General features: G+C 41.3%; 1 protein-coding gene across 2 annotated transcripts; it reads left to right on the top strand.

Annotated features, from left to right (window-relative positions):
- Nucleotides 1-618: 618 nt before the first annotated feature.
- On the top strand, nt 619-14832 carry atxn3 (ataxin 3). 2 transcript variants are annotated; one of them, XM_089120011.1, is made up of 11 exons: nt 619-696; nt 2918-3082; nt 3163-3207; nt 5635-5720; nt 5798-5864; nt 8908-8995; nt 9072-9192; nt 11503-11669; nt 11795-11921; nt 12940-12980; nt 14230-14832. In XM_089120011.1, exons 1-11 carry the CDS (start codon nt 619-621, stop codon nt 14268-14270), a joined length of 1026 nt encoding a protein of 341 aa, XP_088976137.1. In that variant the 3' UTR covers nt 14271-14832. The 2 variants fall into 2 exon arrangements, with proteins under 2 accessions (XP_088976137.1, XP_088976138.1); XM_089120012.1 differs by having other exon boundaries at nt 14233-14832.
- The last annotated feature ends 56444 nt before the right edge of the window (nt 14833-71276 follow it).

Consider the following 71276-nt stretch of genomic DNA (forward strand, 5'->3'; position numbering starts at 1 on the left):
GATTTTGACACCTTTAAGGAGGTTTTAAAAGTATGAAAAAGTCATAATAGAAAGGTGGTAACAATTTTTTAAGTGGTTGTATTGTTAGTTTGACAAAGAAAGAAGAATGTATTTATTGAATTCATTGTATAAATAAATATACTAGGTTATATTTTAGTTCGATAATACTTTTTGTTTAATGTTTTGTAGTTTTAGGGGATTTTATGGTACTAAATTATATTTATGGAATAGTTATGATCAATTTATTAGCTGTTAATCTCTTTTTGAGTGTAGACTTGTCCAATTTAAACTCTGGTAAATCTGAAAAGCTTTGGGTCACAGACTGGGTCTCTTTTTAAAGAAGATTATTATTACGAAGATTATTGGCGCGATTATTGAAGGGAAAGAGTTGTGAAACTAAAAACAATTGTTTTAGAAGTGTTACTTTATTATTATATTATGAAAAATGCATTTTTAAAAAATTAAGTGAAAAAATATATTTTCCAAACGCGTTTTAAGTTTTAAATCTGACACAAAAATCGATCTGTCTGTCTGTATTGGTCTGTCTAGTATGTAATTTAAAAAAGAAAGAAAGAAAAGACCAGATGTTAACAGATGTTGAATGACTTTTATTTTGACATGTTTTGGCGTGTCGTTGTTTCCGACTGTCCCGTCATTCACACTTTCACAAACATGGAGTCTATTTTCCACGAAAAAGTAAGAATCGCATTTTAGCGAATTATATTTATGAATTATATCTATATTTCACACACGCGCTTCGCCCGATAAATAAAAGCTTTGTCCGTGTTTCAGCTTATCCGCACACGAGCGAGCTCCCACGGGGTTATATGAAGCGTTTATGGACTTTTATCGACTGTCAACGATCCGAAATGGGCTGAAATTGTTCGAGTTGTTTTGTTTACTGTCATTGTGTCGCTTTTATTATTCTCACATCTCTCTCATGTGAAGATAATGTCGCGGATTATGATTCTATAAAGACCACAGTAACTGCATTTACTAACATTTACAATGGTAACTTACATTATTATACACCGTAAATATCATGCGACTAATGCTGTTCTCCGGGGTAATTCTGGGAATATCGTGTCTTTTTGTTTGTCTAATTTTACTACAGTAAAAACATAATTAGTTATTATGGAATGAGCTCTTAGTGGTTTTCATTTCTAAAGTCACTGTTTTATTGTAAGATCAAGAACTGCAATAACTCTAGCTAGCACTGTAAATGAGTCACAGTAATCACGGGTTATATTATAAACTGGGTCCGGGGAGAAGTTTAGAGAAAAACAGTGTATAAATAAATAAACTATTTTAACAAACTAAATAAATGTCATTAAAATAAAACTTAAAATAAATTATTAGTAATCAGGGGTTATATTATAAACTGGGTCCGGGGAGATGTTTAGAGAAAACCAGTGTATAAATAAATAAACTATTTTAACAAACTAAATAAATGTCATTAAAATAAAACATGAATTATTAGTTTTTAAATAAGACATTAATATATCTTATTAGATTTTTAAAAAAAAAAGTTGTTAAAAATGCTATAAAAAAATTAACAAATAAATGAAAGATTATTTAAATAAATAAAATTGAAATTAATAAATTTGTATATGTGATTAAAATACATAAATGTAAAAAATTACACTTGATAAACTAAAACAACGCTTGATTAAAATGAATAAAAAATGAAAAGTACTGTAAAAATAAGATTCTAACTAAGTAAATAAGTTGATACAAGTGTTTAAAAAAGAAAAATAAATTAGTAAAATTTACTAAAATAAGATAAAACAAATTGATTTAGATAAAAATAATTACATTTAGCAAAACTAAATAAATAAATATAACTTGTTTAAAATAAAATAAAAGCGGAAAAGTACTGTATAAAAACCAGATACAACTAAGTAACTAAATACATAAAAATTATTGAAATAATAATTGTGATTAAAACAGTTAATAAAAACAAACAAATAAAACAGCTACAGTGAGGAGAAAAACACAGTGATGTAATGTAATAAATAACTCAAAATGTATTTAATTAAAATAAATGAAATGAATAAATGAAAATACGTATATAAATAAAATTTGCTATAAACTTGATAAAGCTAAACAAATAAATAAAACTTGATTAAAATTAATAACAAAAGTGTAAAAGTCCAAAATAAATGCACAGTTAAAATAAGATTAAACAAAAAAAAAAATTTGATTAAAATAAAACGTTATTTTAAATGCATGAAATTTGATTTAAAAAAAAAGATTAAAATCAGTTGATAAAAATAAATAAATACAAATAACAGTACTGTACTGTCAGTAGAAGAAAAACACAACGATGTAATAGAAAGTAGCCTACATGTTTTACAAATGTATAATAATTAAGCAATAAGGTTATACAGCACAGCCTCTCGTACCTTATTGCTTTTATAAAACGGTTACCACACAAGACAAATATTAAAATAAAATAAAAATATTAGTGTAACTTTAATGAAGTGAAATCACTAAAAGCCTTCCTTCCGCTAGAAAAAAATAGTCCCTGACCGTGAACATCAACAACGCTCCAGTCAGTGTAATATACATTAAAGCTCAAATAAACACAATATAAGAACTGCAGTGTTGTGCAGTGATACACAGAACCTGTTTGACTGTTTTATAGTTTCTTTTAGCAGTATTAATTGGGTCATCATATATGAAAATATTTATCTGCTGTTAAAGTGTGAGGATAAGGTCACTCGCACAAAAGGGATCATATTTTACACTTTACAGATTGAATATTTAAATGAACTCAGTATTTTGGACACTGTTTCTGCCTCTTCATGACGACTCGCCTGCTGTATTCCTCATTTGTAAGTCATTGGGGACAAAGGCGTCTGCTAAATATGCATGTAAACTCCCTGACAGTAATGTGTGTGTGTGTGTGTTTCAGCAAGAGGGCTCTCTGTGTGCGCAGCACTGCTTGAATAACCTCCTGCAGGGCGAGTACTTCAGTCCGGTGGAGCTGTCGGCCATCGCACACCAGCTGGACGAGGAGGAGCGCATGCGCATGGCGGAGGGAGGAGTGCAGACGGAGGAGTACAGGACCTTCCTACAGGTGCACACACACACACACTCATTGCTCACAGCTCAGCTCACTCTTATAATCCTAACACCTGTGTGTTCTGCCCTCTTCAGCAACCGTCAGGAAACATGGACGACAGCGGCTTCTTCTCCATCCAGGTGAGTGTCGTCTGAGCGACACACACTCGTGTCTGCACTCGTGTACACAACGGCTCTTCAGTGGCGCGCGATGATGGAACATGAAGGATACATATATGCACAATACGTTCTTTATAGTATAAAAAGGTGCTTTAGACTATTAAAATGTTCTTTACTCTAAGAATAAAGTGATTTGTTTAGTCCCCCTGTAGTCAATAATTCTATCCCTTAAAACTCACCAAAATTATATATTTAAACTTTTTTTCTGTCTTAAAATATATTGAATGTAACTCGACACCCTTGCCTCATTTAGTATGCGTGGTTCTATGAATATGTAAATGAGCCCCGCCTTAAGGAGGAAATACTCAGCAATGCTGTCCACTTATCAACTTACACATGGAGTGTGTTAAAGCGGATTAAACACACCACATACACACATAAACAACATTAAACACTGGATTTACACCTCAGGGGGACTTTAAGAACCGAAAACTGCTCTTCTTTGGCATCATTACTGTGAAAACCTCAATGTTGACAGTGAGCGCATCTCCTCACACTCCTCCTTCAGTCGTGTGCTTTTGCATGATTGTCTAAAGTTTGTCTTCATAATCATTTCAGAGCTGCACGATTCGGGATAAACAGAATCATGATTTTACATGTTTAAATATGGATCATGAATCTGATAGCATGTCATTTACTACAGGACAAAATGTTATTTTCTCTAGTCTATTTATAAAAGTGTTTTATTAATATAAATATTTCAAATTCTTTTAAATTAATGATTCAATGAATCACTCATAAAGACGTCCCACTGGCTTCATTACTGCATGAATCAGTGTTTTTGAACGAATCTCTTAAATTAAACGATTCAATGACTCACTCGTAAAGACTTCACTTGCTTCATTGCTGGATGAATCAACGTTTTTGAACGAACCTCTTAAATTAAATGATTCAATGACTCACTCGTAAAGACTTCACTTGCTTCATTGCTGGATGAATCAACGTTTTTGAATGAATGTTTCAATGACTCACTCATAAAGACTTTACTGGCTCCATTACTGGATGAATCAGCATTTTTTAACAAATCTCAAGTGAATGATTTAATAACTCGCTCGTAAAAAATTTGCTTCATTACTCGATGAATCAATGTTTTTGAACAAATCTATTGAATTCAATCACTCACACATAAAGACTTTTTTTGGATTCATTACTAAAGGAATCAATGTTTTAATACTAATCTCTTGAATGAATGCTATAATGACTCACTCATTAAGACTTCACTTGTTTCGTTTCTGAATGAATCAGCATTTTTGAATGAATCTTTTAAATTAATGATGCAATGACTCACTCGTAAAGACATCACTTGCTTCATTACTGGATGAATCAGTGTTTTAATACTAATCTCTTAAATGAATGATTCAATGACTCACTCATTAAGACTTCACTTGCTTCATTACTGGATGAATCTGCATTTTAACGAATCTCTTCTTTTTCTTCATTACTGGATACATCAGGGTTTTAATACTAATCTGTTAAGTGAATGATTCAATGACTCACTCATTAAGACTTCACTTGCTTCATTGCTGGATGAATCTGCATTTTAACGAATCTCTTCTTTTTCTTCATTACTGGATACATCAGGGTTTTAATACTAATCTCTTAAGTGAATGATTCAATGACTCACTCATTAAGACTTCACTTGCTTCATTACTGGATGAATCTGCATTTTTAACGAATCTCTTCTTTTTCTTCATTACTGAATAAATCAGCATTTTTAACAAATCTCTTAAGTGAATGATTCAGTGACTCACTCATTAAGACTTCACTTGCTTCATTACAGGATGAATCAGTGTTTTAATACTAATCTCTTAAATGAATGATTCAATGACTCACTCATTAAGACTTCACTTGCTTCATTACTGGATGAATCTGCATTTTTAGCAAATCTCTTCTTTTTCTTCATTACTGGATGAATCAGTGTTTTAATACTAATCTCTTAAGTGAATGATTCAATGACTCACTCGTTAAGACTTCACTTGCTTCATTACTAGATGAATCAGCATTTTTAACGAATCTTTTGAATGAATGATTCGATGACAAATACATCATATTAACAGTCACTTGATGTAATTTCAGTGTAAAGTTACTTTTAAAAGGTGTTTTACTTTGTTTTGATCGCTACTGTAGACATCAGTGTTTATATCTGAACTATAACGTTTTATCCCCGTACTTCTGTGATAATCTGAATTATTACAAGACAGAAATAATGAAACTGTTGTTGAAAAGACTCTAAGACTCATACATGACCACGGCTCTCTCTGGGTCAGAACGCCTTTAGGAATATTTCCAATGTTTGAATTGTGAACCCTTCCCTTGTCCTCGTGCACAGTCCTCAGGTGTAGACGTCCCATGAGCCCTTGCTGAGTGCAGGTGCGCTGTGTTTTGCAGGTCATCAGTAACGCGCTAGGGGTCTGGGGTTTGGAGATCGTTCTCTTCAACAGCAGAGAGTACCAGCAGTTACAGATCAACCCCATGTAAGTCTCTCTGACCGCTTCCACGTCCGTTCTGTTATCCGCTGTGTGACGCTCATCCTCTTCATGTTTGCTTCCAGACACGAGAAGGCCTTTATATGCAACTATAAGGAGCACTGGTTTACGGTGCGTAAGCTGGGACAGCAGGTATGTGTGTCGCTTGCAGCATTAGTCCAACACAAGGACTGCGTTTGCATGTGCACCCATAATCTGACTATTTCCAATAAGGACTTAATCACAGTGAAATGTTTACATGTTTACATGCAACTCGCATCAAACTGATTATTCTCTAAGAATTGTGGTTATTTTTCCTGCTTTAAGCACAAGGCTCTTTCTGGACAAGCTCTTCCAGCACACATGGATCTTATCTATACATTTTTTTGTTAACACCCAAAATTGTATCCATTTCCAAAAATTTTGACCATGCGTCGTATTCATGCACTCCAAACATGCACATGCACATTGGAGTAGATGGCTTTAAAGTATTTGCATGCTTCTTTATTGTGTTAAAATCAGCATGCGCCGTGTTTTACCACAATTATTATGAGCTTAAGGTTACTTTAATTTCCTATTATCTCCGTAAAGCTGCTTTGAAACAATCTATATTGTTAAAAGTGCTGTATAAATGAAGGTTACTTGACTTAATGGAGGAGTTCACTTCAGAATTAAAATGTCCTGGGCCCTGTTTTTCAAAAGTAATCCACTAGGATTTTGGATAACGGATTGGATCAAATCTTGAAAATGGGTTTTTGCAAAAGAAAAAACGGATTATTACATAATCGGATTAGATCACGTAATCCAGTCTTGGTTTTGATCCGGATCAAACCTTTAGTTTGGGTTTTTCACAAGTTTTTTGTAGGTTTTGGATCACTCTGATCCAAAAAATCAGGATTAAACTGATCCCATCAGAAGGATGGATTCAGCGTGGATTTCATGCCCAAAATGTAACGAAAACTTAAAAAATTTATCAAATAATACTATATTTGTATCATGCAGTATCTTACAAGATATCCTATTCATTCCTAAGTTTTAATTTTATTTGTTCATCCGTCAGGCTACAGTGATTAGGTAGGCTTTAGCGTATTCAGCCTTTAAGTATAGTATAAAACAATACATTTTATTCTGTCACTAAGTAATATATATATATATATATATAAATTAAGAGTTCAGATGCAAAAGCCTCTAAATGCCATTTGAAATTTTCTTCTAGAATGATAATTTTTATCAAGCTTGTATATTTAAGTTCAGTAATTTCACTTAAATGGCAATGATAATTACCTCTGAATTGTTATTTAAGTGAAATCACTGAACTTAAATATACAAGTTTGATAAAAATCATCATTAAAGAAGAAAATTTCAAATGGCATTTAGAGGCTTTTGCATCTGAACTCTTCATATATATATTCATCACAATCGAAAATATTTTTGTTTTTAGAATATTTATTAGTGATGCATGCAATGATTACGGAACAACCAAAAAAAATGCAAAGAATGGCAATCACTGATTTTTAAAATCCAAAACAAATCCAAATCAGAAATAGTGTCTTAACTATTGCGTCCAAGGCCAGACTTGATATCCGCCTCCTAAAGGCTACACTCAGACAAGCTGGTCTCTCCACATCAGATGAGGAAGTCTGAAATTATTGTGGAGTATTTGACATTAAGTCTTTTTTTTTTAATTCAATACATCTATATTTGAAACTTGTTATAAATATCCTCAATCTACAGTGTTTGTTACTTGTTTTGTCTAACTGTTGCTCTTTACATAGTTCTACATTGTGATTGCCTATCCTATTTGAGCACTGGTTATCCAGATTTGGTGAGCCTGAAAAGTTCCTATCCGGATCAGATTGATCCAATCCGATGTTGCTTTGAAAAACTGGCTCAAAAGTAAGCTGGATTACGTGATCCGGATCAATTTTATCCGGATTAAACTTTTTGAAAACCGGGCCCTGATGATTTACTCTCCTGATGATTTGTCTTTCTTTCTTCAGTGGGAAAGAAATTAAGGTTTTTGAGGAACACACTCCAGGATTTCTCCATATAGTGTCTTCAATGGGGTCCAACGGGTCGAAGGTCAGATGTGAGTTTCAAAGTCTCGACACGATCCAGCCGAGGAATAAGAGTCTGATCTAGACAAACCAGCGACATTTACAACAAAACACACATTTATATACTTTAACCACTAATGCTGGTCTTGCTCTCGCTGTGATGCGACACACATTACGTCATCAGGGTGAAAGGTCAAGCGTGATGTAGACGTAAGAACAGACCCAGTGTTTACAAAGAGACTAAATCAAACACCATTTACAAATTAATAAATAAAATGTAATACAACGATGTCGGACGATTTTGAAGTTGAGTTTTTCACCCTTTCCTACATTTCTGAACCGTAACACGCGAGACCTTTTAGCGTGATTACATATATAAGTATATAAATGTGTGTTTTGTTGTAAATGTCGCTGGTTAGTCTAGATCAGACTCTTATTCCTCGGCTGGATCGTGTCGAGACTTTGAAACTCACATCTGACCTTCGACCCGTTGGACCCCATTGAAGACACTATATGGAGAAATCCTGGAGTGTGTTCCTCAAAAACCTTCATCTCTTTCCCACTGAAGAAAGAAACACATGAACATCTCGGATGACGTGCGGGAGAGTAAATCATCAGGACATTTTCATAATCCTTTAAATGAATAGTTCACCCAAAAATGAAAGCTCTCACATCATTTACCTTACATGTCATTCACAGTGTACGGTATATGACTTTCTTTCTTCAGATTAACACAAACAAAGATTGTCTGGAAAATAATCCATAACTGTGAGTCTATATAATGCAAGTGAACCGCTCATTTGACACTTGAAAAACCACACAAATGGTGATTCCAGCGGATGAATCTGTCTTCTGAAGCCAAACGATACGTGTGCTAGAAAAATAAATCTTGTAGCTATAAATCATGTCTTAAGAATGTAAACCAATTCAGGTTGACTTAAACATAACGTCTGTGCGAGAACTAACGACCACGTTGTGATTCCTCGTATGACAAAATATGAATGTTTTTCTTACACACACACCTATCGTTTGGCTGGAGAATACACAGATGTATCCACATGATTTCACCACGATCGCTGTGTGTGTGTACTGAGCGGCAGCTGTGTGAGATGATGTTGAGTTCCTCTCTCTTGATCTAGTGGTTTAATCTGAACTCGCTGTTGACCGGACCGGAGCTCATATCGGACACATACCTGGCCCTTTTCCTAGCGCAGCTGCAGCAAGAAGGTAAAGCTCGTACATGGCCGTGCGTCACATGAGCTCTTATCATACGTCCACACGTATAATGCGTCCCATATTCCAGGTTATTCCATATTTGTGATCCGGGGAAACCTGCCGGATTGTGAAGCGGATCAGATTTTGCGGATCATGCGAGTGGAGCAGCAGCAGCGGCCGAAGCTGATTGGTGAAGACGAGGCCCAGAGGTGCGTCAATGCTCATCACATGACAAATAGGCCTCGTTTACACTGTCTGTGAAATGTGACCCAATTCCTATTTTTTGCTATCACCGTGTAAACAGGAAAAAAAAAAACGCATGCATTCGGATATTTCGAGATCAGTTTCAGGCCTCGTTCATATGTGGAAATTAATCAGATATGTGCCAATGTGTCTGTCATGTTAACGATGGCATTTGGCAAAGTACCCCGATTTAAAGGATTAGTTCACTTTTCAAAAAACTTTTGCTGATAATTTACTCACCCCCATGTCATCCAAGATGTCCACGTCTTTCTTTCTTCAGTGGAAAAGAAATTAAGGTTTTTGATGAAAACATTCCAGGATTTTCTCCATATAATGGACTTCAATGGGGACCAAACGGTTCAAGGTCCAAAAGACAGTTTCAGTGCAAACTGTTCAAACGGCTTTAAACGATTCCAGACGATGAATAAGGGTCTTATCAAGCGAAACGAGCGCTCATTTAATAAATAAATAACAACGTTTAAGTTTTATAAGCTCAAATGCTTGCCTTGCTCTGTTCTGTGACGCGCGTTCGTGACTCTCCTGTTCGAACTCGATTATCAAAATGAACAAATCTTTTTTTGTGTCATTTGATTCATTCAACGAACGAAATTAATGAATTGACTCGGAAAAAGATTTGTTAATTTTGATGAACGAGTTCGAACAGGAGAGTCACGAACGCGCGTCACAGAACAGAGCAAGGCGAGCATTTGAGCTTATAAAACTTAAACTTTGTTATTTATTTATTAAATGAGCGATCGTTTCACTTGATAAGACCCTTATTCATCGTCTGGAATCGTTTAAAGCCCTTTGAACAGTTTGCACTGAAACTGTCTTTTGGACCTCGAACCGTTTGGTCCCCATTGAAGTCCATTATATGGAGAAAATCCTGGAATGTTTTCATCAAAAACCTTCATTTCTTTTCCACTGAAGAAAGACATGGACATCTTGGATGACATGGGGTGAGTAAAGCAAAAGGTTTTTTTAAAAGTGAACTACTCCTTTAATGGCGAGAGCAACTCAACAATGATGGCACTCTTCGTTTCATTATGGAGATGTTGGCGAATTTCACATATATCGCAGAGCTAGCATCAAGCATATTTCACATTCGTCCCTTTAACCCCCTTTAAGCTAGTATGTCAAGTGTAATCACATTAATCAGATATGAGTCACACTCACAATTGAAAGGACGTGTAATCGGACGGTCAAAAAAATCAGATATAGGCAACCAATCAGAATTGGGCATCAAGACCTGCAGTGTAAACACATTATGGATAAACAAAGTGCTCATCTGTAAAATCCAAACAACAAACTGTTTGCAACTCAAGGGTCCAGATCATTTAAAATGGGATATTTTGTGGAAAAAAGTCTGTTTTAGAGTGGATTAGTCATGTGAGGTGCTCCGATAGGGTACACCTTTTCACATGCCATTTTTTAAACTGCTTTCAACTATTTATTCCTATTGGTGATGAATGTGCATGTAGTGTTATTCAACACCCAAAACAAACACCATCATTTCATCATAGCATAAGGATCAAATGCTTAATGAAATGCAAATGCATAATCAAATGATTTCAATGCATGACGTGGAGGCAAAGACCCGGCCACCGGTGTTAAAGCGCCCCTATTGTGCTTTTTCAGAGATTCCCTTTCCTGCAGTGTGTCATGGAGCTGTTTGTGAATGTGAAAGCGCAGCAAATCAAAGTGCAGATAAGAAGTGATTCTGAACTGAAACGAGTCGTCAGTGATTCAGCCTCACTTCAAGATGAATCTGCGTATGTGTGTAACTAATTTGCATAATGCCAGCCTGTGGTCTTGATTGGCTGAATAGCATCTCTTAGCTCCGCCCTCAAACACTGTAGTGTATCTGAGACTGGGAGAGTGTCGAGGAGACGCTGTTTTCTGAGATTGATTCGGTTAAACTCACGCCATCGTCACTGTTCGTATCACTGTGATCAAGAGCTGCGATTCAGATATGATAATGAGCGTTTCTGACCAATCACAGCCGAGCAGCTCTCAGAGAGGCGGAGCTTAGAGAGACTGAATCCTTGATTGAAGCGTCACTGAGAGATTGAATAATGCTCCAGTGGAGATTATGAGGAAATTAAAGTGTTTTTGACCTTTGATGCGTTTAACCTGCTGTAGGAGACATTAAAAACAACATTAAGAGTCTTTAATGGGGCACTTTAATAAATTAAAGTGTAGATATAATAAAGTGTAAAGTGTTTTAATAAAGTGTAGCGTGGATCACTGATGAGTGTGTGTGTGCTGTGGATCAGGCTGACGGTGCCGCAGGTGTCAGACACCACACACACCACCGGGGAAGAAGCGCCGCTGGACGAGGATGAGGAGGAGCTGAGGAAGGCTCTGGCTCTCAGTAGACAACACATGGAGGTGGAGGACGAGGAGGCCGACCTGCGCAGGGCCATCCAGCTCAGCATGCAGGGTGAGACACACACAGATCATGTTGACCTAGATGCTGCAAGAGGAGGTTAACCCAATACTGATGTGCACTAATCATGAACCGATAAGAACTGTGAGTTGTGTTTTTTCTGGTGCTGTAACGGACAGGCGGCGTTGATCCCAGAAGCCCCGGGGCGGGTGTGACGGCGGGCTCGTCTCATGAATCGGGAGGCGTTGAGAAGGAGACGCTCTCGGCTGAGGAGCTGCGCAGGAGGAGACAGGTGTACTTCGACAGGTGAGCGCACACACACACACACATGATGTGAGCGTGATCAGACTTAGTGATGATGTGTGTCTCCCAGAGATGGGGACTCGAGTCGCACTTGAGTCACACAAACAGCTGACTTCAGACTTGACTCGTGACTCGACCCAAAACCTGTTTTCATGCAGTTATTGCTTTTTAAATCTAAATTCATTTTAATGTATTTGTATTTTCTTTTATTGGCGCATACGTTGGGGAAGCGTATGATAAGCTGCATGTCCCCCGCCCTTTACTGCGCATGAGACAGAGCGTATTTAGGCCACGCCCACACCGGGGGAAAACAATCCAACCGTCTCCATTGACTTTGCGTCTGTAGATTTCTCATGAATTCAACAAAAGTTGGGATTGTAAATCATCCCGATCTGCACCGTCATCACAGACATCGTTAGAAAGTGCTCTCTCTCTCTCTCTCTCTCTCTCTCTCCAGTTCAATGTTGTCGGATCCAAATATGGTCATTTCCTTTAAATCAGCAACCAATCGCGAAAGTAAAAGGGGGATTTAACTCTAAATGAGCGATCTCATTGGCCTGATGGAAATCTTTAGATCCCGTTTTGTGTTTTCTCAAAATGACTTTCTCTCAAACTCCAAGTCTGAAATCTCCACTTCAGTAGCACCGATATACCAAACTGTCCAGTCTTATACCTAGTTTTATTATGAAGACTATTACAGATGGATTTGTAAATATATTATTCCTAGCTTGATTTATATAACATTGTTTTTGTAAAAACATGGCGAAAATCTGTTTAAGGCTATCTGATAACAGGATAACATATCCATAAATATATATTTTTCCCCCGTCTATTACTGTATGTGAACACAATGAAAAAATTATTTTAAACATGGCTTTATCTAATAGGCTATTCAGATTTCGTTTTTTGTTTTTTAAATATATGCAAATTCGCACATATTTTAATTAGACAATGCCTAATAATTTAAGACTTGACTTCCAAAAAATGACTTGTGAACATCTCTGGTGTCTCCTCCTCACAGGCAGCAGCAGAACACACACGCTCACGCCAGCAACACCGCCGGTAAGAGCCTCCAGTACTCCTGCTTCAGTCTGACCCCAGATCAGTCATGTGAGCGAGGGCTCCAGGTCTAGTTATCCAGATCGCTGGTTAAGGGGTATCAGTGTGAGGGCGTTTCACAGCCAGAGTGTTTGTTTCAGGACCTGCCGTCTCTTCTCCCTCAGTTCTGTTCGTTTAGGCTTGATCGCACCAAAGCACCGTCTGAATGAGGTGGTTTAAATTCCTAATTGAAACCATTTCCTAATGTTAATTTTAATTCTGAAGTGAACTACTCCTTTAAAGTGCCCCGTTAGGCTGTTTTAAAGGTTTCCTGGGCTAAACGTTCATATTGTTACTGTCACATGACCTCCCAGCGTCACTTCATATACCCTCTCCTATGGCCTCATGGGACATTAAGTGTCAATCAAATGCGCTCTATTCAGCCTTCTGTTTTTCAAACACTATTAAGTATAAAGTGCTTCAGACGCAGCGATAGTCTTAAAGGGTCAGTTCACCCAAAAATGAAAATGATGTCATTAGTTTCAGATATTTTAGATTTAGTCCGAGAGCTTTCATTGTAAACGTGTGTACGGTATGCTGTCCTTGTCCAGAAAGGAAATAAAGACATCATCAGAGTAGTCATGTGACATCAGTGGGTTAGATACAATACAATGAAGCATCGGAAATACATTTTGGTCCAAAAATAACAAAAACTCTGACTTTATTCAGCAGATTCTGTTGTGGATCCATGTTCAGTGCTGACGTGTGTGTGGTGCGACTGAGCTTCGGTTACAGTCTGAGGGAGACGCACGCTGTACAAACAATCTTCACAAACATGTGTGTAAGGATTTCCACACTGAGGAAAACTTGCATTTTTTTAGCCCAGAACCCGAATACACGGACGCACCAGACACACGTCAGAACACGGATCCGGACACAACGCAATGCTGAATAAAGTCAGAGTTTTTGTTGTTTTTGGACCAAAATGTATTTTCGATGCTTCAAAACATTGTAACTAACCCACTGATGTCACATGACTACTTTGATGATGTCTTTATTTCCTTTCTGGACAAGGACAGTATACCGTACACACATTTCCAATAGAGGACTAAATCTAAAATATCTTAAACCGTGTTCTGGAGATGAACGGAGGTCTGACGGCTCATTAATGACATCATTTTCATGTGAACTAACTGTTTAAAGCTAAGTTTATGCAAGGCTTTTAAGCGTTGGCCTGCTCAGCACATGTTGTTGTTCATCTGTGTGTCGTTAGCAGGCGAAGAAAAGGACAGTGGGACCAAACCCAACCAGTGACCCTCCAGCGGAGACGCTCTGACCACCACGATCCACCCGACGGGGCCACACTGCGCTCGGGTCCTGCTGGGTCAATCAAGGGACATTCGTTTAGCTTCGCTTGGCCTCTGCGAGATGAACAGGTCAAAGGGAAGCTTTCCCCCGGTACATTCCTCTTCCTCAGACTGCCGTCTCCGAGAGCGAGGCGCCCGGCGCGGGGAACCTGTTAAAGTGGGACCATTCGGGCTTTATTGGGGCTCTATCCTCTTTCCCTCTGTGAACTGTAGTGAATTACTGTCACAGGCGAGGCGTGTGACACGTGTCCGTATCTGTGATTCATCAGCGGCGGTCGACTCTCACGAGCACAGCGCGTGTGTGTGAGATGTTGAAGAGTGAGACAGTGATGAAGTGACGTTCATCATCGTACAGATTCAGACCTTCTCTCGTTTTAGTCGTCCCTCAGCAGATCTTTTGGCTCCACACTCGTTTCATATTCAGCAATAGTTTTTAAGTGATTGATTATTCTTGCACTTCTATGTACACACTTTTTGTTTCTTAAATAAAATGATTTGTTTTCCCCCTCTCTGTTTCTTCTCCCTGGATTATTAGACTTCATATGTTCCTCCGTCATTAGTTTCGCTGATGACTAGCAGTCGCACGATTCGCTCTCTTTATCCACGCTTTAGTTTTCATCATCCTTCACTCACGCGTCAAAATGACCCCAAGCCCTAAAATTATATATTTATTTTTTTGTACGGAATTGTTTCATTTCATTTTGATATTTTTAGCACAATTTTTGTGGAGATTTTTTATTTACCTTTAAATTGCTACATTTCATCACTAAATAGTAATTTAAGCACACATTCCTCACAAACTTAAATTCAAAATGTCATAATTTCATGCATAACCATGTCCATAACCCTTTTAATTCAGCTCTAAATATCTTACACCGGGAGTCTTTGCTGACCTCTTGTGGAAAATAAATAGTATAACATGATATTTCATGACTCTAGATGGGCTTATATCTCTATATGCAGAGCCAGAGAGCCATGTATTGAGAGAGTTCCGACAGTCCCATAGACCGCCATTGTAACTCAGGAATGCGGAAGTGACGCGTGTCGTGGACCCGCACATTAGTTCCAAACACTGATACTTCCAGCATTGAACCCCATTCATTTTCAGTGTTTCCGAAGTACGCTCGCTGGTAAATTAATGAAATTACTGTATTTTTTAATTTTACACACATTTGCCGACCTCTTGTGAATCTAGTCTGTAGTTATATGTTATGTAGCCAGGTCTACTAAATGTTTATTGGAAGATAATATAGGTTAATTGCAGCGATAGCTTACATGACCAACACTTCACTAACGTTGTTAGCTAACTTATGGTAACCTGATGTATATTTTATATATTATATAAATATTATCTTATTAAAAATATATATTAAATATAATTTATATATATGTGTGTGGGGGGGGGTGGGGGTGGGGGGGGGGGGTATTGAAACATGTATCCTGTACACATTGTATAAATGTATTTGTGTGTGTTTTCTGATGAATGGTTTAGACCCTACAAGAGCTGAGATATCGAAACTCAAAATTTCGACCCGAAAAAAAAAATGAAAGGGGTACCACTGTCATTTTTTTTTCGGGTCGAAATTTTGAGTTTCTCTGATCTTCTTGAAACTCTGGATTCTGATAGAGGGCCATGAGACTTAGACCTGAGTGCAAAAATGGAGGCTCTAGACCCTTCCAGAGCTTTGATATCAAAACTCAAAATTTCGAACCGAAAAAAAAATGAAAGGAGTACCACTGTTGTTGTTTTTTTTTTCGGGTCGAAATTTTGAGTTTCTCTGATCTTCTTGAAACTCTGGATTCTGATAGAGGGCCATGAGACTTAGACCTGAGTGAAAAAATGGAGGCTCTAGACCCTTCCAGAGCTGAGATATCGAAACTCAAAATTTCGACCGGAAAAAAACAAAAACGAAAAGGGGTACCATTGTCGTTTTTTTTTTCGGGTTGAAATTTTGAGTTTCTCTGATCTTCTTGAAACTCTGTTTTTTGATAGAGGGCCATGAGACTTAGACCTGAGTGCAAAAATGGAGGCTCTAGACCCTTTCAGAGCTGAGATATCAAAACTCTAAATTTCGACCCGAAAAAAAAAAACGACAGTGGTACCCCTTTCGTTCTTTTTTCGTGTCAAAATTTTGAGTTTCTCTGATCTTCTTGAAACTCTGGATTCTGATAGAGGGCCATGAGACTTAGACCTGAGTGCAAAAATGGAGGCTCTAGACCCTTCCAGAGCTGTGATATCAAAACTCAAAATTTCGAACCGAAAAAAAAATGAAAGGAGTACCACTGTTGTTGTTTTTTTTTTCGGGTCGAAATTTTGAGTTTCTCTGATCTTCTTGAAACTCTGGATTCTGATAGAGGGCCATGAGACTTAGACCTGAGTGCAAAAATGGAGGCTCTAGACCCTTCCAGAGCTGTGATATCAAAACTCAAAATTTCGAACCGAAAAAAAAATGAAAGGAGTACCACTGTTGTTGTTTTTTTTTTTCGGGTCGAAATTTTGAGTTTCTCTGATCTTCTTGAAACTCTGGATTCTGATAGAGGGCCATGAGACTTAGACCTGAGTGAAAAAATGGAGGCTCTAGACCCTTCCAGAGCTGAGATATCGAAACTCAAAATTTCGACCGGAAAAAAACAAAAACGAAAAGGGGTACCATTGTCGTTTTTTTTTTTCGGGTTGAAATTTTGAGTTTCTCTGATCTTCTTGAAACTCTGGATTCTGATAGAGGGCCATGAGACTTAGACCTGAGTGCAAAAATGGAGGCTCTAGACCCTTCCAGAGCTGTGATATCAAAACTCAAAATTTCGAACCGAAAAAAAAATGAAAGGAGTACCACTGTTGTTGTTTTTTTTTTCGGGTCGAAATTTTGAGTTTCTCTGATCTTCTTGAAACTCTGGATTCTGATAGAGGGCCATGAGACTTAGACCTGAGTGCAAAAATGGAGGCTCTAGACCCTTCCAGAGCTGTGATATCAAAACTCAAAATTTCGAACCGAAAAAAAAATGAAAGGAGTACCACTGTTGTTGTTTTTTTTTTCGGGTCGAAATTTTGAGTTTCTCTGATCTTCTTGAAACTCTGGATTCTGATAGAGGGCCATGAGACTTAGACCTGAGTGAAAAAATGGAGGCTCTAGACCCTTCCAGAGCTGAGATATCGAAACTCAAAATTTCGACCGGAAAAAAACAAAAACGAAAAGGGGTACCATTGTCGTTTTTTTTTTTCGGGTTGAAATTTTGAGTTTCTCTGATCTTCTTGAAACTCTGTTTTTTGATAGAGGGCCATGAGACTTAGACCTGAGTGCAAAAATGGAGGCTCTAGACCCTTTCAGAGCTGAGATATCAAAACTCTAAATTTCGACCCGAAAAAAAAAAACGACAGTGGTACCCCTTTCGTTCTTTTTTCGTGTCAAAATTTTGAGTTTCTCTGATCTTCTTGAAACTCTGGATTCTGATAGAGGGCCATGAGACTTAGACCTGAGTGCAAAAATGGAGGCTCTAGACCCTTCCAGAGCTGTGATATCAAAACTCAAAATTTCGAACCGAAAAAAAAATGAAAGGAGTACCACTGTTGTTGTTTTTTTTTCGGGTCGAAATTTTGAGTTTCTCTGATCTTCTTGAAACTCTGGATTCTGATAGAGGGCCATGAGACTTAGACCTGAGTGCAAAAATGGAGGCTCTAGACCCTTCCAGAGCTGTGATATCAAAACTCAAAATTTCGAACCGAAAAAAAAATGAAAGGAGTACCACTGTTGTTGTTTTTTTTTTCGGGTCGAAATTTTGAGTTTCTCTGATCTTCTTGAAACTCTGGATTCTGATAGAGGGCCATGAGACTTAGACCTGAGTGAAAAAATGGAGGCTCTAGACCCTTCCAGAGCTGAGATATCGAAACTCAAAATTTCGACCGAAAAAAAAAAAAACGAAAAGGGGTACCATTGTCGTTTTTTTTTTTCGGGTTGAAATTTTGAGTTTCTCTGATCTTCTTGAAACTCTGTTTTTTGATAGAGGGCCATGAGACTTAGACCTGAGTGCAAAAATGGAGGCTCTAGACCCTTTCAGAGCTGAGATATCGAAACTCTAAATTTCGACCCGAAAAAAAAAAAACGACAGTGGTACCCCTTTCGTTCTTTTTTCGTGTCAAAATTTTGAGTTTCTCTGATCTTCTTGAAACTCTGGATTCTGATAGAGGGCCATGAGACTTAGACCTGAGTGCAAAAATGGAGGCTCTAGCCCCTTCCAGAGCTGAGATATCGAAACTCAAAAATTCGGCCCGAAAAAAAAACGACAGTGGTACCCCTTACGTTTTTTTTTTTTTTTGGGCGAAAAATTAAGTTTCTCCAATCTTCCCAAATTCTGATAGAGGGCCATGAGACTTAGACCTGAGTGCAAAAATGGAGGCTCTAGCCCCTTCCAGAGCTGAGATATCGAAACTCAAAAATCGGCCCGAAAAAAAAACGACAGTGGTACCCCTTACGTTTTTTTTTTTGGGCGAAAAATTAAGTTTCTCCAATCTTCCCAAATTCTGATAGAGGGCCATGAGACTTAGACCTGAGTGCAAAAATGGAGGCTCTAGCCCCTTCCAGAGCTGAGATATCGAAACTCAAAAATTCGGCCCGAAAAAAAAACGACAGTGGTACCCCTTACGTTTTTTTTTGGGCGAAAAATTAAGTTTCTCCAATCTTCCCAAATTCTGGTAGAGGGCCATGAGACTTAGACCTGAGTGCAAAAATGGAGGCTCTAGCCCCTTCCAGAGCTGAGATATCGAAACTCAAAAATTCGGCCCGAAAAAAAAACGACAGTGGTACCCCTTACGTTTTTTTTTTGGGGCGAAAAATTAAGTTTCTCCAATCTTCCCAAATTCTGGTAGAGGGCCATGAGACTTAGACCTGAGTGCAAAAATGGAGGCTCTAGCCCCTTCCAGAGCTGAGATATCGAAACTCAAAAATTCGGCCCGAAAAAAAAACGACAGTGGTACCCCTTACGTTTTTTTTTTGGGCGAAAAATTAAGTTTCTCCAATCTTCCCAAATTCTGATAGAGGGCCATGAGACTTAGACCTGAGTGCAAAAATGGAGGCTCTAGCCCCTTCCAGAGCTGAGATATCGAAACTCAAAAATTCGGCCCGAAAAAAAAACGACAGTGGTACCCCTTACGTTTTTTTTTTTGGGCGAAAAATTAAGTTTCTCCAATCTTCCCAAATTCTGGTAGAGGGCCATGAGACTTAGACCTGAGTGCAAAAATGGAGGCTCTAGCCCCTTCCAGAGCTGAGATATCGAAACTCAAAAATTCGGCCCGAAAAAAAAACGACAGTGGTACCCCTTACGTTTTTTTTTTGGGCGAAAAATTAAGTTTCTCCAATCTTCCCAAATTCTGATAGAGGGCCATGAGACTTAGACCTGAGTGCAAAAATGGAGGCTCTAGCCCCTTCCAGAGCTGAGATATCGAAACTCAAAAATTCGGCCCGAAAAAAAAACGACAGTGGTACCCCTTACGGTTTTTTTTTGGGCGAAAAATTAAGTTTCTCCAATCTTCCCAAATTCTGATAGAGGGCCATGAGACTTAGACCTGAGTGCAAAAATGGAGGCTCTAGCCCCTTCCAGAGCTGAGATATCGAAACTCAAAAATTCGGCCCGAAAAAAAAAACGACAGTGGTACCCCTTACGGTTTTTTTTTGGGCGAAAAATTAAGTTTCTCCAATCTTCCCAAATTCTGATAGAGGGCCATGAGACTTAGACCTGAGTGCAAAAATGGAGGCTCTAGCCCCTTCCAGAGCTGAGATATCGAAACTCAAAAATTCGGCCCGAAAAAAAAACGACAGTGGTACCCCTTACGTTTTTTTTTTTGGGCGAAAAATTAAGTTTCTCCAATCTTCCCAAATTCTGGTAGAGGGCCATGAGACTTAGACCTGAGTGCAAAAATGGAGGCTTTAGCCCCTTCCAGAGCTGAGATATCGAAACTCAAAAATTCGGCCCGAAAAAAAAACGACAGTGGTACCCCTTACGTTTTTTTTTTTTGGGCGAAAAATTAAGTTTCTCCAATCTTCCCAAATTCTGATAGAGGGCCATGAGACTTAGACCTGAGTGCAAAAATGGAGGCTCTAGCCCCTTCCAGAGCTGAGATATCGAAACTCAAAAATTCGGCCCGAAAAAAAAAACGACAGTGGTACCCCTTACGTTTTTTTTTTTTGGGCGAAAAATTAAGTTTCTACAATCTTCCCAAATTCTGATAGAGGGCCATGAGACTTAGACCTGAGTGCAAAAATGGAGGCTCTAGCCCCTTCCAGAGCTGAGATATCGAAACTCAAAAATTCGGCCCGAAAAAAAAAACGACAGTGGTACCCCTTACGGTTTTTTTTTTTCGGGCGAACAATTAAGTTTCTCCAATCTTCCCAAATTCTGGTAGAGGGCCATGAGACTTAGACCTGAGTGCAAAAATGGAGGCTCTAGCCCCTTCCAGAGCTGAGATATCGAAACTCAAAAATTCGGCCCGAAAAAAAAACGACAGTGGTACCCCTTACGTTTTTTTTTTTTGGGCGAAAAATTAAGTTTCTCCAATCTTCCCAAATTCTGGTAGAGGGCCATGAGACTTAGACCTGAGTGCAAAAATGGAGGCTCTAGCCCCTTCCAGAGCTGAGATATCGAAACTCAAAAATTCGGCCCGAAAAAAAAACGACAGTGGTACCCCTTACGTTTTTTTTTTGGGCGAAAAATTAAGTTTCTCCAATCTTCCCAAATTCTGATAGAGGGCCATGAGACTTAGACCTGAGTGCAAAAATGGAGGCTCTAGCCCCTTCCAGAGCTGAGATATCGAAACTCAAAAATTCGGCCCGAAAAAAAAAACGACAGTGGTACCCCTTACGTTTTTTTTTTGGGCGAAAAATTAAGTTTCTCCAATCTACCCAAATTCTGATAGAGGGCCATGAGACTTAGACCTGAGTGCAAAAATGGAGGCTCTAGCCCCTTCCAGAGCTGAGATATCGAAACTCAAAAATTCGGCCCGAAAAAAAAAACGACAGTGGTACCCCTTACGTTTTTTTTTTTTTGGGCGAAAAATTAAGTTTCTCCAATCTACCCAAATTCTGATAGAGGGCCATGAGACTTAGACCTGAGTGCAAAAATGGAGGCTCTAGCCCCTTCCAGAGCTGAGATATCGAAACTCAAAAATTCGGCCCGAAAAAAAAAACGACAGTGGTACCCCTTACGTTTTTTTTTTGGGCGAAAAATTAAGTTTCTCCAATCTTCCCAAATTCTGGTAGAGGGCCATGAGACTTAGACCTGAGTGCAAAAATGGAGGCTCTAGCCCCTTCCAGAGCTGAGATATCGAAACTCAAAAAATCGGCCCGAAAAAAAAAACGACAGTGGTACCCCTTACGTTTTTTTGGGGGGGGTGAAAAATTAAGTTTCTCCAATCTTCCCAAATTCTGATAGAGGGCCATGAGACTTAGACCTGAGTGCAAAAATGGAGGCTCTAGCCCCTTCCAGAGCTGAGATATCGAAACTCAAAAATTCGCCCCGAAAAAAAAACGACAGTGGTACCCCTTACGTTTTTTTTTTTGGGCGAAAAATTAAGTTTCTCCAATCTTCCCAAATTCTGATAGAGGGCCATGAGACTTAGACCTGAGTGCAAAAATGGAGGCTCTATCCCCTTCCAGAGCTGAGATATCGAAACTCAAAAATTCGGCCCGAAAAAAAAAAACGACAGTGGTACCCCTTACGTTTTTTTTTTTGGGCGAAAAATTCAGTTTCTCCAATCTTCCCAAATTCTGATAGAGGGCCATGAGACTTAGACCTGAGTGCAAAAATGGAGGCTCTAGCCCCTTCCAGAGCTGAGATATCGAAACTCAAAAATTCGGCCCGAAAAAAAAAACGACAGTGGTACCCCTTACGTTTTTTTTTTGGGCGAAAAATTAAGTTTCTCCAATCTTCCCAAATTCTGATAGAGGGCCATGAGACTTAGACCTGAGTGCAAAAATGGAGGCTCTAGCCCCTTCCAGAGCTGAGATATCGAAACTCAAAAAATCGGCCCGAAAAAAAAACGACAGTGGTACCCCTTACGTTTTTTTTGGGGGGGCGAAAAATTAAGTTTCTCCAATCTTCCCAAATTCTGATAGAGGGCCATGAGACTTAGACCTGAGTGCAAAAATGGAGGCTCTAGCCCCTTCCAGAGCTGAGATATCGAAACTCAAAAATTCGCCCCGAAAAAAAAACGACAGTGGTACCCCTTACGTTTTTTTTTTTGGGCGAAAAATTAAGTTTCTCCAATCTTCCCAAATTCTGATAGAGGGCCATGAGACTTAGACCTGAGTGCAAAAATGGAGGCTCTAGCCCCTTCCAGAGCTGAGATATCGAAACTCAAAAATTCGGCCCGAAAAAAAAACGACAGTGGTACCCCTTACGTTTTTTTTTTTGGGGCGAAAAATTAAGTTTCTCCAATCTTCCCAAATTCTGATAGAGGGCCATGAGACTTAGACCTGAGTGCAAAAATGGAGGCTCTAGCCCCTTCCAGAGCTGAGATATCGAAACTCAAAAATTCGGCCCGAAAAAAAAACGACAGTGGTACCCCTTACGTTTTTTTTTTGGGCGAAAAATTAAGTTTCTCCAATCTTCCCAAATTCTGATAGAGGGCCATGAGACTTAGACCTGAGTGCAAAAATGGAGGCTCTAGCCCCTTCCAGAGCTGAGATATCGAAACTCAAAAATTCGGCCCGAAAAAAAAACGACAGTGGTACCCCTTACGTTTTTTTTTTGGGCGAAAAATTAAGTTTCTCCAATCTTCCCAAATTCTGATAGAGGGCCATGAGACTTAGACCTGAGTGCAAAAATGGAGGCTCTAGCCCCTTCCAGAGCTGAGATATCGAAACTCAAAAATTCGGCCCGAAAAAAAAACGACAGTGGTACCCCTTACGTTTTTTTTTTGGGCGAAAAATTAAGTTTCTCCAATCTTCCCAAATTCTGATAGAGGACCATGAGACTTAGACCTGAGTGCAAAAATGGAGGCTCTAGCCCCTTCCAGAGCTGAGATATCGAAACTCAAAAATTCGGCCCGAAAAAAAAACCGACAGTGGTACCCCTTACGTTTTTTTTTTGGACGAAAAATTAAGTTTCTCCAATCTTCCCAAATTCTGATAGAGGGCCATGAGACTTAGACCTGAGTGCAAAAATGGAGGCTCTAGCCCCTTCCAGAGCTGAGATATCGAAACTCAAAAATTCGGCCCGAAAAAAAAACGACAGTGGTACCCCTTACGTTTTTTTTTTTGGGCGAAAAATTAAGTTTCTCCAATCTTCCCAAATTCTGGTAGAGGGCCATGAGACTTAGACCTGAGTGCAAAAATGGAGGCTCTAGCCCCTTCCAGAGCTGAGATATCGAAACTCAAAAATTCGGCCCGAAAAAAAAACGACAGTGGTACCCCTTACGTTTTTTTTTTTTGGGCGAAAAATTAAGTTTCTCCAATCTTCCCAAATTCTGATAGAGGACCATGAGACTTAGACCTGAGTGCAAAAATGGAGGCTCTAGCCCCTTCCAGAGCTGAGATATCGAAACTCAAAAATTCGGCCCGAAAAAAAAAACGACAGTGGTACCCCTTACGTTTTTTTTTTGGGCGAAAAATTAAGTTTCTCCAATCTTCCCAAATTCTGATAGAGGGCCATGAGACTTAGACCTGAGTGCAAAAATGGAGGCTCTAGCCCCTTCCAGAGCTGAGATATCGAAACTCAAAAATTCGGCCCGAAAAAAAAACGACAGTGGTACCCCTTACGATTTTTTTTTGGGCGAAAAATTAAGTTTCTCCAATCTTCCCAAATTCTGATAGAGGGCCATGAGACTTAGACCTGAGTGCAAAAATGGAGGCTCTAGCCCCTTCCAGAGCTGAGATATCGAAACTCAAAAATTCGGCCCGAAAAAAAAACGACAGTGGTACCCCTTACGTTTTTTTTTTGGGCGAAAAATTAAGTTTCTCCAATCTTCCCAAATTCTGATAGAGGACCATGAGACTTAGACCTGAGTGCAAAAATGGAGGCTCTAGCCCCTTCCAGAGCTGAGATATCGAAACTCAAAAATTCGGCCCGAAAAAAAAACCGACAGTGGTACCCCTTACGTTTTTTTTTTGGGCGAAAAATTAAGTTTCTCCAATCTTCCCAAATTCTGATAGAGGGCCATGAGACTTAGACCTGAGTGCAAAAATGGAGGCTCTAGCCCCTTCCAGAGCTGAGATATCGAAACTCAAAAATTCGGCCCGAAAAAAAACCGACAGTGGTACCCCTTACGTTTTTTTTTTGGGCGAAAAATTAAGTTTCTCCAATCTTCCCAAATTCTGGTAGAGGGCCATGAGACTTAGACCTGAGTGCAAAAATGGAGGCTCTAGCCCCTTCCAGAGCTGAGATATCGAAACTCAAAAATTCGGCCCGAAAAAAAAACGACAGTGGTACCCCTTACGTTTTTTTTTTTTGGGCGAAAAATTAAGTTTCTCCAATCTTCCCAAATTCTGATAGAGGACCATGAGACTTAGACCTGAGTGCAAAAATGGAGGCTCTAGCCCCTTCCAGAGCTGAGATATCGAAACTCAAAAATTCGGCCCGAAAAAAAAAACGACAGTGGTACCCCTTACGTTTTTTTTTTGGGCGAAAAATTAAGTTTCTCCAATCTTCCCAAATTCTGATAGAGGGCCATGAGACTTAGACCTGAGTGCAAAAATGGAGGCTCTAGCCCCTTCCAGAGCTGAGATATCGAAACTCAAAAATTCGGCCCGAAAAAAAAACGACAGTGGTACCCCTTACGTTTTTTTTTTTTTTGGGCGAAAAATTAAGTTTCTCCAATCTTCCCAAATTCTGATAGAGGACCATGAGACTTAGACCTGAGTGCAAAAATGGAGGCTCTAGCCCCTTCCAGAGCTGAGATATCGAAACTCAAAAATTCGGCCCGAAAAAAAAACGACAGTGGTACCCCTTACGTTTTTTTTTTTGGGCGAAAAATTAAGTTTCTCCAATCTTCCCAAATTCTGGTAGAGGGCCATGAGACTTAGACCTGAGTGCAAAAATGGAGGCTCTAGCCCCTTCCAGAGCTGAGATATCGAAACTCAAAAATTCGGCCCGAAAAAAAAAACGACAGTGGTACCCCTTACGTTTTTTTTTTGGGCGAAAAATTAAGTTTCTCCAATCTTCCCAAATTCTGATAGAGGGCCATGAGACTTAGACCTGAGTGCAAAAATTGAGGCTCTAGCCCCTTCCAGAGCTGAGATATCGAAACTCAAAAATTCGGCCCGAAAAAAAAACGACAGTGGTACCCCTTACGGGTTTTTTTTGGGCGAAAAATTAAGTTTCTCCAATCTTCCCAAATTCTGATAGAGGGCCATGAGACTTAGACCTGAGTGCAAAAATGGAGGCTCTAGCCCCTTTCAGAGCTGAGATATCGAAACTCAAAAATTCGGCCCGAAAAAAAAACGACAGTGGTACCCCTTACGTTTTTTTTTTTGGGCGAAAAATTAAGTTTCTCCAATCTTCCCAAATTCTGGTAGAGGGCCATGAGACTTAGACCTGAGTGCAAAAATGGAGGCTCTAGCCCCTTCCAGAGCTGAGATATCGAAACTCAAAAATTCGGCCCGAAAAAAAAAACGACAGTGGTACCCCTTACGTTTTTTTTTTTGGGCGAAAAATTAAGTTTCTCCAATCTTCCCAAATTCTGATAGAGGGCCATGAGACTTAGACCTGAGTGCAAAAATGGAGGCTCTAGCCCCTTCCAGAGCTGAGATATCGAAACTCAAAAATTCGGCCCGAAAAAAAAACGACAGTGGTACCCCTTACGTTTTTTTTTTTTGGGCGAAAAATTAAGTTTCTCCAATCTTCCCAAATTCTGGTAGAGGGCCATGAGACTTAGACCTGAGTGCAAAAATGGAGGCTCTAGCCCCTTCCAGAGCTGAGATATCGAAACTCAAAAATTCGGCCCGAAAAAAAAAACGACAGTGGTACCCCTTACGTTTTTTTTTTTGGGCGAAAAATTTAGTTTCTACAATCTTCCCAAATTCTGATAGAGGGCCATGAGACTTAGACCTGAGTGCAAAAATGGAGGCTCTAGCCCCTTCCAGAGCTGAGATATCGAAACTCAAAAATTCGGCCCGAAAAAAAAAACGACAGTGGTACCCCTTACGTTTTTTTTTTGGGCGAAAAATTTAGTTTCTACAATCTTCCCAAATTCTGGTAGAGGGCCATGAGACTTAGACCTGAGTGCAAAAATGGAGGCTCTAGCCCCTTCCAGAGCTGAGATATCGAAACTCAAAAATTCGGCCCGAAAAAAAAAACGACAGTGGTACCCCTTACGTTTTTTTTTTGGGCGAAAAATTAAGTTTCTCCAATCTTCCCAAATTCTGATAGAGGGCCATGAGACTTAGACCTGAGTGCAAAAATGGAGGCTCTAGCCCCTTCCAGAGCTGAGATATCGAAACTCAAAAATTCGGCCCGAAAAAAAAACGACAGTGGTACCCCTTACATTTTTTTTTCGGGCGAAAAATTAAGTTTCTCCAATCTTCCCAAATTCTGATAGAGGGCCATGAGACTTAGACCTGAGTGCAAAAATGGAGGCTCTAGCCCCTTCCAGAGCTGAGATATCGAAACTCAAAAATTCGGCCCGAAAAAAAAACGACAGTGGTACCCCTTACGGGTTTTTTTTGGGCGAAAAATTAAGTTTCTCCAATCTTCCCAAATTCTGATAGAGGGCCATGAGACTTAGACCTGAGTGCAAAAATGGAGGCTCTAGCCCCTTTCAGAGCTGAGATATCGAAACTCAAAAATTCGGCCCGAAAAAAAAACGACAGTGGTACCCCTTACGTTTTTTTTTTTGGGCGAAAAATTAAGTTTCTCCAATCTTCCCAAATTCTGGTAGAGGGCCATGAGACTTAGACCTGAGTGCAAAAATGGAGGCTCTAGCCCCTTCCAGAGCTGAGATATCGAAACTCAAAAATTCGGCCCGAAAAAAAAAACGACAGTGGTACCCCTTACGTTTTTTTTTTTGGGCGAAAAATTAAGTTTCTCCAATCTTCCCAAATTCTGATAGAGGGCCATGAGACTTAGACCTGAGTGCAAAAATGGAGGCTCTAGCCCCTTCCAGAGCTGAGATATCGAAACTCAAAAATTCGGCCCGAAAAAAAAACGACAGTGGTACCCCTTACGTTTTTTTTTTTTTGGGCGAAAAATTAAGTTTCTCCAATCTTCCCAAATTCTGGTAGAGGGCCATGAGACTTAGACCTGAGTGCAAAAATGGAGGCTCTAGCCCCTTCCAGAGCTGAGATATCGAAACTCAAAAATTCGGCCCGAAAAAAAAAACGACAGTGGTACCCCTTACGTTTTTTTTTTTGGGCGAAAAATTTAGTTTCTACAATATTCCCAAATTCTGATAGAGGGCCATGAGACTTAGACCTGAGTGCAAAAATGGAGGCTCTAGCCCCTTCCAGAGCTGAGATATCGAAACTCAAAAATTCGGCCCGAAAAAAAAAACGACAGTGGTACCCCTTACGTTTTTTTTTTGGGCGAAAAATTTAGTTTCTACAATCTTCCCAAATTCTGGTAGAGGGCCATGAGACTTAGACCTGAGTGCAAAAATGGAGGCTCTAGCCCCTTCCAGAGCTGAGATATCGAAACTCAAAAATTCGGCCCGAAAAAAAAAACGACAGTGGTACCCCTTACGTTTTTTTTTTTGGGCGAAAAATTCAGTTTCTCCAATCTACCCAAATTCTGATAGAGGGCCATGAGACTTAGACCTGAGTGCAAAAATGGAGGCTCTAGCCCCTTCCAGAGCTGAGATATCGAAACTCAAAAATTCGGCCCGAAAAAAACAACAACAGTGGTACCCCTTACGTTTTTTTTTTGGGCGAAAAATTAAGTTTCTCCAATCTTCCCAAATTCTGATAGAGGGCCATGAGACTTAGACCTGAGTGCAAAAATGGAGGCTCTAGCCCCTTCCAGAGCTGAGATATCGAAACTCAAAAAATCGGCCCGAAAAAAAAACGACAGTGGTACCCCTTACGTTTTTTTTGGGGGGGCGAAAAATTAAGTTTCTCCAATCTTCCCAAATTCTGATAGAGGGCCATGAGACTTAGACCTGAGTGCAAAAATGGAGGCTCTAGCCCCTTCCAGAGCTGAGATATCGAAACTCAAAAATTCGCCCCGAAAAAAAAACGACAGTGGTACCCCTTACGTTTTTTTTTGGGGCGAAAAATTAAGTTTCTCCAATCTTCCCAAATTCTGATAGAGGGCCATGAGACTTAGACCTGAGTGCAAAAATGGAGGCTCTAGCCCCTTCCAGAGCTGAGATATCAAAACTCAAAAATTCGGCCCGAAAAAAAAAAACGACAGTGGTACCCCTTACGTTTTTTTTTTTGGGCGAAAAATTCAGTTTCTCCAATCTTCCCAAATTCTGATAGAGGGCCATGAGACTTAGACCTGAGTGCAAAAATGGAGGCTCTAGCCCCTTCCAGAGCTGAGATATCGAAACTCAAAAATTCGGCCCGAAAAAAAAAACGACAGTGGTACCCCTTACGTTTTTTTTTTGGGCGAAAAATTAAGTTTCTCCAATCTTCCCAAATTCTGATAGAGGGCCATGAGACTTAGACCTGAGTGCAAAAATGGAGGCTCTAGCCCCTTCCAGAGCTGAGATATCGAAACTCAAAAAATCGGCCCGAAAAAAAAACGACAGTGGTACCCCTTACGTTTTTTTGGGGGGGGGGCGAAAAATTAAGTTTCTCCAATCTTCCCAAATTCTGATAGAGGGCCATGAGACTTAGACCTGAGTGCAAAAATGGAGGCTCTAGCCCCTTCCAGAGCTGAGATATCGAAACTCAAAAATTCGCCCCGAAAAAAAAACGACAGTGGTACCCCTTACGTTTTTTTTTTTGGGCGAAAAATTAAGTTTCTCCAATCTTCCCAAATTCTGATAGAGGGCCATGAGACTTAGACCTGAGTGCAAAAATGGAGGCTCTAGCCCCTTCCAGAGCTGAGATATCAAAACTCAAAAATTCGGCCCGAAAAAAAAAAACGACAGTGGTACCCCTTACGTTTTTTTTTTTGGGCGAAAAATTCAGTTTCTCCAATCTTCCCAAATTCTGATAGAGGGCCATGAGACTTAGACCTGATTGCAAAAATGGAGGCTCTAGCCCCTTCCAGAGCTGAGATATCGAAACTCAAAAATTCGGCCCGAAAAAAAAACGACAGTGGTACCCCTTACGTTTTTTTTTTGGGCGAAAAATTAAGTTTCTCCAATCTTCCCAAATTCTGGTAGAGGGCCATGAGACTTAGACCTGAGTGCAAAAATGGAGGCTCTAGCCCCTTCCAGAGCTGAGATATCGAAACTCAAAAATTCGGCCCGAAAAAAAAACGACAGTGGTACCCCTTACGTTTTTTTTGGGGGGGCGAAAAATTAAGTTTCTCCAATCTTCCCAAATTCTGATAGAGGGCCATGAGACTTAGACCTGAGTGCAAAAATGGAGGCTCTAGCCCCTTCCAGAGCTGAGATATCGAAACTCAAAAATTCGGCCCGAAAAAAAAACGACAGTGGTAGCCCTTACGTTTTTTTTTTTTGGGCGAAAAATTAAGTTTCTCCAATCTTCCCAAATTCTGATAGAGGGCCATGAGACTTAGACCTGAGTGCAAAAATGGAGGCTCTAGCCCCTTCCAGAGCTGAGATATCGAAACTCAAAAATTCGGCCCGAAAAAAAAACGACAGTGGTACCCCTTACGTTTTTTTTTTTGGGCGAAAAATTAAGTTTCTCCAATCTTCCCAAATTCTGGTAGAGGGCCATGAGACTTAGACCTGAGTGCAAAAATGGAGGCTCTAGCCCCTTCCAGAGCTGAGATATCGAAACTCAAAAATTCGGCCCGAAAAAAAAACGACAGTGGTACCCCTTACGTTTTTTTTTTTCGGGCGAACAATTAAGTTTCTCCAATCTTCCCAAAACTCTGGATTCCGATAGAGGGCCATGAGACTTAGACCTGAGTGCAAAAATGGAGGCTCTAGCCCCTTCCAGAGCTGAGATATCGAAACTCAAAAATTCGGCCCGAAAAAAAAACGACAGTGGTACCCCTTACGTTTTTTTTTTTGGGCGAAAAATTAAGTTTCTCCAATCTTCCCAAATTCTGATAGAGGGCCATGAGACTTAGACCTGAGTGCAAAAATGGAGGCTCTAGCCCCTTCCAGAGCTGAGATATCGAAACTCAAAAATTCGGCCCGAAAAAAAAAACGACAGTGGTACCCCTTACGTTTTTTTTTTGGGCGAAAAATTAAGTTTCTCCAATCTTCCCAAATTCTGATAGAGGGCCATGAGACTTAGACCTGAGTGCAAAAATGGAGGCTCTAGCCCCTTCCAGAGCTGAGATATCGAAACTCAAAAATTCGGCCCGAAAAAAAAACGACAGTGGTACCCCTTACGTTTTTTTTTTTGGGCGAAAAATTAAGTTTCTCCAATCTTCCCAAATTCTGGTAGAGGGCCATGAGACTTAGACCTGAGTGCAAAAATGGAGGCTCTAGCCCCTTCCAGAGCTGAGATATCGAAACTCAAAAATTCGGCCCGAAAAAAAAACGACAGTGGTACCCCTTACGTTTTTTTTTTTTGGGCGAAAAATTAAGTTTCTCCAATCTTCCCAAATTCTGGTAGAGGGCCATGAGACTTAGACCTGAGTGCAAAAATGGAGGCTCTAGCCCCTTCCAGAGCTGAGATATCGAAACTCAAAAATTCGGCCCGAAAAAAAAACGACAGTGGTACCCCTTACGTTTTTTTTTTTTTGGGCGAAAAATTAAGTTTCTCCAATCTTCCCAAATTCTGATAGAGGGCCATGAGACTTAGACCTGAGTGCAAAAATGGAGGCTCTAGCCCCTTCCAGAGCTGAGATATCGAAACTCAAAAATTCGGCCCGAAAAAAAAACGACAGTGGTACCCCTTACGTTTTTTTTTTTGGGCGAAAAATTAAGTTTCTCCAATCTTCCCAAATTCTGGTAGAGGGCCATGAGACTTAGACCTGAGTGCAAAAATGGAGGCTCTAGCCCCTTCCAGAGCTGAGATATCGAAACTCAAAAATTCGGCCCGAAAAAAAAACGACAGTGGTACCCCTTACGTTTTTTTTTTGGGCGAAAAATTAAGTTTCTCCAATCTTCCCAAATTCTGGTAGAGGGCCATGAGACTTAGACCTGAGTGCAAAAATGGAGGCTCTAGCCCCTTCCAGAGCTGAGATATCGAAACTCAAAAATTCGGCCCGAAAAAAAAACGACAGTGGTACCCCTTACGTTTCTTTTTTGGGGCGAAAAATTAAGTTTCTCCAATCTTCCCAAATTCTGGTAGAGGGCCATGAGACTTAGACCTGAGTGCAAAATGGAGGCTCTAGCCCCTTCCAGAGCTGAGATATCGAAACTCAAAAATTCGGCCCGAAAAAAAAACGACAGTGGTACCCCTTACGTTTTTTTTTGGGCGAAAAATTAAGTTTCTCCAATCTTCCCAAATTCTGATAGAGGGCCATGAGACTTAGACCTGAGTGCAAAAATGGAGGCTCTAGCCCCTTCCAGAGCTGAGATATCGAAACTCAAAAATTCGGCCCGAAAAAAAAACGACAGTGGTACCCCTTACGTTTTTTTTTTTGGGCGAAAAATTAAGTTTCTCCAATCTTCCCAAATTCTGGTAGAGGGCCATGAGACTTAGACCTGAGTGCAAAAATGGAGGCTCTAGCCCCTTCCAGAGCTGAGATATCGAAACTCAAAAATTCGGCCCGAAAAAAAAACGACAGTGGTACCCCTTACGTTTTTTTTTTGGGCGAAAAATTAAGTTTCTCCAATCTTCCCAAATTCTGATAGAGGGCCATGAGACTTAGACCTGAGTGCAAAAATGGAGGCTCTAGCCCCTTCCAGAGCTGAGATATCGAAACTCAAAAATTCGGCCCGAAAAAAAAACGACAGTGGTACCCCTTACGGTTTTTTTTTGGGCGAAAAATTAAGTTTCTCCAATCTTCCCAAATTCTGATAGAGGGCCATGAGACTTAGACCTGAGTGCAAAAATGGAGGCTCTAGCCCCTTCCAGAGCTGAGATATCGAAACTCAAAAATTCGGCCCGAAAAAAAAACGACAGTGGTACCCCTTACGGGTTTTTTTTGGGCGAAAAATTAAGTTTCTCCAATCTTCCCAAATTCTGATAGAGGGCCATGAGACTTAGACCTGAGTGCAAAAATGGAGGCTCTAGCCCCTTCCAGAGCTGAGATATCGAAACTCAAAAATTCGGCCCGAAAAAAAAACGACAGTGGTACCCCTTACGTTTTTTTTTTTGGGCGAAAAATTAAGTTTCTCCAATCTTCCCAAATTCTGGTAGAGGGCCATGAGACTTAGACCTGAGTGCAAAAATGGAGGCTCTAGCCCCTTCCAGAGCTGAGATATCGAAACTCAAAAATTCGGCCCGAAAAAAAAAACGACAGTGGTACCCCTTACGTTTTTTTTTTGGGTGAAAAATTAAGTTTCTCCAATCTTCCCAAATTCTGATAGAGGGCCATGAGACTTAGACCTGAGTGCAAAAATGGAGGCTCTAGCCCCTTCCAGAGCTGAGATATCGAAACTCAAAAATTCGGCCCGAAAAAAAAACGACAGTGGTACCCCTTACGTTTTATTTTTTGGGCGAAAAATTAAGTTTCTCCAATCTTCCCAAATTCTGGTAGAGGGCCATGAGACTTAGACCTGAGTGCAAAAATGGAGGCTCTAGCCCCTTCCAGAGCTGAGATATCGAAACTCAAAAATTCGGCCCGAAAAAAAAACGACAGTGGTACCCCTTACGTTTTTTTTTTTTGGGCGAAAAATTAAGTTTCTCCAATCTTCCCAAATTCTGATAGAGGGCCATGAGACTTAGACCTGAGTGCAAAAATGGAGGCTCTAGCCCCTTCCAGAGCTGAGATATCGAAACTCAAAAATTCGGCCCGAAAAAAAAAAACGACAGTGGTACCCCTTACGTTTTTTTTTTTGGGCGAAAAATTTAGTTTCTACAATCTTCCCAAATTCTGATAGAGGGCCATGAGACTTAGACCTGAGTGCAAAAATGGAGGCTCTAGCCCCTTCCAGAGCTGAGATATCGAAACTCAAAAATTCGGCCCGAAAAAAAAACGACAGTGGTACCCCTTACGTTTTTTTTTTTGGGCGAAATATTAAGTTTCTCCAATCTTCCCAAATTCTGGTAGAGGGCCATGAGACTTAGACCTGAGTGCAGAAATGGAGGCTCTAGCCCCTTCCAGAGCTGAGATATCGAAACTCAAAAATTCGGCCCGAAAAAAAAACGACAGTGGTACCCCTTACGTTTTTTTTTTTTGGGCGAAAAATTAAGTTTCTCCAATCTTCCCAAATTCTGGTAGAGGGCCATGAGACTTAGACCTGAGTGCAAAAATGGAGGCTCTAGCCCCTTCCAGAGCTGAGATATCGAAACTCAAAAATTCGGCCCGAAAAAAAAACGACTGTGGTACCCCTTACGTTTTTTTTTTTTGGGCGAAAAATTAAGTTTCTCCAATCTTCCCAAATTCTGGTAGAGGGCCATGAGACTTAGACCTGAGTGCAAAAATGGAGGCTCTAGCCCCTTCCAGAGCTGAGATATCGAAACTCAAAAATTCGGCCCGAAAAAAAAAACGACAGTGGTACCCCTTACGTTTTTTTTTTGGGCGAAAAATTAAGTTTCTTCAATCTTCCCAAATTCTGATAGAGGGCCATGAGACTTAGACCTGAGTGCAAAAATGGAGGCTCTAGCCCCTTCCAGAGCTGAGATATCGAAACTCAAAAATTCGGCCCGAAAAAAAAAACGACAGTGGTACCCCTTACGTTTTTTTTTTGGGCGAAAAATTAAGTTTCTCCAATCTTCCCAAATTCTGGTAGAGGGCCATGAGACTTAGACCTGAGTGCAAAAATGGAGGCTCTAGCCCCTTCCAGAGCTGAGATATCGAAACTCAAAAATTCGGCCCGAAAAAAAAACGACAGTGGTACCCCTTACGTTTTTTTTTTTTGGGCGAAAAATTAAGTTTCTCCAATCTTCCCAAATTCTGGTAGAGGACCATGAGACTTAGACCTGAGTGCAAAAATGGAGGCTCTAGCCCCTTCCAGAGCTGAGATATCGAAACTCAAAAATTCGGCCCGAAAAAAAAACGACTGTGGTACCCGTTACGTTTTTTTTTTTTGGGCGAAAAATTAAGTTTCTCCAATCTTCCCAAATTCTGGTAGAGGGCCATGAGACTTAGACCTGAGTGCAAAAATGGAGGCTCTAGCCCCTTCCAGAGCTGAGATATCGAAACTCAAAAATTCGGCCCGAAAAAAAAACGACAGTGGTACCCCTTACGTTTTTTTTTTGGGCGAAAAATTAAGTTTCTCCAATCTTCCCAAATTCTGATAGAGGGCCATGAGACTTAGACCTGAGTGCAAAAATGGAGGCTCTAGCCCCTTCCAGAGCTGAGATATCGAAACTCAAAAATTCGGCCCGAAAAAAAAACGACAGTGGTACCCCTTACGTTTTTTTTTTTTGGCGAAAAATTAAGTTTCTCCAATCTTCCCAAATTCTGGTAGAGGGCCATGAGACTTAGACCTGAGTGCAAAAATGGAGGCTCTAGCCCCTTCCAGAGCTGAGATATCGAAACTCAAAAATTCGGCCCGAAAAAAAAACCGACAGTGGTACCCCTTACGTTTTTTTTTTGGGCGAAAAATTAAGTTTCTCCAATCTTCCCAAATTCTGATAGAGGGCCATGAGACTTAGACCTGAGTGCAAAAATGGAGGCTCTAGCCCCTTCCAGAGCTGAGATATCGAAACTCAAAAATTCGGCCCGAAAAAAAAACGACAGTGGTACCCCTTACGTTTTTTTTTTGGGCGAAAAATTAAGTTTCTCCAATCTTCCCAAATTCTGGTAGAGGGCCATGAGACTTAGACCTGAGTGCAAAAATGGAGGCTCTAGCCCCTTCCAGAGCTGAGATATCGAAACTCAAAAATTCGGCCCGAAAAAAAAACGACAGTGGTACCCCTTACGTTTTTTTTTTTTGGGCGAAAAATTAAGTTTCTCCAATCTTCCCAAATTCTGATAGAGGACCATGAGACTTAGACCTGAGTGCAAAAATGGAGGCTCTAGCCCCTTCCAGAGCTGAGATATCGAAACTCAAAAATTCGGCCCGAAAAAAAAAACGACAGTGGTACCCCTTACGTTTTTTTTTTGGGCGAAAAATTAAGTTTCTCCAATCTTCCCAAATTCTGATAGAGGGCCATGAGACTTAGACCTGAGTGCAAAAATGGAGGCTCTAGCCCCTTCCAGAGCTGAGATATCGAAACTCAAAAATTCGGCCCGAAAAAAAAACGACAGTGGTACCCCTTACGTTTTTTTTTTTTGGGCGAAAAATTAAGTTTCTCCAATCTTCCCAAATTCTGATAGAGGACCATGAGACTTAGACCTGAGTGCAAAAATGGAGGCTCTAGCCCCTTCCAGAGCTGAGATATCGAAACTCAAAAATTCGGCCCGAAAAAAAAAACGACAGTGGTACCCCTTACGGTTTTTTTTTTGGGCGAAAAATTAAGTTTCTCCAATCTTCCCAAATTCTGATAGAGGGCCATGAGACTTAGACCTGAGTGCAAAAATGGAGGCTCTAGCCCCTTCCAGAGCTGAGATATCGAAACTCAAAAATTCGGCCCGAAAAAAAAACGACAGTGGTACCCCTTACGTTTTTTTTTTTGGGCGAAAAATTAAGTTTCTCCAATCTTCCCAAATTCTGGTAGAGGGCCATGAGACTTAGACCTGAGTGCAAAAATGGAGGCTCTAGCCCCTTCCAGAGCTGAGATATCGAAACTCAAAAATTCGGCCCGAAAAAAAAAACGACAGTGGTACCCCTTACGTTTTTTTTTTGGGCGAAAAATTAAGTTTCTCCAATCTTCCCAAATTTTGATAGAGGGCCATGAGACTTAGACCTGAGTGCAAAAATGGAGGCTCTAGCCCCTTCCAGAGCTGAGATATCGAAACTCAAAAATTCGGCCCGAAAAAAAAACGACAGTGGTACCCCTTACATTTTTTTTTCGGGCGAAAAATTAAGTTTCTCCAATCTTCCCAAATTCTGATAGAGGGCCATGAGACTTAGACCTGAGTGCAAAAATGGAGGCTCTAGCCCCTTCCAGAGCTGAGATATCGAAACTCAAAAATTCGGCCCGAAAAAAAAACGACAGTGGTACCCCTTACGGGTTTTTTTTGGGCGAAAAATTAAGTTTCTCCAATCTTCCCAAATTCTGATAGAGGGCCATGAGACTTAGACCTGAGTGCAAAAATGGAGGCTCTAGCCCCTTTCAGAGCTGAGATATCGAAACTCAAAAATTCGGCCCGAAAAAAAAACGACAGTGGTACCCCTTACGTTTTTTTTTTTGGGCGAAAAATTAAGTTTCTCCAATCTTCCCAAATTCTGGTAGAGGGCCATGAGACTTAGACCTGAGTGCAAAAATGGAGGCTCTAGCCCCTTCCAGAGCTGAGATATCGAAACTCAAAAATTCGGCCCGAAAAAAAAAACGACAGTGGTACCCCTTACGTTTTTTTTTTTGGGCGAAAAATTAAGTTTCTCCAATCTTCCCAAATTCTGATAGAGGGCCATGAGACTTAGACCTGAGTGCAAAAATGGAGGCTCTAGCCCCTTCCAGAGCTGAGATATCGAAACTCAAAAATTCGGCCCGAAAAAAAAACGACAGTGGTACCCCTTACGTTTTTTTTTTTGGGCGAAAAATTAAGTTTCTCCAATCTTCCCAAATTCTGGTAGAGGGCCATGAGACTTAGACCTGAGTGCAAAAATGGAGGCTCTAGCCCCTTCCAGAGCTGAGATATCGAAACTCAAAAATTCGGCCCGAAAAAAAAAACGACAGTGGTACCCCTTACGTTTTTTTTTTTGGGCGAAAAATTTAGTTTCTACAATCTTCCCAAATTCTGATAGAGGGCCATGAGACTTAGACCTGAGTGCAAAAATGGAGGCTCTAGCCCCTTCCAGAGCTGAGATATCGAAACTCAAAAATTCGGCCCGAAAAAAAAAACGACAGTGGTACCCCTTACGTTTTTTTTTTTTGGGCGAAAAATTTAGTTTCTACAATCTTCCCAAATTCTGATAGAGGGCCATGAGACTTAGACCTGAGTGCAAAAATGGAGGCTCTAGCCCCTTCCAGAGCTGAGATATCGAAACTCAAAAATTCGGCCCGAAAAAAAAACGACAGTGGTACCCCTTACGTTTTTTTTTTTGGGCGAAAAATTAAGTTTCTCCAATCTTCCCAAATTCTGGTAGAGGGCCATGAGACTTAGACCTGAGTGCAAAAATGGAGGCTCTAGCCCCTTCCAGAGCTGAGATATCGAAACTCAAAAATTCGGCCCGAAAAAAAAACGACAGTGGTACCCCTTACGTTTTTTTTTTTTGGGCGAAAAATTAAGTTTCTCCAATCTTCCCAAATTCTGGTAGAGGGCCATGAGACTTAGACCTGAGTGCAAAAATGGAGGCTCTAGCCCCTTCCAGAGCTGAGATATCGAAACTCAAAAATTCGGCCCGAAAAAAAAACGACAGTGGTACCCCTTACGTTTTTTTTTTTTGGGCGAAAAATTAAGTTTCTCCAATCTTCCCAAATTCTGATAGAGGGCCATGAGACTTAGACCTGAGTGCAAAAATGGAGGCTCTAGCCCCTTCCAGAGCTGAGATATCGAAACTCAAAAATTCGGCCCGAAAAAAAAACGACAGTGGTACCCCTTACGGTTTTTTTTTGGGCGAAAAATTAAGTTTCTCCAATCTTCCCAAATTCTGATAGAGGGCCATGAGACTTAGACCTGAGTGCAAAAATGGAGGCTCTAGCCCCTTCCAGAGCTGAGATATCGAAACTCAAAAATTCGGCCCGAAAAAAAAACGACAGTGGTACCCCTTACGTTTTTTTTTTTTGGGCGAAAAATTAAGTTTCTCCAATCTTCCCAAATTCTGATAGAGGGCCATGAGACTTAGACCTGAGTGCAAAAATGGAGGCTCTAGCCCCTTCCAGAGCTGAGATATCGAAACTCAAAAATTCGGCCCGAAAAAAAAACGACAGTGGTACCCCTTACGTTTTTTTTTTGGGCGAAAAATTAAGTTTCTCCAATCTTCCCAAATTCTGATAGAGGGCCATGAGACTTAGACCTGAGTGCAAAAATGGAGGCTCTAGCCCCTTCCAGAGCTGAGATATCGAAACTCAAAAATTCGGCCCGAAAAAAAAACGACAGTGGTACCCCTTACGTTTTTTTTTTTGGGCGAAAAATTAAGTTTCTCCAATCTTCCCAAATTCTGGTAGAGGGCCATGAGACTTAGACCTGAGTGCAAAAATGGAGGCTCTAGCCCCTTCCAGAGCTGAGATATCGAAACTCAAAAATTCGGCCCGAAAAAAAAACGACAGTGGTACCCCTTACGTTTTTTTTTTCGGGCGAAAAATTAAGTTTCTCCAATCTTCCCAAAACTCTGGATTCCGATAGAGGGCCATGAGACTTAGACCTGAGTGCAAAAATGGAGGCTCTAGCCCCTTCCAGAGCTGAGATATCGAAACTCAAAAATTCGGCCCGAAAAAAAAACGACAGTGGTACCCCTTACGTTTTTTTTTTGGGCGAAAAATTAAGTTTCTCCAATCTTCCCAAATTCTGATAGAGGGCCATGAGACTTAGACCTGAGTGCAAAAATGGAGGCTCTAGCCCCTTCCAGAGCTGAGATATCGAAACTCAAAAATTCGGCCCGAAAAAAAAAACGACAGTGGTACCCCTTACGTTTTTTTTTTGGGCGAAAAATTAAGTTTCTCCAATCTTCCCAAATTCTGATAGAGGGCCATGAGACTTAGACCTGAGTGCAAAAATGGAGGCTCTAGCCCCTTCCAGAGCTGAGATATCGAAACTCAAAAATTCGGCCCGAAAAAAAAACGACAGTGGTACCCCTTACATTTTTTTTTCGGGCGAAAAATTAAGTTTCTCCAATCTTCCCAAATTCTGATAGAGGGCCATGAGACTTAGACCTGAGTGCAAAAATGGAGGCTCTAGCCCCTTCCAGAGCTGAGATATCGAAACTCAAAAATTCGGCCCGAAAAAAAAACGACAGTGGTACCCCTTACGGGTTTTTTTTGGGCGAAAAATTAAGTTTCTCCAATCTTCCCAAATTCTGATAGAGGGCCATGAGACTTAGACCTGAGTGCAAAAATGGAGGCTCTAGCCCCTTTCAGAGCTGAGATATCGAAACTCAAAAATTCGGCCCGAAAAAAAAACGACAGTGGTACCCCTTACGTTTTTTTTTTGGGCGAAAAATTAAGTTTCTCCAATCTTCCCAAATTCTGGTAGAGGGCCATGAGACTTAGACCTGAGTGCAAAAATGGAGGCTCTAGCCCCTTCCAGAGCTGAGATATCGAAACTCAAAAATTCGGCCCGAAAAAAAAAACGACAGTGGTACCCCTTACGTTTTTTTTTTTGGGCGAAAAATTAAGTTTCTCCAATCTTCCCAAATTCTGATAGAGGGCCATGAGACTTAGACCTGAGTGCAAAAATGGAGGCTCTAGCCCCTTCCAGAGCTGAGATATCGAAACTCAAAAATTCGGCCCGAAAAAAAAAACGACAGTGGTACCCCTTACGTTTTTTTTTTTGGGCGAAAAATTAAGTTTCTCCAATCTTCCCAAATTCTGGTAGAGGGCCATGAGACTTAGACCTGAGTGCAAAAATGGAGGCTCTAGCCCCTTCCAGAGCTGAGATATCGAAACTCAAAAATTCGGCCCGAAAAAAAAAAAGACAGTGGTACCCCTTACGTTTTTTTTTTTGGGCGAAAAATTTAGTTTCTACAATCTTCCCAAATTCTGATAGAGGGCCATGAGACTTAGACCTGAGTGCAAAAATGGAGGCTCTAGCCCCTTCCAGAGCTGAGATATCGAAACTCAAAAATTCGGCCCGAAAAAAAAAACGACAGTGGTACCCCTTACGGTTTTTTTTTTGGGCGAAAAATTTAGTTTCTACAATCTTCCCAAATTCTGATAGAGGGCCATGAGACTTAGACCTGAGTGCAAAAATGGAGGCTCTAGCCCCTTCCAGAGCTGAGATATCGAAACTCAAAAATTCGGCCCGAAAAAAAAACGACAGTGGTACCCCTTACGTTTTTTTTTTTGGGCGAAAAATTAAGTTTCTCCAATCTTCCCAAATTCTGGTAGAGGGCCATGAGACTTAGACCTGAGTGCAAAAATGGAGGCTCTAGCCCCTTCCAGAGCTGAGATATCGAAACTCAAAAATTCGGCCCGAAAAAAAAACGACAGTGGTACCCCTTACGTTTTTTTTTTTTGGGCGAAAAATTAAGTTTCTCCAATCTTCCCAAATTCTGGTAGAGGGCCATGAGACTTAGACCTGAGTGCAAAAATGGAGGCTCTAGCCCCTTCCAGAGCTGAGATATCGAAACTCAAAAATTCGGCCCGAAAAAAAAACGACAGTGGTACCCCTTACGTTTTTTTTTTTGGGCGAAAAATTAAGTTTCTCCAATCTTCCCAAATTCTGATAGAGGGCCATGAGACTTAGACCTGAGTGCAAAAATGGAGGCTCTAGCCCCTTCCAGAGCTGAGATATCGAAACTCAAAAATTCGGCCCGAAAAAAAAACGACAGTGGTACCCCTTACGGTTTTTTTTTGGGCGAAAAATTAAGTTTCTCCAATCTTCCCAAATTCTGATAGAGGGCCATGAGACTTAGACCTGAGTGCAAAAATGGAGGCTCTAGCCCCTTCCAGAGCTGAGATATCGAAACTCAAAAATTCAGCCCGAAAAAAAAACGACAGTGGTACCCCTTACGTTTTTTTTTGGGCGAAAAATTAAGTTTCTCCAATCTTCCCAAATTCTGGTAGAGGGCCATGAGACTTAGACCTGAGTGCAAAAATGGAGGCTCTAGCCCCTTCCAGAGCTGAGATATCGAAACTCAAAAATTCGGCCCGAAAAAAAAACGACAGTGGTACCCCTTACGTTTTTTTTTTTGGGCGAAAAATTAAGTTTCTCCAATCTTCCCAAATTCTGATAGAGGGCCATGAGACTTAGACCTGAGTGCAAAAATGGAGGCTCTAGCCCCTTCCAGAGCTGAGATATCGAAACTCAAAAATTCGGCCCGAAAAAAAAACGACAGTGGTACCCCTTACGTTTTTTTTTTGGGCGAAAAATTAAGTTTCTCCAATCTTCCCAAATTCTGATAGAGGGCCATGAGACTTAGACCTGAGTGCAAAAATGGAGGCTCTAGCCCCTTCCAGAGCTGAGATATCGAAACTCAAAAATTCGGCCCGAAAAAAAAACGACAGTGGTACCCCTTACGTTTTTTTTTTTGGGCGAAAAATTAAGTTTCTCCAATCTTCCCAAATTCTGGTAGAGGGCCATGAGACTTAGACCTGAGTGCAAAAATGGAGGCTCTAGCCCCTTCCAGAGCTGAGATATCGAAACTCAAAAATTCGGCCCGAAAAAAAAACGACAGTGGTACCCCTTACGTTTTTTTTTTTCGGGCGAAAAATTAAGTTTCTCCAATCTTCCCAAAACTCTGGATTCCGATAGAGGGCCATGAGACTTAGACCTGAGTGCAAAAATGGAGGCTCTAGCCCCTTCCAGAGCTGAGATATCGAAACTCAAAAATTCGGCCCGAAAAAAAAACGACAGTGGTACCCCTTACGTTTTTTTTTTGGGCGAAAAATTAAGTTTCTCCAATCTTCCCAAATTCTGATAGAGGGCCATGAGACTTAGACCTGAGTGCAAAAATGGAGGCTCTAGCCCCTTCCAGAGCTGAGATATCGAAACTCAAAAATTCGGCCCGAAAAAAAAAACGACAGTGGTACCCCTTACGTTTTTTTTTTTGGGCGAAAAATTTAGTTTCTACAATCTTCCCAAATTCTGATAGAGGGCCATGAGACTTAGACCTGAGTGCAAAAATGGAGGCTCTAGCCCCTTCCAGAGCTGAGATATCGAAACTCAAAAATTCGGCCCGAAAAAAAAAACGACAGTGGTACCCCTTACGTTTTTTTTTTTGGGCGAAAAATTTAGTTTCTACAATCTTCCCAAATTCTGATAGAGGGCCATGAGACTTAGACCTGAGTGCAAAAATGGAGGCTCTAGCCCCTTCCAGAGCTGAGATATCGAAACTCAAAAATTCGGCCCGAAAAAAAAACGACAGTGGTACCCCTTACGTTTTTTTTTTTGGGCGAAAAATTAAGTTTCTCCAATCTTCCCAAATTCTGGTAGAGGGCCATGAGACTTAGACCTGAGTGCAAAAATGGAGGCTCTAGCCCCTTCCAGAGCTGAGATATCGAAACTCAAAAATTCGGCCCGAAAAAAAAACGACAGTGGTACCCCTTACGTTTTTTTTTTTTTGGGCGAAAAATTAAGTTTCTCCAATCTTCCCAAATTCTGGTAGAGGGCCATGAGACTTAGACCTGAGTGCAAAAATGGAGGCTCTAGCCCCTTCCAGAGCTGAGATATCGAAACTCAAAAATTCGGCCCGAAAAAAAAACGACAGTGGTACCCCTTACGTTTTTTTTTTTTGGGCGAAAAATTAAGTTTCTCCAATCTTCCCAAATTCTGATAGAGGGCCATGAGACTTAGACCTGAGTGCAAAAATGGAGGCTCTAGCCCCTTCCAGAGCTGAGATATCGAAACTCAAAAATTCGGCCCGAAAAAAAAACGACAGTGGTACCCCTTACGGTTTTTTTTTGGGCGAAAAATTAAGTTTCTCCAATCTTCCCAAATTCTGATAGAGGGCCATGAGACTTAGACCTGAGTGCAAAAATGGAGGCTCTAGCCCCTTCCAGAGCTGAGATATCGAAACTCAAAAATTCAGCCCGAAAAAAAAACGACAGTGGTACCCCTTACGTTTTTTTTTGGGCGAAAAATTAAGTTTCTCCAATCTTCCCAAATTCTGGTAGAGGGCCATGAGACTTAGACCTGAGTGCAAAAATGGAGGCTCTAGCCCCTTCCAGAGCTGAGATACCGAAACTCAAAAATTCGGCCCGAAAAAAAAACGACAGTGGTACCCCTTACGTTTTTTTTTTTGGGCGAAAAATTAAGTTTCTCCAATCTTCCCAAATTCTGATAGAGGGCCATGAGACTTAGACCTGAGTGCAAAAATGGAAGCTCTAGCCCCTTCCAGAGCTGAGATATCGAAACTCAAAAATTCGGCCCGAAAAAAAAACGACAGTGGTACCCCTTACGTTTTTTTTTTGGGCGAAAAATTAAGTTTCTCCAATCTTCCCAAATTCTGATAGAGGGCCATGAGACTTAGACCTGAGTGCAAAAATGGAGGCTCTAGCCCCTTCCAGAGCTGAGATATCGAAACTCAAAAATTCGGCCCGAAAAAAAAACGACAGTGGTACCCCTTACGTTTTTTTTTTTGGGCGAAAAATTAAGTTTCTCCAATCTTCCCAAATTCTGGTAGAGGGCCATGAGACTTAGACCTGAGTGCAAAAATGGAGGCTCTAGCCCCTTCCAGAGCTGAGATATCGAAACTCAAAAATTCGGCCCGAAAAAAAAACGACAGTGGTACCCCTTACGTTTTTTTTTTTCGGGCGAAAAATTAAGTTTCTCCAATCTTCCCAAAACTCTGGATTCCGATAGAGGGCCATGAGACTTAGACCTGAGTGCAAAAATGGAGGCTCTAGCCCCTTCCAGAGCTGAGATATCGAAACTCAAAAATTCGGCCCGAAAAAAAAACGACAGTGGTACCCCTTACGTTTTTTTTTTGGGCGAAAAATTAAGTTTCTCCAATCTTCCCAAATTCTGATAGAGGGCCATGAGACTTAGACCTGAGTGCAAAAATGGAGGCTCTAGCCCCTTCCAGAGCTGAGATATCGAAACTCAAAAATTCGGCCCGAAAAAAAAACGACAGTGGTACCCCTTACGTTTTTTTTTTGGGCGAAAAATTAAGTTTCTCCAATCTTCCCAAATTCTGATAGAGGGCCATGAGACTTAGACCTGAGTGCAAAAATGGAGGCTCTAGCCCCTTCCAGAGCTGAGATATCGAAACTCAAAAATTCGGCCCGAAAAAAAAACGACAGTGGTACCCCTTACGTTTTTTTTTTTTGGGCGAAAAATTAAGTTTCTCCAATCTTCCCAAATTCTGGTAGAGGGCCATGAGACTTAGACCTGAGTGCAAAAATGGAGGCTCTAGCCCCTTCCAGAGCTGAGATATCGAAACTCAAAAATTCGGCCCGAAAAAAAAACGACTGTGGTACCCCTTACGTTTTTTTTTTTTGGGCGAAAAATTAAGTTTCTCCAATCTTCCCAAATTCTGGTAGAGGGCCATGAGACTTAGACCTGAGTGCAAAAATGGAGGCTCTAGCCCCTTCCAGAGCTGAGATATCGAAACTCAAAAATTCGGCCCGAAAAAAAAAACGACAGTGGTACCCCTTACGTTTTTTTTTGGGCGAAAAATTAAGTTTCTTCAATCTTCCCAAATTCTGATAGAGGGCCATGAGACTTAGACCTGAGTGCAAAAATGGAGGCTCTAGCCCCTTCCAGAGCTGAGATATCGAAACTCAAAAATTCGGCCCGAAAAAAAAAACGACAGTGGTACCCCTTACGTTTTTTTTTTGGGCGAAAAATTAAGTTTCTCCAATCTTCCCAAATTCTGGTAGAGGGCCATGAGACTTAGACCTGAGTGCAAAAATGGAGGCTCTAGCGCCTTCCAGAGCTGAGATATCGAAACTCAAAAATCGGCCCGAAAAAAAAACGACAGTGGTACCCCTTACGTTTTTTTTTTTTGGGCGAAAAATTAAGTTTCTCCAATCTTCCCAAATTCTGGTAGAGGACCATGAGACTTAGACCTGAGTGCAAAAATGGAGGCTCTAGCCCCTTCCAGAGCTGAGATATCGAAACTCAAAAATTCGGCCCGAAAAAAAAACGACTGTGGTACCCGTTACGTTTTTTTTTTTTGGGCGAAAAATTAAGTTTCTCCAATCTTCCCAAATTCTGGTAGAGGGCCATGAGACTTAGACCTGAGTGCAAAAATGGAGGCTCTAGCCCCTTCCAGAGCTGAGATATCGAAACTCAAAAATTCGGCCCGAAAAAAAAACGACAGTGGTACCCCTTACGTTTTTTTTTTGGGCGAAAAATTAAGTTTCTCCAATCTTCCCAAATTCTGATAGAGGGCCATGAGACTTAGACCTGAGTGCAAAAATGGAGGCTCTAGCCCCTTCCAGAGCTGAGATATCGAAACTCAAAAATTCGGCCCGAAAAAAAAACGACAGTGGTACCCCTTACGTTTTTTTTTTTGGGCGAAAAATTAAGTTTCTCCAATCTTCCCAAATTCTGGTAGAGGGCCATGAGACTTAGACCTGAGTGCAAAAATGGAGGCTCTAGCCCCTTCCAGAGCTGAGATATCGAAACTCAAAAATTCGGCCCGAAAAAAAAACCGACAGTGGTACCCCTTACGTTTTTTTTTTGGGCGAAAAATTAAGTTTCTCCAATCTTCCCAAATTCTGATAGAGGGCCATGAGACTTAGACCTGAGTGCAAAAATGGAGGCTCTAGCCCCTTCCAGAGCTGAGATATCGAAACTCAAAAATTCGGCCCGAAAAAAAAACGACAGTGGTACCCCTTACGTTTTTTTTTTGGGCGAAAAATTAAGTTTCTCCAATCTTCCCAAATTCTGGTAGAGGGCCATGAGACTTAGACCTGAGTGCAAAAATGGAGGCTCTAGCCCCTTCCAGAGCTGAGATATCGAAACTCAAAAATTCGGCCCGAAAAAAAAACGACAGTGGTACCCCTTACGTTTTTTTTTTTGGGCGAAAAATTAAGTTTCTCCAATCTTCCCAAATTCTGATAGAGGACCATGAGACTTAGACCTGAGTGCAAAAATGGAGGCTCTAGCCCCTTCCAGAGCTGAGATATCGAAACTCAAAAATTCGGCCCGAAAAAAAAAACGACAGTGGTACCCCTTACGTTTTTTTTTTGGGCGAAAAATTAAGTTTCTCCAATCTTCCCAAATTCTGATAGAGGGCCATGAGACTTAGACCTGAGTGCAAAAATGGAGGCTCTAGCCCCTTCCAGAGCTGAGATATCGAAACTCAAAAATTCGGCCCGAAAAAAAAACGACAGTGGTACCCCTTACGTTTTTTTTTTTTGGGCGAAAAATTAAGTTTCTCCAATCTTCCCAAATTCTGATAGAGGACCATGAGACTTAGACCTGAGTGCAAAAATGGAGGCTCTAGCCCCTTCCAGAGCTGAGATATCGAAACTCAAAAATTCGGCCCGAAAAAAAAAACGACAGTGGTACCCCTTACGGTTTTTTTTTTGGGCGAAAAATTAAGTTTCTCCAATCTTCCCAAATTCTGATAGAGGGCCATGAGACTTAGACCTGAGTGCAAAAATGGAGGCTCTAGCCCCTTCCAGAGCTGAGATATCGAAACTCAAAAATTCGGCCCGAAAAAAAAACGACAGTGGTACCCCTTACGTTTTTTTTTTTGGGCGAAAAATTAAGTTTCTCCAATCTTCCCAAATTCTGGTAGAGGGCCATGAGACTTAGACCTGAGTGCAAAAATGGAGGCTCTAGCCCCTTCCAGAGCTGAGATATCGAAACTCAAAAATTCGGCCCGAAAAAAAAAACGACAGTGGTACCCCTTACGTTTTTTTTTTGGGCGAAAAATTAAGTTTCTCCAATCTTCCCAAATTTTGATAGAGGGCCATGAGACTTAGACCTGAGTGCAAAAATGGAGGCTCTAGCCCCTTCCAGAGCTGAGATATCGAAACTCAAAAATTCGGCCCGAAAAAAAAACGACAGTGGTACCCCTTACATTTTTTTTTCGGGAGAAAAATTAAGTTTCTCCAATCTTCCCAAATTCTGATAGAGGGCCATGAGACTTAGACCTGAGTGCAAAAATGGAGGCTCTAGCCCCTTCCAGAGCTGAGATATCGAAACTCAAAAATTCGGCCCGAAAAAAAAACGACAGTGGTACCCCTTACGGGTTTTTTTTGGGCGAAAAATTAAGTTTCTCCAATCTTCCCAAATTCTGATAGAGGGCCATGAGACTTAGACCTGAGTGCAAAAATGGAGGCTCTAGCCCCTTCCAGAGCTGAGATATCGAAACTCAAAAATTCAGCCCGAAAAAAAAACGACAGTGGTACCCCTTACGTTTTTTTTTGGGCGAAAAATTAAGTTTCTCCAATCTTCCCAAATTCTGGTAGAGGGCCATGAGACTTAGACCTGAGTGCAAAAATGGAGGCTCTAGCCCCTTCCAGAGCTGAGATATCGAAACTCAAAAATTCGGCCCGAAAAAAAAACGACAGTGGTACCCCTTACGTTTTTTTTTTTGGGCGAAAAATTAAGTTTCTCCAATCTTCCCAAATTCTGATAGAGGGCCATGAGACTTAGACCTGAGTGCAAAAATGGAGGCTCTAGCCCCTTCCAGAGCTGAGATATCGAAACTCAAAAATTCGGCCCGAAAAAAAAACGACAGTGGTACCCCTTACGTTTTTTTTTTGGGCGAAAAATTAAGTTTCTCCAATCTTCCCAAATTCTGATAGAGGGCCATGAGACTTAGACCTGAGTGCAAAAATGGAGGCTCTAGCCCCTTCCAGAGCTGAGATATCGAAACTCAAAAATTCGGCCCGAAAAAAAAACGACAGTGGTACCCCTTACGTTTTTTTTTTTGGGCGAAAAATTAAGTTTCTCCAATCTTCCCAAATTCTGGTAGAGGGCCATGAGACTTAGACCTGAGTGCAAAAATGGAGGCTCTAGCCCCTTCCAGAGCTGAGATATCGAAACTCAAAAATTCGGCCCGAAAAAAAAACGACAGTGGTACCCCTTACGTTTTTTTTTTTCGGGCGAAAAATTAAGTTTCTCCAATCTTCCCAAAACTCTGGATTCCGATAGAGGGCCATGAGACTTAGACCTGAGTGCAAAAATGGAGGCTCTAGCCCCTTCCAGAGCTGAGATATCGAAACTCAAAAATTCGGCCCGAAAAAAAAACGACAGTGGTACCCCTTACGTTTTTTTTTTGGGCGAAAAATTAAGTTTCTCCAATCTTCCCAAATTCTGATAGAGGGCCATGAGACTTAGACCTGAGTGCAAAAATGGAGGCTCTAGCCCCTTCCAGAGCTGAGATATCGAAACTCAAAAATTCGGCCCGAAAAAAAAAACGACAGTGGTACCCCTTACGTTTTTTTTTTGGGCGAAAAATTAAGTTTCTCCAATCTTCCCAAATTCTGATAGAGGGCCATGAGACTTAGACCTGAGTGCAAAAATGGAGGCTCTAGCCCCTTCCAGAGCTGAGATATCGAAACTCAAAAATTCGGCCCGAAAAAAAAACGACAGTGGTACCCCTTACATTTTTTTTTCGGGCGAAAAATTAAGTTTCTCCAATCTTCCCAAATTCTGATAGAGGGCCATGAGACTTAGACCTGAGTGCAAAAATGGAGGCTCTAGCCCCTTCCAGAGCTGAGATATCGAAACTCAAAAATTCGGCCCGAAAAAAAAACGACAGTGGTACCCCTTACGGGTTTTTTTTGGGCGAAAAATTAAGTTTCTCCAATCTTCCCAAATTCTGATAGAGGGCCATGAGACTTAGACCTGAGTGCAAAAATGGAGGCTCTAGCCCCTTTCAGAGCTGAGATATCGAAACTCAAAAATTCGGCCCGAAAAAAAAACGACAGTGGTACCCCTTACGTTTTTTTTTTGGGCGAAAAATTAAGTTTCTCCAATCTTCCCAAATTCTGGTAGAGGGCCATGAGACTTAGACCTGAGTGCAAAAATGGAGGCTCTAGCCCCTTCCAGAGCTGAGATATCGAAACTCAAAAATTCGGCCCGAAAAAAAAAACGACAGTGGTACCCCTTACGTTTTTTTTTTTGGGCGAAAAATTAAGTTTCTCCAATCTTCCCAAATTCTGATAGAGGGCCATGAGACTTAGACCTGAGTGCAAAAATGGAGGCTCTAGCCCCTTCCAGAGCTGAGATATCGAAACTCAAAAATTCGGCCCGAAAAAAAAACGACAGTGGTACCCCTTACGTTTTTTTTTTTGGGCGAAAAATTAAGTTTCTCCAATCTTCCCAAATTCTGGTAGAGGGCCATGAGACTTAGACCTGAGTGCAAAAATGGAGGCTCTAGCCCCTTCCAGAGCTGAGATATCGAAACTCAAAAATTCGGCCCGAAAAAAAAAACGACAGTGGTACCCCTTACGTTTTTTTTTTTGGGCGAAAAATTTAGTTTCTACAATCTTCCCAAATTCTGATAGAGGGCCATGAGACTTAGACCTGAGTGCAAAAATGGAGGCTCTAGCCCCTTCCAGAGCTGAGATATCGAAACTCAAAAATTCGGCCCGAAAAAAAAAACGACAGTGGTACCCCTTACGTTTTTTTTTTTGGGCGAAAAATTTAGTTTCTACAATCTTCCCAAATTCTGATAGAGGGCCATGAGACTTAGACCTGAGTGCAAAAATGGAGGCTCTAGCCCCTTCCAGAGCTGAGATATCGAAACTCAAAAATTCGGCCCGAAAAAAAAACGACAGTGGTACCCCTTACGTTTTTTTTTTTGGGCGAAAAATTAAGTTTCTCCAATCTTCCCAAATTCTGGTAGAGGGCCATGAGACTTAGACCTGAGTGCAAAAATGGAGGCTCTAGCCCCTTCCAGAGCTGAGATATCGAAACTCAAAAATTCGGCCCGAAAAAAAAACGACAGTGGTACCCCTTACGTTTTTTTTTTTTTGGGCGAAAAATTAAGTTTCTCCAATCTTCCCAAATTCTGGTAGAGGGCCATGAGACTTAGACCTGAGTGCAAAAATGGAGGCTCTAGCCCCTTCCAGAGCTGAGATATCGAAACTCAAAAATTCGGCCCGAAAAAAAAACGACAGTGGTACCCCTTACGTTTTTTTTTTTTGGGCGAAAAATTAAGTTTCTCCAATCTTCCCAAATTCTGGTAGAGGGCCATGAGACTTAGACCTGAGTGCAAAAATGGAGGCTCTAGCCCCTTCCAGAGCTGAGATATCGAAACTCAAAAATTCGGCCCGAAAAAAAAACGACAGTGGTACCCCTTACGTTTTTTTTTTTTTGGGCGAAAAATTAAGTTTCTCCAATCTTCCCAAATTCTGGTAGAGGGCCATGAGACTTAGACCTGAGTGCAAAAATGGAGGCTCTAGCCCCTTCCAGAGCTGAGATATCGAAACTCAAAAATTCGGCCCGAAAAAAAAACGACAGTGGTACCCCTTACGTTTTTTTTTTTTGGGCGAAAAATTAAGTTTCTCCAATCTTCCCAAATTCTGGTAGAGGGCCATGAGACTTAGACCTGAGTGCAAAAATGGAGGCTCTAGCCCCTTCCAGAGCTGAGATATCGAAACTCAAAAATTCGGCCCGAAAAAAAAACGACAGTGGTACCCCTTACGTTTTTTTTTTTTGGGCGAAAAATTAAGTTTCTCCAATCTTCCCAAATTCTGATAGAGGGCCATGAGACTTAGACCTGAGTGCAAAAATGGAGGCTCTAGCCCCTTCCAGAGCTGAGATATCGAAACTCAAAAATTCGGCCCGAAAAAAAAACGACAGTGGTACCCCTTACGGTTTTTTTTTGGGCGAAAAATTAAGTTTCTCCAATCTTCCCAAATTCTGATAGAGGGCCATGAGACTTAGACCTGAGTGCAAAAATGGAGGCTCTAGCCCCTTCCAGAGCTGAGATATCGAAACTAAAAAATTCAGCCCGAAAAAAAAACGACAGTGGTACCCCTTACGTTTTTTTTTGGGCGAAAAATTAAGTTTCTCCAATCTTCCCAAATTCTGGTAGAGGGCCATGAGACTTAGACCTGAGTGCAAAAATGGAGGCTCTAGCCCCTTCCAGAGCTGAGATATCGAAACTCAAAAATTCGGCCCGAAAAAAAAACGACAGTGGTACCCCTTACGTTTTTTTTTTTGGGCGAAAAATTAAGTTTCTCCAATCTTCCCAAATTCTGATAGAGGGCCATGAGACTTAGACCTGAGTGCAAAAATGGAGGCTCTAGCCCCTTCCAGAGCTGAGATATCGAAACTCAAAAATTCGGCCCGAAAAAAAAACGACAGTGGTACCCCTTACGTTTTTTTTTGGGCGAAAAATTAAGTTTCTCCAATCTTCCCAAATTCTGATAGAGGGCCATGAGACTTAGACCTGAGTGCAAAAATGGAGGCTCTAGCCCCTTCCAGAGCTGAGATATCGAAACTCAAAAATTCGGCCCGAAAAAAAAACGACAGTGGTACCCCTTACGTTTTTTTTTTTGGGCGAAAAATTAAGTTTCTCCAATCTTCCCAAATTCTGGTAGAGGGCCATGAGACTTAGACCTGAGTGCAAAAATGGAGGCTCTAGCCCCTTCCAGAGCTGAGATATCGAAACTCAAAAATTCGGCCCGAAAAAAAAACGACAGTGGTACCCCTTACGTTTTTTTTTTCGGGCGAAAAATTAAGTTTCTCCAATCTTCCCAAAACTCTGGATTCCGATAGAGGGCCATGAGACTTAGACCTGAGTGCAAAAATGGAGGCTCTAGCCCCTTCCAGAGCTGAGATATCGAAACTCAAAAATTCGGCCCGAAAAAAAAACGACAGTGGTACCCCTTACGTTTTTTTTTTGGGCGAAAAATTAAGTTTCTCCAATCTTCCCAAATTCTGATAGAGGGCCATGAGACTTAGACCTGAGTGCAAAAATGGAGGCTCTAGCCCCTTCCAGAGCTGAGATATCGAAACTCAAAAATTCGGCCCGAAAAAAAAACGACAGTGGTACCCCTTACGTTTTTTTTTTGGGCGAAAAATTAAGTTTCTCCAATCTTCCCAAATTCTGATAGAGGGCCATGAGACTTAGACCTGAGTGCAAAAATGGAGGCTCTAACCCCTTCCAGAGCAGAGATATCGAAACTCAAAAATTCGGCCCGAAAAAAAAAACGACAGTGGTACCCCTTACGTTTTTTTTTTTGGGCGAAAAATTTAGTTTCTACAATCTTCCCAAATTCTGATAGAGGGCCATGAGACTTAGACCTGAGTGCAAAAATGGAGGCTCTAGCCCCTTCCAGAGCTGAGATATCGAAACTCAAAAATTCGGCCCGAAAAAAAAAACGACAGTGGTACCCCTTACGTTTTTTTTTTTGGGCGAAAAATTTAGTTTCTACAATCTTCCCAAATTCTGATAGAGGGCCATGAGACTTAGACCTGAGTGCAAAAATGGAGGCTCTAGCCCCTTCCAGAGCTGAGATATCGAAACTCAAAAATTCGGCCCGAAAAAAAAACGACAGTGGTACCCCTTACGTTTTTTTTTTTGGGCGAAAAATTAAGTTTCTCCAATCTTCCCAAATTCTGGTAGAGGGCCATGAGACTTAGACCTGAGTGCAAAAATGGAGGCTCTAGCCCCTTCCAGAGCTGAGATATCGAAACTCAAAAATTCGGCCCGAAAAAAAAACGACAGTGGTACCCCTTACGTTTTTTTTTTTTTGGGCGAAAAATTAAGTTTCTCCAATCTTCCCAAATTCTGGTAGAGGGCCATGAGACTTAGACCTGAGTGCAAAAATGGAGGCTCTAGCCCCTTCCAGAGCTGAGATATCGAAACTCAAAAATTCGGCCCGAAAAAAAAACGACAGTGGTACCCCTTACGTTTTTTTTTTTTTTGGGCGAAAAATTAAGTTTCTCCAATCTTCCCAAATTCTGATAGAGGGCCATGAGACTTAGACCTGAGTGCAAAAATGGAGGCTCTAGCCCCTTCCAGAGCTGAGATATCGAAACTCAAAAATTCGGCCCGAAAAAAAAACGACAGTGGTACCCCTTACGGTTTTTTTTTGGGCGAAAAATTAAGTTTCTCCAATCTTCCCAAATTCTGATAGAGGGCCATGAGACTTAGACCTGAGTGCAAAAATGGAGGCTCTAGCCCCTTCCAGAGCTGAGATATCGAAACTCAAAAATTCAGCCCGAAAAAAAAACGACAGTGGTACCCCTTACGTTTTTTTTTGGGCGAAAAATTAAGTTTCTCCAATCTTCCCAAATTCTGGTAGAGGGCCATGAGACTTAGACCTGAGTGCAAAAATGGAGGCTCTAGCCCCTTCCAGAGCTGAGATATCGAAACTCAAAAATTCGGCCCGAAAAAAAAACGACAGTGGTACCCCTTACGTTTTTTTTTTTGGGCGAAAAATTAAGTTTCTCCAATCTTCCCAAATTCTGATAGAGGGCCATGAGACTTAGACCTGAGTGCAAAAATGGAAGCTCTAGCCCCTTCCAGAGCTGAGATATCGAAACTCAAAAATTCGGCCCGAAAAAAAAACGACAGTGGTACCCCTTACGTTTTTTTTTTGGGCGAAAAATTAAGTTTCTCCAATCTTCCCAAATTCTGATAGAGGGCCATGAGACTTAGACCTGAGTGCAAAAATGGAGGCTCTAGCCCCTTCCAGAGCTGAGATATCGAAACTCAAAAATTCGGCCCGAAAAAAAAACGACAGTGGTACCCCTTACGTTTTTTTTTTTGGGCGAAAAATTAAGTTTCTCCAATCTTCCCAAATTCTGGTAGAGGGCCATGAGACTTAGACCTGAGTGCAAAAATGGAGGCTCTAGCCCCTTCCAGAGCTGAGATATCGAAACTCAAAAATTCGGCCCGAAAAAAAAACGACAGTGGTACCCCTTACGTTGTTTTTTTTTTCGGGCGAAAAATTAAGTTTCTCCAATCTTCCCAAAACTCTGGATTCCGATAGAGGGCCATGAGACTTAGACCTGAGTGCAAAAATGGAGGCTCTAGCCCCTTCCAGAGCTGAGATATCGAAACTCAAAAATTCGGCCCGAAAAAAAAACGACAGTGGTACCCCTTACGTTTTTTTTTTGGGCGAAAAATTAAGTTTCTCCAATCTTCCCAAATTCTGATAGAGGGCCATGAGACTTAGACCTGAGTGCAAAAATGGAGGCTCTAGCCCCTTCCAGAGCTGAGATATCGAAACTCAAAAATTCGGCCCGAAAAAAAAACGACAGTGGTACCCCTTACGTTTTTTTTTTGGGCGAAAAATTAAGTTTCTCCAATCTTCCCAAATTCTGATAGAGGGCCATGAGACTTAGACCTGAGTGCAAAAATGGAGGCTCTAGCCCCTTCCAGAGCTGAGATATCGAAACTCAAAAATTCGGCCCGAAAAAAAAACGACAGTGGTACCCCTTACGTTTTTTTTTTTTGGGCGAAAAATTAAGTTTCTCCAATCTTCCCAAATTCTGGTAGAGGGCCATGAGACTTAGACCTGTGTGCAAAAATGGAGGCTCTAGCCCCTTCCAGAGCTGAGATATCGAAACTCAAAAATTCGGCCCGAAAAAAAAACGACAGTGGTACCCCTTACGTTTTTTTTTTGGGCGAAAAATTAAGTTTCTCCAATCTTCCCAAATTCTGGTAGAGGGCCATGAGACTTAGACCTGAGTGCAAAAATGGAGGCTCTAGCCCCTTCCAGAGCTGAGATATCGAAACTCAAAAATTCGGCCCGAAAAAAAAACGACAGTGGTACCCCTTACGTTTTTTTTTTTTTGGGCGAAAAATTAAGTTTCTCCAATCTTCCCAAATTCTGATAGAGGGCCATGAGACTTAGACCTGAGTGCAAAAATGGAGGCTCTAGCCCCTTCCAGAGCTGAGATATCGAAACTCAAAAATTCGGCCCGAAAAAAAAACGACAGTGGTACCCCTTACGTTTTTTTTTTTGGGCGAAAAATTAAGTTTCTCCAATCTTCCCAAATTCTGGTAGAGGGCCATGAGACTTAGACCTGAGTGCAAAAATGGAGGCTCTAGCCCCTTCCAGAGCTGAGATATCGAAACTCAAAAATTCGGCCCGAAAAAAAAACGACAGTGGTACCCCTTACGTTTTTTTTTTTTGGGCGAAAAATTAAGTTTCTCCAATCTTCCCAAATTCTGGTAGAGGGTCATGAGACTTAGACCTGAGTGCAAAAATGGAGGCTCTAGCCCCTTCCAGAGCTGAGATATCGAAACTCAAAAATTCGGCCCGAAAAAAAAACGACAGTGGTACCCCTTACGTTTTTTTTTTTGGGCGAAAAATTAAGTTTCTCCAATCTTCCCAAATTCTGGTAGAGGGCCATGAGACTTAGACCTGAGTGCAAAAATGGAGGCTCTAGCCCCTTCCAGAGCTGAGATATCGAAACTCAAAAATTCGGCCCGAAAAAAAAACGACAGTGGTACCCCTTACGTTGTTTTTTTTTTCGGGCGAAAAATTAAGTTTCTCCAATCTTCCCAAAACTCTGGATTCCGATAGAGGGCCATGAGACTTAGACCTGAGTGCAAAAATGGAGGCTCTAGCCCCTTCCAGAGCTGAGATATCGAAACTCAAAAATTCGGCCCGAAAAAAAAACGACAGTGGTACCCCTTACGTTTTTTTTTTGGGCGAAAAATTAAGTTTCTCCAATCTTCCCAAATTCTGATAGAGGGCCATGAGACTTAGACCTGAGTGCAAAAATGGAGGCTCTAGCCCCTTCCAGAGCTGAGATATCGAAACTCAAAAATTCGGCCCGAAAAAAAAACGACAGTGGTACCCCTTACGTTTTTTTTTTGGGCGAAAAATTAAGTTTCTCCAATCTTCCCAAATTCTGATAGAGGGCCATGAGACTTAGACCTGAGTGCAAAAATGGAGGCTCTAGCCCCTTCCAGAGCTGAGATATCGAAACTCAAAAATTCGGCCCGAAAAAAAAACGACAGTGGTACCCCTTACGTTTTTTTTTTTTGGGCGAAAAATTAAGTTTCTCCAATCTTCCCAAATTCTGGTAGAGGGCCATGAGACTTAGACCTGTGTGCAAAAATGGAGGCTCTAGCCCCTTCCAGAGCTGAGATATCGAAACTCAAAAATTCGGCCCGAAAAAAAAACGACAGTGGTACCCCTTACGTTTTTTTTTTGGGCGAAAAATTAAGTTTCTCCAATCTTCCCAAATTCTGGTAGAGGGCCATGAGACTTAGACCTGAGTGCAAAAATGGAGGCTCTAGCCCCTTCCAGAGCTGAGATATCGAAACTCAAAAATTCGGCCCGAAAAAAAAACGACAGTGGTACCCCTTACGTTTTTTTTTTTTGGGCGAAAAATTAAGTTTCTCCAATCTTCCCAAATTCTGATAGAGGGCCATGAGACTTAGACCTGAGTGCAAAAATGGAGGCTCTAGCCCCTTCCAGAGCTGAGATATCGAAACTCAAAAATTCGGCCCGAAAAAAAAACGACAGTGGTACCCCTTACGTTTTTTTTTTTGGGCGAAAAATTAAGTTTCTCCAATCTTCCCAAATTCTGGTAGAGGGCCATGAGACTTAGACCTGAGTGCAAAAATGGAGGCTCTAGCCCCTTCCAGAGCTGAGATATCGAAACTCAAAAATTCGGCCCGAAAAAAAAACGACAGTGGTACCCCTTACGTTTTTTTTTTTTGGGCGAAAAATTAAGTTTCTCCAATCTTCCCAAATTCTGGTAGAGGGTCATGAGACTTAGACCTGAGTGCAAAAATGGAGGCTCTAGCCCCTTCCAGAGCTGAGATATCGAAACTCAAAAATTCGGCCCGAAAAAAAAACGACAGTGGTACCCCTTACGTTTTTTTTTTTGGGCGAAAAATTAAGTTTCTCCAATCTTCCCAAATTCTGGTAGAGGGCCATGAGACTTAGACCTGAGTGCAAAAATGGAGGCTCTAGCCCCTTCCAGAGCTGAGATATCGAAACTCAAAAATTCGGCCCGAAAAAAAAACGACAGTGGTACCCCTTACGTTTTTTTTTTGGGCGAAAAATTAAGTTTCTCCAATCTTCCCAAATTCTGATAGAGGGCCATGAGACTTAGACCTGAGTGCAAAAATGGAGGCTCTAGCCCCTTCCAGAGCTGAGATATCGAAACTCAAAAATTCGGCCCGAAAAAAAAACGACAGTGGTACCCCTTACGTTTTTTTTTTTGGGCGAAAAATTAAGTTTCTCCAATCTTCCCAAATTCTGGTAGAGGGCCATGAGACTTAGACCTGAGTGCAAAAATGGAGGCTCTAGCCCCTTCCAGAGCTGAGATATCGAAACTCAAAAATTCGGCCCGAAAAAAAAAACGACAGTGGTACCCCTTACGTTTTTTTTTTTTGGGCGAAAAATTAAGTTTCTCCAATCTACCCAAATTCTGATAGAGGGCCATGAGACTTAGACCTGAGTGCAAAAATGGAGGCTCTAGCCCCTTCCAGAGCTGAGATATCGAAACTCAAAAATTCGGCCCGAAAAAAAAAAACGACAGTGGTACCCCTTACGTTTTTTTTTTTTGGGCGAAAAATTCAGTTTCTCCAATCTTCCCAAATTCTGATAGAGGGCCATGAGACTTAGACCTGAGTGCAAAAATGGAGGCTCTAGCCCCTTCCAGAGCTGAGATATCGAAACTCAAAAATTCGGCCCGAAAAAAAAACGACAGTGGTACCCCTTACGGGTTTTTTTTGGGCGAAAAATTAAGTTTCTCCAATCTTCCCAAATTCTGATAGAGGGCCATGAGAATTAGACCTGAGTGCAAAAATGGAGGCTCTAGCCCCTTCCAGAGCTGAGATATCGAAACTCAAAAAATCGGCCCGAAAAAAAAACGACAGTGGTACCCCTTACGTTTTTTTTGGGGGGGCGAAAAATTAAGTTTCTCCAATCTTCCCAAATTCTGATAGAGGGCCATGAGACTTAGACCTGAGTGCAAAAATGGAGGCTCTAGCCCCTTCCAGAGCTGAGATATCGAAACTCAAAAATTCGCCCCGAAAAAAAAAACGACAGTGGTACCCCTTACGTTTTTTTTTTGGGCGAAAAATTAAGTTTCTCCAATCTTCCCAAATTCTGATAGAGGGCCATGAGACTTAGACCTGAGTGCAAAAATGGAGGCTCTAGCCCCTTCCAGAGCTGAGATATCGAAACTCAAAAATTCGGCCCGAAAAAAAAAAACGACAGTGGTACCCCTTACGTTTTTTTTTTGGGCGAAAAATTCAGTTTCTCCAATCTTCCCAAATTCTGATAGAGGGCCATGAGACTTAGACCTGAGTGCAAAAATGGAGGCTCTAGCCCCTTCCAGAGCTGAGATATCGAAACTCAAAAAATCGGCCCGAAAAAAAAACGACAGTGGTACCCCTTACGTTTTTTTTGGGGGGGGGGCGAAAAATTAAGTTTCTCCAATCTTCCCAAATTCTGATAGAGGGCCATGAGACTTAGACCTGAGTGCAAAAATGGAGGCTCTAGCCCCTTCCAGAGCTGAGATATCGAAACTCAAAAATTCGGCCCGAAAAAAAAACGACAGTGGTACCCCTTACGTTTTTTTTTTGGGGCGAAAAATTAAGTTTCTCCAATCTTCCCAAATTCTGGTAGAGGGCCATGAGACTTAGACCTGAGTGCAAAAATGGAGGCTCTAGCCCCTTCCAGAGCTGAGATATCGAAACTCAAAAATTCGGCCCGAAAAAAAAACGACAGTGGTACCCCTTACGTTTTTTTTTTTGGGCGAAAAATTAAGTTTCTCCAATCTTCCCAAATTCTGGTAGAGGGCCATGAGACTTAGACCTGAGTGCAAAAATGGAGGCTCTAGCCCCTTCCAGAGCTGAGATATCGAAACTCAAAAATTCGGCCCGAAAAAAAAACGACAGTGGTACCCCTTACGGTTTTTTTTTGGGCGAAAAATTAAGTTTCTCCAATCTTCCCAAATTCTGATAGAGGGCCATGAGACTTAGACCTGAGTGCAAAAATGGAGGCTCTAGCTCTTCCAGAGCTGAGATATCGAAACTCAAAAATTCGGCCCGAAAAAAAAACGACAGTGGTACCCCTTACGTTTTTTTTTTTTTGGGCGAAAAATTAAGTTTCTCCAATCTTCCCAAATTCTGATAGAGGGCCATGAGACTTAGACCTGAGTGCAAAAATGGAGGCTCTAGCCCCTTCCAGAGCTGAGATATCGAAACTCAAAAATTCGGCCCGAAAAAAAAAACGACAGTGGTACCCCTTACGTTTTTTTTTTTGGGCGAAAAATTTAGTTTCTACAATCTTCCCAAATTCTGATAGAGGGCCATGAGACTTAGACCTGAGTGCAAAAATGGAGGCTCTAGCCCCTTCCAGATCTGAGATATCGAAACTCAAAAATTCGGCCCGAAAAAAAAAACGACAGTGGTACCCCTTACGTTTTTTTTTTTGGGCGAAAAATTAAGTTTCTCCAATCTTCCCAAATTCTGGTAGAGGGCCATGAGACTTAGACCTGAGTGCAAAAATGGAGGCTCTAGCCCCTTCCAGAGCTGAGATATCGAAACTCAAAAATTCGGCCCGAAAAAAAAACGACAGTGGTACCCCTTACGTTTTTTTTTTTTGGGCGAAAAATTAAGTTTCTCCAATCTTCCCAAATTCTGGTAGAGGGTCATGAGACTTAGACCTGAGTGCAAAAATGGAGGCTCTAGCCCCTTCCAGAGCTGAGATATCGAAACTCAAAAATTCGGCCCGAAAAAAAAACGACTGTGGTACCCCTTACGTTTTTTTTTTTTGGGCGAAAAATTAAGTTTCTCCAATCTTCCCAAATTCTGGTAGAGGGCCATGAGACTTAGACCTGAGTGCAAAAATGGAGGCTCTAGCCCCTTCCAGAGCTGAGATATCGAAACTCAAAAATTCGGCCCGAAAAAAAAAACGACAGTGGTACCCCTTACGTTTTTTTTTGGGCGAAAAATTAAGTTTCTTCAATCTTCCCAAATTCTGATAGAGGGCCATGAGACTTAGACCTGAGTGCAAAAATGGAGGCTCTAGCCCCTTCCAGAGCTGAGATATCGAAACTCAAAAATTCGGCCCGAAAAAAAAACGACAGTGGTACCCCTTACGTTTTTTTTTTTGGGCGAAAAATTAAGTTTCTCCAATCTTCCCAAATTCTGGTAGAGGGCCATGAGACTTAGACCTGAGTGCAAAAATGGAGGCTCTAGCCCCTTCCAGAGCTGAGATATCGAAACTCAAAAATTCGGCCCGAAAAAAAAAACGACAGTGGTACCCCTTACGTTTTTTTTTTTGGGCGAAAAATTAAGTTTCTACAATCTTCCCAAATTCTGATAGAGGGCCATGAGACTTAGACCTGAGTGCAAAAATGGAGGCTCTAGCCCCTTCCAGAGCTGAGATATCGAAACTCAAAAATTCGGCCCGAAAAAAAAACGACAGTGGTACCCCTTACGTTTTTTTTTTTGGGCGAAAAATTAAGTTTCTCCAATCTTCCCAAATTCTGGTAGAGGGCCATGAGACTTAGACCTGAGTGCAAAAATGGAGGCTCTAGCCCCTTCCAGAGCTGAGATATCGAAACTCAAAAATTCGGCCCGAAAAAAAAACGACAGTGGTACCCCTTACGTTTTTTTTTTTTGGGCGAAAAATTAAGTTTCTCCAATCTTCCCAAATTCTGGTAGAGGGCCATGAGACTTAGACCTGAGTGCAAAAATGGAGGCTCTAGCCCCTTCCAGAGCTGAGATATCGAAACTCAAAAATTCGGCCCGAAAAAAAAACGACTGTGGTACCCGTTACGTTTTTTTTTTTTGGGCGAAAAATTAAGTTTCTCCAATCTTCCCAAATTCTGGTAGAGGGCCATGAGACTTAGACCTGAGTGCAAAAATGGAGGCTCTAGCCCCTTCCAGAGCTGAGATATCGAAACTCAAAAATTCGGCCCGAAAAAAAAACGACAGTGGTACCCCTTACGTTTTTTTTTTGGGCGAAAAATTAAGTTTCTCCAATCTTCCCAAATTCTGATAGAGGGCCATGAGACTTAGACCTGAGTGCAAAAATGGAGGCTCTAGCCCCTTCCAGAGCTGAGATATCGAAACTCAAAAATTCGGCCCGAAAAAAAAACGACAGTGGTACCCCTTACGTTTTTTTTTTTGGGCGAAAAATTAAGTTTCTCCAATCTTCCCAAATTCTGGTAGAGGGCCATGAGACTTAGACCTGAGTGCAAAAATGGAGGCTCTAGCCCCTTCCAGAGCTGAGATATCGAAACTCAAAAATTCGGCCCGAAAAAAAAACCGACAGTGGTACCCCTTACGTTTTTTTTTTGGGCGAAAAATTAAGTTTCTCCAATCTTCCCAAATTCTGATAGAGGGCCATGAGACTTAGACCTGAGTGCAAAAATGGAGGCTCTAGCCCCTTCCAGAGCTGAGATATCGAAACTCAAAAATTCGGCCCGAAAAAAAAACGACAGTGGTACCCCTTACGTTTTTTTTTTGGGCGAAAAATTAAGTTTCTCCAATCTTCCCAAATTCTGGTAGAGGGCCATGAGACTTAGACCTGAGTGCAAAAATGGAGGCTCTAGCCCCTTCCAGAGCTGAGATATCGAAACTCAAAAATTCGGCCCGAAAAAAAAACGACAGTGGTACCCCTTACGTTTTTTTTTTTTGGGCGAAAAATTAAGTTTCTCCAATCTTCCCAAATTCTGATAGAGGACCATGAGACTTAGACCTGAGTGCAAAAATGGAGGCTCTAGCCCCTTCCAGAGCTGAGATATCGAAACTCAAAAATTCGGCCCGAAAAAAAAAACGACAGTGGTACCCCTTACGTTTTTTTTTTGGGCGAAAAATTAAGTTTCTCCAATCTTCCCAAATTCTGATAGAGGGCCATGAGACTTAGACCTGAGTGCAAAAATGGAGGCTCTAGCCCCTTCCAGAGCTGAGATATCGAAACTCAAAAATTCGGCCCGAAAAAAAAACGACAGTGGTACCCCTTACGTTTTTTTTTTTGGGCGAAAAATTAAGTTTCTCCAATCTTCCCAAATTCTGGTAGAGGGCCATGAGACTTAGACCTGAGTGCAAAAATGGAGGCTCTAGCCCCTTCCAGAGCTGAGATATCGAAACTCAAAAATTCGGCCCGAAAAAAAAAACGACAGTGGTACCCCTTACGTTTTTTTTTTGGGCGAAAAATTAAGTTTCTCCAATCTTCCCAAATTCTGATAGAGGGCCATGAGACTTAGACCTGAGTGCAAAAATGGAGGCTCTAGCCCCTTCCAGAGCTGAGATATCGAAACTCAAAAATTCGGCCCGAAAAAAAAACGACAGTGGTACCCCTTACATTTTTTTTTCGGGCGAAAAATTAAGTTTCTCCAATCTTCCCAAATTCTGATAGAGGGCCATGAGACTTAGACCTGAGTGCAAAAATGGAGGCTCTAGCCCCTTCCAGAGCTGAGATATCGAAACTCAAAAATTCGGCCCGAAAAAAAAACGACAGTGGTACCCCTTACGGGTTTTTTTTGGGCGAAAAATTAAGTTTCTCCAATCTTCCCAAATTCTGATAGAGGGCCATGAGACTTAGACCTGAGTGCAAAAATGGAGGCTCTAGCCCCTTCCAGAGCTGAGATATCGAAACTCAAAAATTCGGCCCGAAAAAAAAAACGACAGTGGTACCCCTTACGGTTTTTTTTTGGGCGAAAAATTAAGTTTCTCCAATCTTCCCAAATTCTGATAGAGGGCCATGAGACTTAGACCTGAGTGCAAAAATGGAGGCTCTAGCCCCTTCCAGAGCTGAGATATCGAAACTCAAAAATTCGGCCCGAAAAAAAAACGACAGTGGTACCCCTTACGTTTTTTTTTTTGGGCGAAAAATTAAGTTTCTCCAATCTTCCCAAATTCTGGTAGAGGGCCATGAGACTTAGACCTGAGTGCAAAAATGGAGGCTCTAGCCCCTTCCAGAGCTGAGATATCGAAACTCAAAAATTCGGCCCGAAAAAAAAAACGACAGTGGTACCCCTTACGTTTTTTTTTTGGGCGAAAAATTAAGTTTCTCCAATCTTCCCAAATTCTGATAGAGGGCCATGAGACTTAGACCTGAGTGCAAAAATGGAGGCTCTAGCCCCTTCCAGAGCTGAGATATCGAAACTCAAAAATTCGGCCCGAAAAAAAAACGACAGTGGTACCCCTTACATTTTTTTTTCGGGCGAAAAATTAAGTTTCTCCAATCTTCCCAAATTCTGATAGAGGGCCATGAGACTTAGACCTGAGTGCAAAAATGGAGGCTCTAGCCCCTTCCAGAGCTGAGATATCGAAACTCAAAAATTCGGCCCGAAAAAAAAACGACAGTGGTACCCCTTACGGGTTTTTTTTGGGCGAAAAATTAAGTTTCTCCAATCTTCCCAAATTCTGATAGAGGGCCATGAGACTTAGACCTGAGTGCAAAAATGGAGGCTCTAGCCCCTTTCAGAGCTGAGATATCGAAACTCAAAAATTCGGCCCGAAAAAAAAACGACAGTGGTACCCCTTACGTTTTTTTTTTTGGGCGAAAAATTAAGTTTCTCCAATCTTCCCAAATTCTGGTAGAGGGCCATGAGACTTAGACCTGAGTGCAAAAATGGAGGCTCTAGCCCCTTCCAGAGCTGAGATATCGAAACTCAAAAATTCGGCCCGAAAAAAAAAACGACAGTGGTACCCCTTACGTTTTTTTTTTTGGGCGAAAAATTAAGTTTCTCCAATCTTCCCAAATTCTGATAGAGGGCCATGAGACTTAGACCTGAGTGCAAAAATGGAGGCTCTAGCCCCTTCCAGAGCTGAGATATCGAAACTCAAAAATTCGGCCCGAAAAAAAAACGACAGTGGTACCCCTTACGTTTTTTTTTTTTGGGCGAAAAATTAAGTTTCTCCAATCTTCCCAAATTCTGGTAGAGGGCCATGAGACTTAGACCTGAGTGCAAAAATGGAGGCTCTAGCCCCTTCCAGAGCTGAGATATCGAAACTCAAAAATTCGGCCCGAAAAAAAAAACGACAGTGGTACCCCTTACGTTTTTTTTTTTGGGCGAAAAATTTAGTTTCTACAATCTTCCCAAATTCTGATAGAGGGCCATGAGACTTAGACCTGAGTGCAAAAATGGAGGCTCTAGCCCCTTCCAGAGCTGAGATATCGAAACTCAAAAATTCGGCCCGAAAAAAAAAACGACAGTGGTACCCCTTACGTTTTTTTTTTTGGGCGAAAAATTTAGTTTCTACAATCTTCCCAAATTCTGGTAGAGGGCCATGAGACTTAGACCTGAGTGCAAAAATGGAGGCTCTAGCCCCTTCCAGAGCTGAGATATCGAAACTCAAAAATTCGGCCCGAAAAAAAAAACGACAGTGGTACCCCTTACGTTTTTTTTTTTGGGCGAAAAATTCAGTTTCTCCAATCTACCCAAATTCTGATAGAGGGCCATGAGACTTAGACCTGAGTGCAAAAATGGAGGCTCTAGCCCCTTCCAGAGCTGAGATATCGAAACTCAAAAATTCGGCCCGAAAAAAAAAACGACAGTGGTACCCCTTACGTTTTTTTTTTGGGCGAAAAATTAAGTTTCTCCAATCTTCCCAAATTCTGATAGAGGGCCATGAGACTTAGACCTGAGTGCAAAAATGGAGGCTCTAGCCCCTTCCAGAGCTGAGATATCGAAACTCAAAAAATCGGCCCGAAAAAAAAACGACAGTGGTACCCCTTACGTTTTTTTTGGGGGGGCGAAAAATTAAGTTTCTCCAATCTTCCCAAATTCTGATAGAGGGCCATGAGACTTAGACCTGAGTGCAAAAATGGAGGCTCTAGCCCCTTCCAGAGCTGAGATATCGAAACTCAAAAATTCGGCCCGAAAAAAAAAACGACAGTGGTACCCCTTACGTTTTTTTTTTTGGGCGAAAAATTTAGTTTCTACAATCTTCCCAAATTCTGGTAGAGGGCCATGAGACTTAGACCTGAGTGCAAAAATGGAGGCTCTAGCCCCTTCCAGAGCTGAGATATCGAAACTCAAAAATTCGGCCCGAAAAAAAAAACGACAGTGGTACCCCTTACGTTTTTTTTTTTGGGCGAAAAATTCAGTTTCTCCAATCTACCCAAATTCTGATAGAGGGCCATGAGACTTAGACCTGAGTGCAAAAATGGAGGCTCTAGCCCCTTCCAGAGCTGAGATATCGAAACTCAAAAATTCGGCCCGAAAAAAAAAACGACAGTGGTACCCCTTACGTTTTTTTTTTGGGCGAAAAATTAAGTTTCTCCAATCTTCCCAAATTCTGATAGAGGGCCATGAGACTTAGACCTGAGTGCAAAAATGGAGGCTCTAGCCCCTTCCAGAGCTGAGATATCGAAACTCAAAAAATCGGCCCGAAAAAAAAACGACAGTGGTACCGCTTACGTTTTTTTTGGGGGGGCGAAAAATTAAGTTTCTCCAATCTTCCCAAATTCTGATAGAGGGCCATGAGACTTAGACCTGAGTGCAAAAATGGAGGCTCTAGCCCCTTCCAGAGCTGAGATATCGAAACTCAAAAATTCGGCCCGAAAAAAAAAACGACAGTGGTACCCCTTACGTTTTTTTTTTTGGGCGAAAAATTAAGTTTCTACAATCTTCCCAAATTCTGATAGAGGGCCATGAGACTTAGACCTGAGTGCAAAAATGGAGGCTCTAGCCCCTTCCAGAGCTGAGATATCGAAACTCAAAAATTCGGCCCGAAAAAAAAAACGACAGTGGTACCCCTTACGTTTTTTTTTTTGGGCGAAAAATTTAGTTTCTACAATCTTCCCAAATTCTGGTAGAGGGCCATGAGACTTAGACCTGAGTGCAAAAATGGAGGCTCTAGCCCCTTCCAGAGCTGAGATATCGAAACTCAAAAATTCGGCCCGAAAAAAAAAACGACAGTGGTACCCCTTACGTTTTTTTTTTGGGCGAAAAATTCAGTTTCTCCAATCTACCCAAATTCTGATAGAGGGCCATGAGACTTAGACCTGAGTGCAAAAATGGAGGCTCTAGCCCCTTCCAGAGCTGAGATATCGAAACTCAAAAATTCGGCCCGAAAAAAAAAACGACAGTGGTACCCCTTACGTTTTTTTTTTGGGCGAAAAATTAAGTTTCTCCAATCTTCCCAAATTCTGATAGAGGGCCATGAGACTTAGACCTGAGTGCAAAAATGGAGGCTCTAGCCCCTTCCAGAGCTGAGATATCGAAACTCAAAAAATCGGCCCAAAAAAAAAACGACAGTGGTACCGCTTACGTTTTTTTTGGGGGGGCGAAAAATTAAGTTTCTCCAATCTTCCCAAATTCTGATAGAGGGCCATGAGACTTAGACCTGAGTGCAAAAATGGAGGCTCTAGCCCCTTCCAGAGCTGAGATATCGAAACTCAAAAATTCGGCCCGAAAAAAAAAACGACAGTGGTACCCCTTACGTTTTTTTTTTTGGGCGAAAAATTAAGTTTCTACAATCTTCCCAAATTCTGATAGAGGGCCATGAGACTTAGACCTGAGTGCAAAAATGGAGGCTCTAGCCCCTTCCAGAGCTGAGATATCGAAACTCAAAAATTCGGCCCGAAAAAAAAACGACAGTGGTACCCCTTACGTTTTTTTTTTTGGGCGAAAAATTAAGTTTCTCCAATCTTCCCAAATTCTGGTAGAGGGCCATGAGACTTAGACCTGAGTGCAAAAATGGAGGCTCTAGCCCCTTCCAGAGCTGAGATATCGAAACTCAAAAATTCGGCCCGAAAAAAAAACGACAGTGGTACCCCTTACGTTTTTTTTTTTTGGGCGAAAAATTAAGTTTCTCCAATCTTCCCAAATTCTGGTAGAGGGCCATGAGACTTAGACCTGAGTGCAAAAATGGAGGCTCTAGCCCCTTCCAGAGCTGAGATATCGAAACTCAAAAATTCGGCCCGAAAAAAAAACGACTGTGGTACCCGTTACGTTTTTTTTTTTGGGCGAAAAATTAAGTTTCTCCAATCTTCCCAAATTCTGGTAGAGGGCCATGAGACTTAGACCTGAGTGCAAAAATGGAGGCTCTAGCCCCTTCCAGAGCTGAGATATCGAAACTCAAAAATTCGGCCCGAAAAAAAAACGACAGTGGTACCCCTTACGTTTTTTTTTTGGGCGAAAAATTAAGTTTCTCCAATCTTCCCAAATTCTGATAGAGGGCCATGAGACTTAGACCTGAGTGCAAAAATGGAGGCTCTAGCCCCTTCCAGAGCTGAGATATCGAAACTCAAAAATTCGGCCCGAAAAAAAAACGACAGTGGTACCCCTTACGTTTTTTTTTTTGGGCGAAAAATTAAGTTTCTCCAATCTTCCCAAATTCTGGTAGAGGGCCATGAGACTTAGACCTGAGTGCAAAAATGGAGGCTCTAGCCCCTTCCAGAGCTGAGATATCGAAACTCAAAAATTCGGCCCGAAAAAAAAACCGACAGTGGTACCCCTTACGTTTTTTTTTTGGGCGAAAAATTAAGTTTCTCCAATCTTCCCAAATTCTGATAGAGGGCCATGAGACTTAGACCTGAGTGCAAAAATGGAGGCTCTAGCCCCTTCCAGAGCTGAGATATCGAAACTCAAAAATTCGGCCCGAAAAAAAAACGACAGTGGTACCCCTTACGTTTTTTTTTTGGGCGAAAAATTAAGTTTCTCCAATCTTCCCAAATTCTGGTAGAGGGCCATGAGACTTAGACCTGAGTGCAAAAATGGAGGCTCTAGCCCCTTCCAGAGCTGAGATATCGAAACTCAAAAATTCGGCCCGAAAAAAAAACGACATTGGTACCCCTTACGTTTTTTTTTTTTTGGGCGAAAAATTAAGTTTCTCCAATCTTCCCAAATTCTGATAGAGGACCATGAGACTTAGACCTGAGTGCAAAAATGGAGGCTCTAGCCCCTTCCAGAGCTGAGATATCGAAACTCAAAAATTCGGCCCGAAAAAAAAAACGACAGTGGTACCCCTTACGTTTTTTTTTTGGGCGAAAAATTAAGTTTCTCCAATCTTCCCAAATTCTGATAGAGGGCCATGAGACTTAGACCTGAGTGCAAAAATGGAGGCTCTAGCCCCTTCCAGAGCTGAGATATCGAAACTCAAAAATTCGGCCCGAAAAAAAAACGACAGTGGTACCCCTTACGTTTTTTTTTTTGGGCGAAAAATTAAGTTTCTCCAATCTTCCCAAATTCTGGTAGAGGGCCATGAGACTTAGACCTGAGTGCAAAAATGGAGGCTCTAGCCCCTTCCAGAGCTGAGATATCGAAACTCAAAAATTCGGCCCGAAAAAAAAAACGACAGTGGTACCCCTTACGTTTTTTTTTTGGGCGAAAAATTAAGTTTCTCCAATCTTCCCAAATTCTGATAGAGGGCCATGAGACTTAGACCTGAGTGCAAAAATGGAGGCTCTAGCCCCTTCCAGAGCTGAGATATCGAAACTCAAAAATTCGGCCCGAAAAAAAAACGACAGTGGTACCCCTTACATTTTTTTTTCGGGCGAAAAATTAAGTTTCTCCAATCTTCCCAAATTCTGATAGAGGGCCATGAGACTTAGACCTGAGTGCAAAAATGGAGGCTCTAGCCCCTTCCAGAGCTGAGATATCGAAACTCAAAAATTCGGCCCGAAAAAAAAACGACAGTGGTACCCCTTACGGGTTTTTTTTGGGCGAAAAATTAAGTTTCTCCAATCTTCCCAAATTCTGATAGAGGGCCATGAGACTTAGACCTGAGTGCAAAAATGGAGGCTCTAGCCCCTTCCAGAGCTGAGATATCGAAACTCAAAAATTCGGCCCGAAAAAAAAAACGACAGTGGTACCCCTTACGGTTTTTTTTTGGGCGAAAAATTAAGTTTCTCCAATCTTCCCAAATTCTGATAGAGGGCCATGAGACTTAGACCTGAGTGCAAAAATGGAGGCTCTAGCCCCTTCCAGAGCTGAGATATCGAAACTCAAAAATTCGGCCCGAAAAAAAAACGACAGTGGTACCCCTTACGTTTTTTTTTTTGGGCGGAAAATTAAGTTTCTCCAATCTTCCCAAATTCTGGTAGAGGGCCATGAGACTTAGACCTGAGTGCAAAAATGGAGGCTCTAGCCCCTTCCAGAGCTGAGATATCGAAACTCAAAAATTCGGCCCGAAAAAAAAACGACAGTGGTACCCCTTACGTTTTTTTTTTGGGCGAAAAATTAAGTTTCTCCAATCTTCCCAAATTCTGATAGAGGGCCATGAGACTTAGACCTGAGTGCAAAAATGGAGGCTCTAGCCCCTTCCAGAGCTGAGATATCGAAACTCAAAAATTCGGCCCGAAAAAAAAACGACAGTGGTACCCCTTACATTTTTTTTTCGGGCGAAAAATTAAGTTTCTCCAATCTTCCCAAATTCTGATAGAGGGCCATGAGACTTAGACCTGAGTGCAAAAATGGAGGCTCTAGCCCCTTCCAGAGCTGAGATATCGAAACTCAAAAATTCGGCCCGAAAAAAAAACGACAGTGGTACCCCTTACGGGTTTTTTTTGGGCGAAAAATTAAGTTTCTCCAATCTTCCCAAATTCTGATAGAGGGCCATGAGACTTAGACCTGAGTGCAAAAATGGAGGCTCTAGCCCCTTTCAGAGCTGAGATATCGAAACTCAAAAATTCGGCCCGAAAAAAAAACGACAGTGGTACCCCTTACGTTTTTTTTTTGGGCGAAAAATTAAGTTTCTCCAATCTTCCCAAATTCTGGTAGAGGGCCATGAGACTTAGACCTGAGTGCAAAAATGGAGGCTCTAGCCCCTTCCAGAGCTGAGATATCGAAACTCAAAAATTCGGCCCGAAAAAAAAAACGACAGTGGTACCCCTTACGTTTTTTTTTTTGGGCGAAAAATTAAGTTTCTCCAATCTTCCCAAATTCTGATAGAGGGCCACGAGACTTAGACCTGAGTGCAAAAATGGAGGCTCTAGCCCCTTCCAGAGCTGAGATATCGAAACTCAAAAATTCGGCCCGAAAAAAAAACGACAGTGGTACCCCTTACGTTTTTTTTTTTTGGGCGAAAAATTAAGTTTCTCCAATCTTCCCAAATTCTGGTAGAGGGCCATGAGACTTAGACCTGAGTGCAAAAATGGAGGCTCTAGCCCCTTCCAGAGCTGAGATATCGAAACTCAAAAATTCGGCCCGAAAAAAAAAACGACAGTGGTACCCCTTACGTTTTTTTTTTTGGGCGAAAAATTTAGTTTCTACAATCTTCCCAAATTCTGATAGAGGGCCATGAGACTTAGACCTGAGTGCAAAAATGGAGGCTCTAGCCCCTTCCAGAGCTGAGATATCGAAACTCAAAAATTCGGCCCGAAAAAAAAACGACAGTGGTACCCCTTACGTTTTTTTTTTTTGGGCGAAAAATTAAGTTTCTCCAATCTTCCCAAATTCTGGTAGAGGGCCATGAGACTTAGACCTGAGTGCAAAAATGGAGGCTCTAGCCCCTTCCAGAGCTGAGATATCGAAACTCAAAAATTCGGCCCGAAAAAAAAACGACAGTGGTACCCCTTACGTTTTTTTTTTTTGGGCGAAAAATTAAGTTTCTCCAATCTTCCCAAATTCTGATAGAGGGCCATGAGACTTAGACCTGAGTGCAAAAATGGAGGCTCTAGCCCCTTCCAGAGCTGAGATATCGAAACTCAAAAATTCGGCCCGAAAAAAAAAACGACAGTGGTACCCCTTACGGTTTTTTTTTGGGCGAAAAATTAAGTTTCTCCAATCTTCCCAAATTCTGATAGAGGGCCATGAGACTTAGACCTGAGTGCAAAAATGGAGGCTCTAGCCCCTTCCAGAGCTGAGATATCGAAACTCAAAAAATCGGCCCGAAAAAAAAACGACAGTGGTACCGCTTACGTTTTTTTTGGGGGGGCGAAAAATTAAGTTTCTCCAATCTTCCCAAATTCTGATAGAGGGCCATGAGACTTAGACCTGAGTGCAAAAATGGAGGCTCTAGCCCCTTCCAGAGCTGAGATATCGAAACTCAAAAATTCGGCCCGAAAAAAAAAACGACAGTGGTACCCCTTACGTTTTTTTTTTTGGGCGAAAAATTAAGTTTCTACAATCTTCCCAAATTCTGATAGAGGGCCATGAGACTTAGACCTGAGTGCAAAAATGGAGGCTCTAGCCCCTTCCAGAGCTGAGATATCGAAACTCAAAAATTCGGCCCGAAAAAAAAACGACAGTGGTACCCCTTACGTTTTTTTTTTTGGGCGAAAAATTAAGTTTCTCCAATCTTCCCAAATTCTGGTAGAGGGCCATGAGACTTAGACCTGAGTGCAAAAATGGAGGCTCTAGCCCCTTCCAGAGCTGAGATATCGAAACTCAAAAATTCGGCCCGAAAAAAAAACGACAGTGGTACCCCTTACGT

Source organism: Pimephales promelas, chromosome 15 (genome assembly GCF_988280905.1).
Source record: "Pimephales promelas chromosome 15, fPimPro1.hap1.1, whole genome shotgun sequence".
NCBI lineage: Eukaryota > Metazoa > Chordata > Actinopteri > Cypriniformes > Leuciscidae > Pimephales > Pimephales promelas.

Excerpts from the sequence above, each read along its gene's own strand:
- atxn3 (XM_089120011.1), top strand. The coding sequence starts at position 619 with ATGTTTTGGCGTGTCGTTGTTTCCGACTGTCCCGTCATTCACACTTTC. Across the intron at positions 3,083-3,162 it reads AGTACAGGACCTTCCTACAG|CAACCGTCAGGAAACATGGA; the intron begins GTGCACACACAC and ends TGCCCTCTTCAG. Across the intron at positions 5,721-5,797 it reads CAGTTACAGATCAACCCCAT|ACACGAGAAGGCCTTTATAT; the intron begins GTAAGTCTCTCT and ends GTTTGCTTCCAG.